The sequence below is a fragment of the Lotus japonicus genome, chromosome 2 (genome assembly GCF_012489685.1).
Source record: "Lotus japonicus ecotype B-129 chromosome 2, LjGifu_v1.2".
Lineage (NCBI taxonomy): Eukaryota > Viridiplantae > Streptophyta > Magnoliopsida > Fabales > Fabaceae > Lotus > Lotus japonicus.
In genome coordinates, this window is record NC_080042.1 from 8707134 (window position 1) to 8777775 (window position 70642).

Genomic DNA, 70642 nt, shown 5'->3' on the forward strand with positions numbered 1-70642 from the left:
CTTGCCATGGCTTCGCCACCAGAAAGCCACCACAAGAGAGTTAAGGGAGGAGTAAAAAGTCTTGGGGAAGCTGACTATGGCCATTGCATAGGCAGGGATGGCCTGGATGATTGCCTTTATTAGCACTTCCTTCCCTGCCTGGTTCAATAGGGCACCTTTCCAACCTCCAATTTTTTCTTTGACTCTGTCTCTAATCTAGCTAAGTGAATTGCTCTTATTCTTGCCCCAAATGGCAGGGAGACCTAAGTAGCTGCCCGGGTTATCCCAGATTGGAATGTTCAGAAGTCTGGAAATGCATCTCTTGGTGTGGGAGGGGGTGAAATTGGAACAGATGATGCCTGACTTAGCTAGATTAATGCGTTGCCCCGAAGCTATTGAGTAGAGGTTCAAGATCTGCATGATGTTTGTGAGCTCCTGGGTAGAGGCCTTAGCAAAGAGCAAGGAGTCATCAGCGAAAAACAAATGTGTCAAGTTTGGTGCCCCATCCACCAATTTGAGCCCCTCAATTTTACCAAATGTGCAAGCTTTGTGAAGCATGAAGGAGAGAACGTTAGAGGCCAGGACAAATAGGTAGGGGGAGAGGGGATCCCCCTGCCTCAAGCCCCTTTTTGGAATAATCTTCCGGCTCAGGTAGCCATTGATTTTTAATTTATAAGAGGCTCATCTGACTAGGCACATGACACGGTCAACCCAGGTGCGATTAAATCCATAGGCACAAAGGGTGCTCTCCAGAAATTTCCTTTCCAAGCGGTCATACGTTTTGCTCATGTCTAGCTTTATAGCTAGGTAGTCTTTCAACTCTCTACCCCGATTTAGAAGGCCATGGAACACCTCCTGGGCCACCATGATATTATCGTGAATAGCACGGCCACCTACGAATGCACTCTGGTTAGAGGAGATGAGTTGGTCAAGGTGCCCCTTAAGTCGTGTTACAATGATCCTGGAAATGACTTTAAACAAGAAGTTACAGCAGCTTATTGGTCGAAACTGGGAGACCTCCTCTGGATTGGAGATTTTGGGGACGAGAGCAACGACTGTTTCGTTCACCTCAGCCGAGAGGTTACCAGTTGCAAAGAAGTCCTTAATAGCCAAGCAAACCGAGTCTTTTATGGTGGACCAATGGGTTTTGAAGAAGATTCCACTAAGACCATCAGGCCTTGGGGCTTTCGTACCCCCTAGAATATTGACTGCTTCTGTAATTTCCAGTTCAGTAATTTCCATATTCAATAAATCATTCAATTCTGATGTTACCTTGCAGAGAAAATCTTGAAGGCAATCTTCTATCTGCTGCGGGTCTTGGGACGTGAAGATTTCTTTGTAGTGGTTTGTGAAGGTACATGTGATACTAGCTTGCTCATCTAACCACTCCCCGTGTGGTCCCTTTATCCTCTCAATTCTGTTACAGTTGCGTCTGTGGACTGTTGAGGCATGATAGAATCTGGAGTTACGATCACCGTATTGGGCCCATTTTAATCGAGAGCGGGCGCCCCAATATTTTTCCTCCTGGGACCATAAGTTGCAGATCCTTTGCTTTAGATACCTTACATCTTCCCAGTCAATGAAACGGTGAGGTCTGGCTTGAATCTGTTGCAGTTTAAATTTTAGTTTAGCTATCTCTTGGTCTGCAATCTTGAAGGTTTTCTTCTGCCAGGTCCATAACTCCTTTTTGGTGCCTCTGATTCTATTGTGCAGGTCAGCCCAAGGATCAGCCTCAGGGGTCGGTTGCTCCCATCCTTTGGTAACGATTTCAGGGCATTGGGCATGATCATTCCAATAATGCTCAAACTTGAATTGTATACCACTACATGATTTAAGGGCAGGTTCAAAGAGGACCGGAGTGTGATATGAGCTAACAAGGGGGAGAGCAATAACCCTGGCATTAGGAAATAATTGTCTCCAGCTCCAATTCGCAGCAACACGATCGATACGCTCCCGAGTTACAAACCCATCTCTTGGGTTACTCTCCCAAGTAAATTCACATCCCTTGATGTCAAGGTCCATCAAGTTAGCCTGGTGAAGAAAATTCCTGAAACTCTGGATAATGGAGGGGGGTTGAGGGCGTAGCCCATCCTTTTCATGCTGATAAAGAATCTCATTGAAGTCTCCAGTGAGACACCATGGTAAGTCGCTGAAATGAAGACCAGCAATACGAGGCCAAAGTGATTGTCTCCGTTGAGGGGAGGGGTCACCATAAACGAAGGTGCAGTCGTAGAAGCGGGTGGAGGATCTGGAAGAAATGTTTGTGTGGATGTAATTAGGAGAATGCTTCAGGATTTGGATTTCAGTTTCCTTTTTCTACAGGAGAGTCAGGCCACCCGAAAGCCCTCTTGGATCAACTGTGTAGAGGTAGTCATATCCTAACCTGAATTTTATGTTTTCCATTTTCTCCCTTCTGGCACGGGTCTCCATCAGGAAGATGATGGCCGACTTATGCTTGGAAGCAAGGCTCCTAAGCTCCCTGGCTGTCACGGTGGCCGCCACACCGTGACAGTTCCAGCTTAGTGTTTTCATGAGGACTGGTGGGGCGTGGTAAGGCCCGCATCCTCAGCCATATCCTCCATTGTCGTGTAAGGTAAGTCTTCACTGGTTGCACCCTTGCCCACCGTTATAGTCTGGGATTTGGGTTTGGCGCCCCACCCCTTAGGCTACGCGCCCCAGCCTTTTTTTTTATTCCAAAATTACCCATCGGTAAATGATATGCCGATGTAAAAATACCAATCGGTAAATCATTTCCCGTTAATGTTCCTCAGTATGAACACCTTTATCCCATTACCCAGAACACGAAGAACAATATCGGTTAATCATTAACCGATTCGTATATTGATATCGGTATATCATTTACCGATTGGTAATCTGGCAGTTTGATCACCTTTTCACCATTACTCCTCCCTCCACCAACCCCTCCACCATTACTCCTCCCTCCAACAACCCCCCACCAGCCCCCCATAACTCGCCCAAACTACCTTATTCTACCATTACTCCACTCCTCCCTCACATTTCACCTTCCCACCACCACCACCATCTCCACATTTCCACCACCACCACCACCAACACCACCACCACCAAGGGAAAGCTTTTAACTTCTGGTAAGTGTTGTTAGCTTTGGTACTTTATTTATAGTTAGTTTAAGTAGTTAGTTGTTAGTTTAAGTAGTTAGTTTAGTTACTTAAGTTGGTAATTTAGGCTGCTGTATCGTGAACTAAATCGGTAAATGAATTTCCGTTAATGTACCGGATTATGATATGCCGTTATAGGACCGGAATTTTATTTACCGTTATAGGGTCGGTTATTGATTTACCGTTTTTGTTCCAGGGATGACAGAGTCATTTTTTTTTTGGTGAATCAAAATTGATACATGCTGCTGGATTGGAAAATGATAATCCAGAGGAGAAACCATCACTAGTTGAACCTCCGATTATATCTATAGATGTCTCTCATTTGTATCATACTGATCAGGTACTCATTGCACAAATTTTTGCATGTTTTGTTTATGCTTTGTTTATGCCTTGTTTTATGCCTTGTTTATCCTGAAACAACGTTTCCCTTTGAAAGATGATCTTATGAAATGGGTTCGCGACATTTCTATGGCAAATAATTTTGTTTTGATGACAACAAAGTCTGATAGTGGTGCGAAGGGAAGAAAAGAATATGTCATTCTGGGGTGTGAGAAGCATGGTGCGTATATTCCCTACAGAGAACCAGATCTTGTTGAAGGAACGTCAACACAAAAGACAGGTTGTCCTTTTAGGCTAAAAGGACGACGTATGAAAGATGATAAAGGTTGGTGGTTGAAGGTGATGGACGGTAGACACATCCATCTCGCAGCTGAGTCACTACTTGGCCACAATTACGCTGGTCGACTGAATAGTGAGGCGAAGGAGGACGTGATAAATCAGGCTAAGACTTGGGTTCCACCTAGAAAGATGTTGGCGTCCTTGAAGGAAAAAGATCCTTCAAACTTGACTACCATCCAACAAATTTATGGTGTTTGCAAGCGGTTCAGACAATCCGTTCGTGGGTCACTGACAGAGATACAATACTTGCTGAAGAAGTTGGACGGTGAGAAGTATGTTCACTTCGAACGAAATGAACCCGGATCGGAAGTGATTAGAGATATATTTTGGGCTCATCCGAATGCCGTCAAACTTTTCAACACATTCCCATATGTAGTGATCATGGATTGCACATACAAGACCAGCAAATACAAACTACCCTTGCTCGAGATTGTTGGCCTGACCTCCACGGATAAAACATACTCAGTAGCATTCTGTTACATTGGCAGTGAGACCATAGATGACTACATTTGGGCATTGGAGTGTATGAAGTCTCTGATTTCCGACCAATCCAGGTTGCCTAGAGTGATTGTGACGGACAGAGATCTTGCCTTATTGAGTGCTGCTTCACAAATCCTTCCCACCACCACCCATTTACTATGCTTGTGGCACATCAACAAGTGTGTTTTGGCAAAGTGCAAAGAGTATGTTGGCACGGATGATTTTGCTCAAGAGGTTATGGACAAGTGGGCCGAATTGGTAGATGCTCCAACAGTTCCAGAATTTGAAGCTCATTGGATTGAATTGTTTAACATGTGCAAGCATAAACACAAGTTGAAATTTGCCACTTATTGTTCTACTACATGGTTGGTCCACAAGCAGAAATTTGCCAAGGCATGGACAAATCATGTGATGCATTTTGGAACAACAACAAGTAACAGGTACAAAAATTATGTTATGACTTGTTATATGTATTTCATTTCATAGATTATTACAATATTAATTCTTACATGTGCGTTGTTGGTTTGCAGGGCTGAAGGTGCACATGCCAGCTTGAAGTTGATGTTGCGGAACAGTAAGGGTGACCTGACCACATCATGGGATGCGTTGCATAGTTTGACCACCAATCGTCACACTGAGATAGTAGCATCGTTTGAGCGCAGTATGAATAAAATTGATCACCTTTTCAAGACCCCTTTCTACACAAATATTAGGGGATTTGTGTCAATCAAATGCCTGAAACTCATTGATGCTAAACTGGTAAGAATGCGAGCCTGCGACGGCAGATGCGATTGCTTATTGAGAGAGACTCATGGACTACCTTGCGGTTGTCAACTTGCAGGTTACAGGTCAACCACTCTCTTGTCAACTACTTCCAATTATTTATATTTGTGATTCAATGTAACATGTCTGTGAACTTGCAGATTATGAGAGGATTCCGTACGAGGCCATTCATCCATTCTGGAAGAGCCTAAGTTGGGAGCATGTACCTGTTGCAGATACTGGCAGCTCAGATATTTGCGGACTAAACCATGGAGAGATGCACCCAGAAGTTGAGGCACTGACACGTTATTTCCATCCTTTGGATACTGGAGGGCAGAGTATGGTAAGGAGGAAGCTTCAGGCGATATATTGTCCTGAAAGGAGTACACTATGTACTCCTGAGCTTCGCATAAAGTCCAACCGCACTCCTAAATTGAAGGAGAGCAAACAACCCAAGGGTCGAGCAATAGGATCCTTGACTCGTGATTCTTCAGCGTTTGAACTTACTGACAAGAAGATTAAAGAGAAAAAGAAGTCTTCACAACCAGCAAAGAGGAAGAAGCGTGTGAAGAAGTCTGATACAAGTCATTTCATGTGTAACTTTCCAGCCTTTCTCCATCCATATATTGACACAATTACAGATGTTGAGGATGATGGTAACTGTGGCTATAGATCCATTGCTGCATTACTGGGGCATTCCGTCGGTCAGGACGGTTGGCCTTGGGTTAGGGCTTCATTGATACAAGAACTTGAGACCAATGTGTTAATGTATAATAGGATGTGGGACACAGATGTTGTTTATGGCTTACATGATCGTCTCACTCTTCCTCTTGGGACCCGGCCACCCCTGACAAATGGTTTCAACTGCCAGAGATGGGATACCTTGTTGCCACAAAGTACCAATTGGTTCTCGTATCCTTATCCTCTATGGGTTGTAACACATACTTTCCACTGATAGGAGCCGGCCCACGAGATGAGCATACTGTTATAGCTATTGGACATGTGATAAATCACTGGGTACAAGTATATTTTGACCAAATACACTAATATTTTAGTTGCCTACTAGCTTGTCGATTAATTTTTGTATGTGGAAGTTATCTAATTTTATGGTTATTCTCTAAAATGCAGCTCCAATTAACTCCTGGACATCCTATGCCAACTATTGCTCCCCAGTGGGATTGGCACGCTGATCTTGCCTCCAAATACTGGCGCAACCTATATGGTCCACGTTTAGGCATGTATGATGCACAATTCCAAGCTTGGCTTGGTGCTTTTAGTGGTCATGCGGACTATGTGGACATCACCACAGATTGAATGTTCTTGTATTGTGTAATATTAATTTGTAAACTCTCTGTAATTTGGTAGAATGTGACCCTTATCACAGGTTGTTGTTAATGATGAAAATCTAGACATCATCGTAGATTGGCAGGTTCATGCGTGTACTTTTGGTAATGTTAATTTGATGTACTTTTGGTAATGTTAATTTGATGTACTCTTGTCATTTTCATTTTCATTACCCTCCACCACCAACCCTGACATTACTCTCAACCACCAGCCCTAACCACTCTTCTACCATCCACCAGTACACCTTAAATGTTTTCACCGCACTCCTGAGCTATAAATCTCTGTTGTGTCTTGCCTCTTCTTCTTACTCTTCATTCCTCATCTTCCTGTCTATTGTGTCTTGCCTCTTCTTCTTACTCCTCATTCTACACAATGGAACCAGACCCAAATCCATTCCTCCGCCATTGCAAAGGTCAAAGCAACAACTCTGGCAGCTCTCGTCCTCTCATTCCTGGCCCGGCTGGCGCCATCCAGGATGCCATGTATGCCCGTAGATCCACCCCTAACACACCACTCATTCCGACCCAGGAAATCGTGAGGCGTGTGCTAGATCATGGATCAACCGAAACCGATCCTGATTTCAACTCACATGCTTGGCTATCAGCCCTGCAAGAGTGGGGAATTACCACTCCGTTGGGCTCTCTGACAGCGAACGTTGAGAGGGTGGAGAATGTTGTTGCTGTTATCAAATCTTGCACTCCCAATGGGTTTGGAGATGCGAAAGTTACCCTCAAGGTATGTCTTGTCCTTGCTTTTGTAAGGCCTTGTTTTTGGTCCCCCTTGACTAACCGTTCTTATTTACTTCTCAAACGATTTCAAAAATTTAGGACCCCACGGGTGCTGTTGATGCTAGCATCCATCGCAAGGCCTTTACTCACAGTGAATTTGCGAATGACATAACTGTTGGATCTGTTCTCGTTCTCCAAAAGGTCTGAAACCTAAACATGAAACTTGCTTCATTTTTTGGACAGATAAGCATGGTTTAATTAAAGTATACATTTCACTTGCAGGTTGCTGTGTTTGCACCTAGAGGAACTGTTTGTTATCTTAATATAACATTGCCCAACCTAGTGAAGGTATTCCCAAAAGATTGCGGACCCCATGACTTCATCGATATCACAGAGGAATAATTTTGTTTTCAGTGTTGCTTATGTTTAATTTGGTTGTGTAACCGTTTAACTTATTGTCATGGATTACTACATGCTTTGAATTATTTATGTTGTCGTTGTTTCTGTTTTTTTCATTATAAGAGTCATAATATTAAGACTAAAAATATAACACATGTAAATAAAACGAGGCAAGAGTCATAACATAACATAAAAAGTCCTAACATATACATAATAATGGATCCCACATAACAAGTGTAATAAAATCACTCTCCCCGACCCCGCCCCCTGCGACCTCTGGGTCCACGAGCTCTACCTCCACGAACACCCTCTCCAGGAGCACCCTCTCCACGAGCTCTGCCTCCACGAGCTTTGCCTCCCGCAGCTGCGGCTCCTCGAATAGCAGAAAAGGCAACTCCCTGGGTACCAACGAAGGAACTCCGTCGAAAGAGATCGAGCGCCCTCTCCGTGAGGATTCGGGGCTGTGTCCCTGGAGCAAGAACACCTGGCACCTCCAGTGACTGCTCCAACAACTCCACACCCCTACGTATAGCAGACTGCATAAAAATAATATACAAAAAAAAAATTCATTAACAAAAATCACAATTGAATGAATAAAAATAATATACAAGTTTAGAATCCAAACTTACCACGGCACTAAGTGTAAGACCTGGATTTTCAGAACAAGTTAATTTCCGACTCACGCGTAGAATCAGTGTAAGCGTGACAGGAGTTTGATATTTGAGAAAGATTAATGAAGAAGAAAGTTCAGGAATTGCTTGAGGAATGTTGCGTAGTCATTTTAGGAATTAGAGCGAGTCGTCTGCACACCCGCCTTATGGCAAGCGTGTCCAGAATAGGCTAATTTCGCTTTAGAGCAACGTTTTAAGTGAGATTTCGAATCCTTGGAAAATTTAAAGATTTTCTTTATTTTTCCTTCGACCAGCGTTTCATTTCGGAACTCTGGACTGTACGCACGATAGTATTCACTTTTCGGAAGTCCGACGACGCTAATTTCCTTGCTTCGAAACCCTAGATTCGAGCGATGGATGAAGACTTTTTCTATTCGGGACTTCTAACGAAGTTTCCGTCCGCGTTGCCAGATTTGTTTCAACATTTCCAATCTTTCATCAGAAGGAAGTTTTGTCGTCTGAGCATCACAGCAAAAAGTAGTTTAACGGGACAGATTAACTTACACCGCCTTTGGGATTTTAGATATCGTTTTTCCCAAATCATAGATAATTGTTTTGAGTTCTGGAATTCTGACGCCAGAATCTCTCTTAGAATTCCTCGGTGGACGTGCTGCAAAAATCGGAATCGCGAAATTTTCATTTTCCCGCGATTTCACCTGCCTATAAATAGCTCGAAAAAGCAAAATCTCTTCATTCTCACCCATTCAAGGCCGCGAGCAAGGAGAGAGGAGGAGAGGAGAAATTTTCGCGAAAACTTGACCAATCTTCGTGCAGTTCGTCCCTACTTCTAGGTATTGAGGTAACTAGCATGAATCCTACCTCTGTTTACTGTTTCTGTTGCGTTTCTGAAGTCGTTTCTGTGCTCACAGTTTTGAGCTTTTTCTAAAATTGTCCGATTTCCTTGATTTCTTGGTTGGGTTATGTTCCTTATGTTCCCATGAGTCTAAAACCTCTGTCAGTAATCGCCGATTGCGATTCAGTTGTCCAAGATCTGAAAAATTGATTCAAAACCCCATTAGTCGCACATTTCGAAACTTTATTGTCGAAAAGCTGTAATCTGACTTCGTGCCTTTAGGATTTGTTGTCACGGATGTCATGAGGATCAATGCTGTCAAATTTGTTTTCCGAACTGATAACTTTGAAGTTTTGAGCCTTTATTTTGGACCAAAATGCCCCTGGATAGTCGTATTTCGACCCGATTGTCCGAAAATTGTTCCGACAATTTCTTTGCCTTAGTTTTACCCTAAAACTACCTTGTGAATTGATTTAGATCGAAGAAAAAGTTCGAAAACCCTATTTTCCATAGTGGCCGAAACCTAATTGCTTGGGTACCGTGTCCAAAAATAATTTTTGGGTCTCTATGACCTGAGCCATTGCGTAGCTCTTTCAATTGTTGAAATTTTGGCGCCGGTTTCGTGTCATTCTGAGTTCTGTAGCTCGAGTTATGCTCGTTTTAGCGAACGAAGTCTCTGTTGTCAATTTGTGCCTAAATAGGAACTCTGAAGCTTTAGAGGCTTTCTTTACGATTTCGATTAGTATTAGTAGATCGTGTTGCTCCTAGTGAAGCTTGTGTTGATGATTGTGTTTTCTTTGTTCTAGGTTCGCAATTTCCATGCCCAACTTCTACTCACGAAGGTAAGGGTAACTCGGTTTTAGAGCGTCTTTGAGTCTTGCATGCTTTTATCGCACTGCCTGTGTTTGAGATGAAGATGTTTATATTGATTGGCAGATGATTATGATTATTATGCTGAATTTGGAAAATGTTTTCTGAGAGGCTTCGGTCGTTTACTGGTTTCTGTCGTTACTGCTTCCTAGTGGATGGAACATGTGGTTACTTTGGATTGGTCCTTGGGTGGGCTTTGTTATTGTCTGACTTGGCATATAGGGCTTGAGTCAAGTGGCGATGAGGAGGTGTGTCCTATCATTGTCCCATCTTGCGAGGTGCTAAGTGGCGATCAGGAGGTGTGTCCTATGATTGTCCCGTCTTGTGTGACGTTAAGTGGCGATTAGGAGGTGTGTCCTATGATTGTCCCGTCATGTATGACGTTATAAGTGGCGATGAGGAGGTGTGTCCTATCATTGTCCCGTCTTGAGAGACGATATTGATCGATCCATTTTGTTAGCAGCATATAGTTGCATTATAGGGAACTAACACCTGACCCTATGTTGTTGGATTTTCGTATTGGTTTATTGATATCTGATTTGATGTTACATTGTTGAGGTTATTATTATCTGAGTCCGATTTATGTTTAAGTTGTTGATATATGAGTTGAGTTATGTTGCTAGTTATTTACCATGCCAGGTAATTAAATTCGAACAGCATGATTTTTCTCTTTTATACATGGTAATTGCATGGAGTTAACCCTTTCTATTTGCTACTTGTTGTTTGGGCGCTTAACGCTATTAGGCGATGGAGATCCTTCCGCCGAGGCATAGCTACTCGAGTTGGAGATCGAGTTGTAAGCGGTGGAGTAGAGGTATGAGAAGCAGCTTTGCTTCTCTTCTTGTGGATTATGTTGGAGTCTCTTTTACTTTATGAGAACTCTGTTATTAAAGTCTTGCTTCCGCCACTGTTAAAGTGCGCATGTTTATTCTGAACCTTACTTATGGTATTGTAAACTATTATTACTGTATATCGGGAAACAAGTTATCTAAATAAAGTTATGGTATGTTTCCAACCTTTTAGCCGAAGTGTTTAGTTGTTTTACAGAAAAAAAATTCCCTTGGTTTTTAGGGATTGCAGATTGGTCCTTAGACTTTGTTAGGTTACTAATGTGACTCCTCAGTTGAGAAATTGGGGTGTTACAATTGTGGTATCAGAGCTTTGGTCTAGAAAACCAGAGCTTTTGGGTAGAGTGTCTGCTTAAGATGTTTGAACTCTGAGACCGATTGATGGGGTGTCAATCGGAGGAAGAGTGTGCTTGATTACTGTTTATATAGATTATTTTTGAAGGTTATTCGTAAGTGAATAACCTTATGCTAGTTATTGTTAATTATACATTTGATATAAGTATATACATAGTTAGTTATTATAGAACTTTGTGTTGTTCTGGCCTGAGTATCTGTTGTGGTCTTTGACTGTTCATGAAAACAGGAACAGGAGGTTTCCACAACCGATCGAGACTCAAGGTTCAGACCGCATGAATCCGATGGAGCAAGCTATTGCTAATCTGACTGCCCTTATGGCACAACAAGTTACTAACACAGCTGCAAGGGAGGAAGCTGAAGCTCAACGTGCTGCTACTGCTGCTTTGGTGGCTGCACAAAACCAAGCTGAAGAGAATGCTCGCCGTGTTCAGCGGGAGGAACGTGAATTTGCTGCTGCTCAGACCAGGGGTCTGAATGATTTCAAGCGTCAGGATCCGCCGAAGTTCTCTGGGGGCTTCGATCCGGAAGAAGCTGACTTATGGCTCCAAGAGTTGGAGAAGATCTTTACCTTCTTGCGTACAACTGCAGAGATGAAAGTTGATTATGCAACCTACCTACTAACGGGTGAAGCTGAGTATTGGTGGCGTGGGGCTAGGGCTATGATGGAGGCTGACCATCAAGCCATCACTTGGGAGTGTTTCCGTGGAGCTTTCTTGGACAAGTACTTTCCTAGGAGTAGAGCCGCTAAGGAAGCACAATTTCTGAGACTCCGTCAAGGAGGCATGACCGTTGCTGAGTATGCTGCAAAGTTGGAGTCGTTGGCTAAACACTTCCGTTACTTTAGAGGACAGATTGATGAAGGCTACATGTGTGAGCGATTCATTGAGGGGCTGTGTTATGAGCTGCAGAGGGCGGTGCAACCGCTAGGACTGAATCGCTACCAAGTGCTGGTGGAGAAGACCAAGGGGATTGAGGCCATTGATAATGCAAGGGGCAAATTCCAAGGTCTGAACAAGCCTTACCAAGGAAGTGGAGGTCCGGCTAGGACTAACCAAGGAAGAGGTGACAAGGGTAGGCATTTCCAGAAGAAGCCGTATGTTCGTCCTCAGGGTAGGGGGACAACTTCTGGGTCCTTTTATCCTGCTGGTGGAAATGCAATTGCACTAAGAACCCCATCTGGGAATCGGGAGGATGTGACTTGCTTCAGGTGCAACAAAAAGGGGCACTATGCCAACCACTGTTCTGAGAGTCTTGCGGCGTGTTGGAACTGCAACAAGCCAGGCCACACTGCTGCAGAGTGCAGGATTCCTAAAGTTGAGGCTGCTGCAAATGTTGCTGGGGCTAGGAGGCCTACTGCTGGTGGAAGGGTCTACTCGATCAGTGGAACTGAAGCTGAGGAAGACGATGGTCTGATCCGCAGTACCTGCGAGATTGCGGGTAATTCCCTTATCGCGCTATTTGATTCTGGTGCTACGCATTCATTTATAGATATAGCTTGTGCGGCAAGGTTAAAGCTAGAAGTGTCAAAGCTACCGTTTGACTTGACAGTGTCTACCCCTGCATCTAAGAGTCTAGTAACTAACACTGCATGTCTGGAATGTCCTTGGATGTACCTAGATAAGAAGTTTGTAGCAAACTTAATCTGTTTACCTCTCAAGGGATTGGATGTGATCATAGGCATGGATTGGTTGTCCCACCATCATGTTCTTCTTGATTGCGCCAATAAGGTAGTTATCTTTCTCGATGCTGGACTCGCTGAGTTCCTGAACTCGTACTTTTCAAAGCTTTCTTTGAGGAAAGGAGCTTTGAGTTCTCTCATGTCTACAACCGTGGTGGAAGCTAAGGAGAATGGAGTACAAGGAATTGCTGTTGTGCAAGATTTCGAGGATGTGTTCCCCGAAGACGTACCTGGAATACCTCCGGTCAGAGATATGGAGTTCACAATTGATATAGTCCCAGGCACTGGACCTATATCAATCGCACCGTATCGTATGGCACCGGCAGAACTGACTGAGCTGAAGAGTCAACTCGAAGATTTAACCAAGAAGGGGTTTATCCGACCTAGCGTTTCTCCGTGGGGAGCGCCAGTGCTGCTTGTGAAGAAGAAAGACGGAAGATCGCGACTTTGTGTGGATTATCGACAGTTGAACAAAGTCACGATAAAGAACCGTTATCCGTTGCCAAGGATTGACGATTTGATGGATCAGTTGAAGGGTGCTGCTATTTTCTCGAAGATTGACCTGAGATCGGGATATCACCAGATTAGAGTCAAGGATGAGGATATTCAAAAGACGGCGTTTAGGACACGCTATGGGCACTATGAGTACTTGGTGATGCCGTTTGGAGTTACGAATGCACCAGCTGTATTCATGGACTACATGAATAGGATCTTTCATCCATTCTTGGATCGCTTCGTTGTGGTGTTCATCGACGACATCTTGATCTACTCGAGGAATCGTGAAGAACACGAGGAACATCTACGTCAAGTATTACAAGTTCTTCGGGATAAGGTACTGTATGCTAACGCGACAAAGTGTGAATTTTGGCTCGAAGAAGTAAAGTTTTTAGGACATGTCATCTCAAAGGAGGGTATTCCTGTGGATCCCAGTAAAGTGGAAGCGGTACTTGCATGGGAGCGTCCTAAGACTGTGACAGATATAAGGAGTTTCATCGGTTTAGCTGGATATTACCGACGATTCATCGAAGGTTTTGCTAAGATTGCAGGACCATTGACGAAATTCACCCGGAAGAACCAACCTTTTGCTTGGACAGAGGATTGTGAACAGAGTTTCCAAGATATGAAGAAGCGTTTGACGACCGCGCCAGTTCTGACATTACCACAAGAGAAGGAACCCTACGAGGTTTACTGCGATGCTTCGTACCAAGGTTTGGGTTGTGTGTTGATGCAACACCGAAAGGCTGTGGCTTATTCTTCAAGGCAATTGAAGATACATGAACGGAACTATCCTACGCACGATTTGGAGTTAGCGGCTGTGGTATTTGCGCTCAAGATTTGGAGGCACTATCTTTATGGGAGCACTTTCACTGTTTTTAGTGATCATAAGAGCCTGAAGTACCTGTTCGATCAGAAGGATCTGAATATGAGACAAAGGCGTTGGGTGGAATTCATCAAGGACTATGATTTCACTTTGTTGTACCACCCAGGAAAAGCAAATGTTGTAGCAGACGCACTGAGTCGCCAGACAATTCATGTTTCATCGTTGATGATTAAGGAATTGGAACTTATCGAGACTTTTCGCGACCTCAGTTTGGGTATGCAAGTGACACCTGGAAAATTGAGCTTTGGGATGGTGACGATCACTAGTGATTTTCTGAACGAGATCAAGGTGAAACAACTGTTAGATGAGGAGCTGATCGAGAAACGGAACTTGATCATTTTGGGAAAAGCGCCGGATTTTGAGGTAAGAACCGACAACATTCTGCGTTGCAAAGGACGTGTCTGCGTACCATTGGACATGGAGTTGAGAAGGATGATTCTTGACGAAGGTCACAAGAGCAGATTGAGTATTCATCCGGGATCGACAAAGATGTATCAAGATCTAAAGTTGAATTTTTGGTGGCCAGGAATGAAGAAGAATGTAGCAGAGTTTGTGGCGGCATGTCTGACATGTCAGAAGGCGAAGATAGAACATCAAAAGCCTGCGGGTATGTTACAGTCACTTGATGTGCCGGAGTGGAAGTGGGACAGTATCTCTATGGATTTCGTGGTAGCTTTGCCAGCTACGAGGAAGAGATTTGATTCCATTTGGGTCATTGTGGACCGTCTGACGAAGTCAGCACATTTCATACCGGTGAAGACCACGTTCAATGTGGAGGCACTTGCAAAAGTGTATGTCGCTGAGATTGTACGACTTCATGGAGTACCATCGAGTATTGTTTCTGACAGAGATCCGAAGTTTACTTCGCATTTCTGGAAGGCGTTGCACGAGGCGCTTGGGACGAAGTTGAGGTTGAGCTCTGCCTATCACCCTCAGACGGATGGACAGACAGAGAGGACAATACAGTCATTGGAAGACTTGCTGCGAGCCTGTGTTCTGGATAGTCAAGAAAGCTGGGATGAGCTGTTGCCGTTGATCGAGTTTACTTATAACAACAGTTTTCATGCTAGTATTGGAATGGCACCTTATGAGGCTTTGTATGGGAGGAGATGTAGAACTCCTTTATGTTGGTTTCAAGATGGCGAACATCTTCTCGTTGGACCTGAATTAGTACAACAAACTACTGAGAAAGTGAAGCAAATACAAGAGAAGATGAGGACGTCACAGAGTCGACAGAAGAGTTATGCTGACACACGACGGAGAGAGTTAGAGTTTGAGGCGGGAGACCATGTGTTTCTTCGCGTGACACCAACTACCGGAGTGGGAAGAGCGATAAAGTCGAGGAAGCTGACACCGAAGTTCATTGGACCGTATCAGATTATCGAGTGAGTCGGTAAAGTAGCTTATCGGATTGCGTTGCCACCTTTTCTTTCCAAGATTCATGATGTGAAGTGGCACCAATGAGGATTGAGGAACGTAGGATCAAGCAGTTGAGGAACAAGCAGGTTCCTCTGGTAAAAGTGATTTGGAACCAAGTCACGGGCGATGCTACTTGGGAACTAGAAGAGAGGATGAAGGAACAGTATCCGGAACTCTTCACTGAGCCTTAAGTTTCGAGGACGAAACTTTCTTTTTGGGGGGTAGTATTGTAAGACCTGGATTTTCAGAACAAGTTAATTTCCGACTCACGCGTAGAATCAGTGTAAGCGTGACAGGAGTTTGATATTTGAGAAAGATTAATGAAGAAGAAAGTTCAGGAATTGCTTGAGGAATGTTGCGTAGTCATTTTAGGAATTAGAGCGAGTCGTCTGCACACCCGCCTTATGGCAAGCGTGTCCATAATAGGCTAATTTCGCTTTAGAGCAACGTTTTAAGTGAGATTTCGAATCCTTGGAAAATTTAAAGATTTTCTTTATTTTTCCTTCGACCAGCGTTTCATTTCGGAACTCTGGACTGTACGCACGATAGTATTCACTTTTCGGAAGTCCGACGACGCTAATTTCCTTGCTTCGAAACCCTAGATTCGAGCGATGGATGAAGACTTTTTCTATTCGGGACTTCTAACAAAGTTTCCGTCCGCGTTGCCAGATTTGTTTCGACATTTCCAATCTTTCTTCAGAAGGAAGTTTTGTCGTCTGAGCATCACAGCAAAAAGTAGTTTAACGGGACAGATTAACTTACACCGCCTTTGGGATTTTAGATATCGTTTTTCCCAAATCATAGATAATTGTTTTGAGTTCTGGAATTCTGACGCCAGAATCTCTCTTAGAATTCCTCGGTGGACGTGCTGCAAAAATCGGAATCGCGAAATTTTCATTTTCCCGCGATTTCACCTGCCTATAAATAGCTCGAAAAAGCAAAATCTCTTCATTCTCACCCATTCAAGGCCGCGAGCAAGGAGAGAGGAGGAGAGGAGAAATTTTCGCGAAAACTTGACCAATCTTCGTGCAGTTCGTCCCTACTTCTAGGTATTGAGGTAACTAGCATGAATCCTACCTCTGTTTACTGTTTCTGTTGCGTTTCTGAAGTCGTTTCTGTGCTCACAGTTTTGAGCTTTTTCTAAAATTGTCCGATTTCCTTGATTTCTTGGTTGGGTTATGTTCCTTATGTTCCCATGAGTCTAAAACCTCTGTCAGTAATCGCCGATTGCGATTCAGTTGTCCAAGATCTGAAAAATTGATTCAAAACCCCATTAGTCGCACATTTCGAAACTTTATTGTCGAAAAGCTGTAATCTGACTTCGTGCCTTTAGGATTTGTTGTCACGGATGTCATGAGGATCAATGCTGTCAAATTTGTTTTCCGAACTGATAACTTTGAAGTTTTGAGCCTTTATTTTGGACCAAAATGCCCCTGGATAGTCGTATTTCGACCCGATTGTCCGAAAATTGTTCCGACAATTTCTTTGCCTTAGTTTTACCCTAAAACTACCTTGTGAATTGATTTAGATCGAAGAAAAAGTTCGAAAACCCTATTTTCCATAGTGGCCGAAACCTAATTGCTTGGGTACCGTGTCCAAAAATAATTTTTGGGTCTCTATGACCTGAGCCATTACGTAGCTCTTTCAATTGTCGAAATTTTGGCGCCGGTTTCGTGTCATTCTGAGTTCTGTAGCTCGAGTTATGCTCGTTTTAGCGAACGAAGTCTCTGTTGTCAATTTGTGCCTAAATAGGAACTCTGAAGCTTTAGAGGCTTTCTTTACGATTTCGATTAGTATTAGTAGATCGTGTTGCTCCTAGTGAAGCTTGTGTTGATGATTGTGTTTTCTTTGTTCTAGGTTCGCAATTTCCATGCCCAACTTCTACTCACGAAGGTAAGGGTAACTCGGTTTTAGAGCGTCTTTGAGTCTTGCATGCTTTTATCGCACTGCCTGTGTTTGAGATGAAGATGTTTATATTGATTGGCAGATGATTATGATTATTATGCTGAATTTGGAAAATGTTTTCTGAGAGGCTTCGGCCGTTTACTGGTTTCTGTCGTTACTGCTTCCTAGTGGATGGAACATGTGGTTACTTTGGATTGGTCCTTGGGTGGGCTTTGTTATTGTCTGACTTGGCATATAGGGCTTGAGTCAAGTGGCGATGAGGAGGTGTGTCCTATCATTGTCCCATCTTGCGAGGTGCTAAGTGGCGATCAGGAGGTGTGTCCTATGATTGTCCCGTCTTGTGTGACGTTAAGTGGCGATTAGGAGGTGTGTCCTATGATTGTCCCGTCATGTATGACGTTATAAGTGGCGATGAGGAGGTGTGTCCTATCATTGTCCCGTCTTGAGAGACGATATTGATCGATCCATTTTGTTAGCAGCATATAGTTGCATTATAAGGAACTAACACCTGACCCTATGTTGTTGGATTTTCGTATTGGTTTATTGATATCTGATTTGATGTTACATTGTTGAGGTTATTATTATCTGAGTCCGATTTATGTTTAAGTTGTTGATATATGAGTTGAGTTATGTTGCTAGTTATTTACCATGCCAGGTAATTAAATTCGAACAGCATGATTTTTCTCTTTTATACATGGTAATTGCATGGAGTTAACCCTTTCTATTTGCTACTTGTTGTTTGGGCGCTTAACGCTATTAGGCGATGGAGATCCTTCCGCCGAGGCATAGCTACTCGAGTTGGAGATCGAGTTGTAAGCGGTGGAGTAGAGGTATGAGAAGCAGCTTTGCTTCTCTTCTTGTGGATTATGTTGGAGTCTCTTTTACTTTATGAGAACTCTGTTATTAAAGTCTTGCTTCCGCCACTGTTAAAGTGCGCATGTTTATTCTGAACCTTACTTATGGTATTGTAAACTATTATTACTGTATATCGGGAAACAAGTTATCTAAATAAAGTTATGGTATGTTTCCAACCTTTTAGCCGAAGTGTTTAGTTGTTTTACAGAAAAAAATTCCCTTGGTTTTTAGGGATTGCAGATTGGTCCTTAGACTTTGTTAGGTTACTAATGTGACTCCTCAGTTGAGAAATTGGGGTGTTACACTAAGCTCCTCCCTCCTATCCTCAGGGATGATGAACACATGGGACACTCTGCTATACCACCTCATGTAACCCTCCACCGCCTCTCCCGGATATGTAGCAGGTATCCCCTGAGGGCGGAGGTGCGGCTCAAACTCAGCATAGGCAGCATCTGCGGTCTCAGCAAGGGACCCCGTCGTCTGGATCTCAGAGGGGTGTCGAGGGATGTCCTGTATGTAGCCAAACTGGCGCATAACCCGCTCTGGTAGATGTCGGCTCACAGACCGGCCGTAAGGTGTCCTGATGTAGCCGGAATAGAGGGCCCTGGGATCCCGCGGTCGAACAGCTCGATGGTCCTCAAAAGGGGTCCATGTGATATCATCCACTGTAAGCTCATCGAGCATGACTCGTCTCTCATCGAGTCCGGAATGCGCGATCCGGGACGTGGACCACCGCTGCGCCCTAGGCTGGTCCTGTGTGTAGCCGGGGACCTCCGTCCTGATAATGACGCTGCTGGATATGTACTCATACGCCCATGACAGCAAGAGGGAGGTGAACCCACCGATCTGGGCTGTCTTCCTGCGGGAAGCACGACTCAGCTGTTCGTACAACGATGCCAGCGCAATCGCACCCCACGCGTACTCCGACACGCGACCGAGGTCCTCAAGCATCCCGATCCAGTAGACAGTAGTGTGGTAACCACCACTCTTGCTGGCAAAGAAGGTGGCACCAAGCTGGTTCACCAGCCAGATCCTAGCAGCATCCTCATAGCGTCCCTCTACAATGAAATGAATTAAGTTAACAGTTATTAATAATACGCTAAAATTAAATACAACTTAATAAAGTAATGATTAAGACATACCATCCATAGCAGACGTGTACATGGTCTTCAGAGTAATGAACCGAATGTTCTGGCCACCTGCCGCCTCAAACTCAAGCAGATAATCAGCAACAGATCCTCCCAGAAGCTGGGCGCAGAGCGCTGCACACTCATCTCGCTCCCCTCTGCCCGGAGTGTAGAACCTCGACCCTGTGGGAAGATGGAGAAGAGCAGACACATCGTCCAGGGTGATAGTCATCTCCCCGAACGACATGTGGAAGCTACTCGTCTCCTCATGCCATCTCTCAACAAGGACCAGTATGACAGCTGGGTCTGTCTCGGGTAACCCGCACCAAGGCAGGTGATACAAACCCGTCTGCTGCAGCAGCTGTCGCACATGTGTGTGGGCCTCTGAATCGCCATCACATGGGAGGTTCCATACCTTCCCCCCAACAGTGGCCACCCTCAATGTTCGACGGTCCACGTACCGCGGGTCTGTGCGAAGAAGTGCCTGCCACGTCCAAGGAGCCTTGTGGTCAGGATAATGCGCAAGAAGCGACAGATCCTCAGGCCCCCCGGGAAACGGTGTCACCCTCTGGATGAGGTCGTCATCCGCACCGCCCTGTGCCCCCTCCTCTGGCACCACATCAGCAGCATCAATCTCCTCCTGGAGAATAAGAGGCTCCTCCTCCTCACCACTGGCCTCAGAAGCAGTCTCAGAAGCAGACTCCTCGCCACTGGGCTCCGAAGAATACTGCTCGCCAGATGTCTCCTCAGGAGGTAACTCAACCATCGGAGACACCGGAGTAGGATGAGGCTGAGGCTCAGCCGGAGTACCTGACGGAGCTGTAGCAGATGGACCACCTGACGGAGCTGTAGCAGACGGACACGGAGACGGAGCCCCAGCCGGAGTAGCAGACGGAGACGGAGACGGGGCCGAAGCCTCAACCGCCTGACTAGCTGCTCGATGGTCGCCGCGCCGCGTAGAAGCATGCAAGCGCTCGTGGCGATCCTCTGCATCATCGACTGTAGAAGATCGAGACCTCTTCCTCCCGCCCTTCATTCTCCTATGAAAAGCAAACAAATTTAACATCAAATTACAACTTGAGAAACTTTAACAGTTACAACTTGTACAAACATCTCTCATATAGCAACAAACATCTCTCATATACAAACAAACATCTCTCATATAGCATCAACACCCTTTCTAATTTGTCAATCTAGATAACTAAAATGCAACATTAAGGAAGTTCCCTAGTTCTAATAAGTCGATACCATCAACACCCTTTCCCAGTGTCATGACACTAAAATATTTGAAAATTTGTACAAAATATTCAGCCCAATAGATGGAGGACTGGTTTAAAACTAAAAAAAAAACTGGCTTAAAAAAAACTGGCTTCATAAACAATCGGGAAATGTTTTTCCATTACAGAATCGGAAAAACATTTTCCATTACAGAATCGGAAAATGTTTTTCCGATTTTGCAGTAAACCCAGAACCAGAACTGGAAACGACCCACTCGTGCCCATGACCGTTTCATGCCATTTCAGTCAATAAAACCTACCTCTAATCATCAATCAACTACCCTAGTGTTCAACATTCACCTAATAATCCATCAACTACCTCTAATCATCAATCAATGTGAGAGAATCAATGAAAATCAAACTTACCTTTTGAATGTAATGGAATGGGAGTTCCGGTGCTTTGAGGAAGCTTTGATGATGATGGGACCGAAGCTTGGAGTGGTGGAACGCAAGTTTGGGAGAGATTTGAAGAGGGAGTGATTTGGGGAGGGAAATGGGTTTTGAAAATTATGTGTTTCAAAACCTATCTGATGCTGTTATATCAATACGAATCGGGAAATGACAAACCGATACGTATCGGAAAATCATTTACCGATATTAATCCGGAGGGTTTCCGGTAATTTCCCCGCTTTAAGTGGGGCGGGAAGCCTAAGGGCTGGGGTGTTAAACCCAATTCCCTTATAGTCTTCTGTTTTTAGAGTTGTGGTGGACAATCTTCTAAAGTCTCTGCATTCACCCCATCATTTTGACTGCCTCGTGATCTTTTCAGGTTGAGAGACAGTTCCAAGACTTCGCTGAGCAGATTGACATGGTCCCTAACTACTGGGTTGATGGGGGGAGGAGGCTCATCCCCCTCCTCAGTGGGGAATTCAACATAATACATCCCATTCGCAGCTGCTCCCATGGAGGATTTAGTTGGTCTCTGTTTCAGGGAGCTAGAACCACCTGAAGCAAGCTTGGCTAACTCAGCAGCCTTGATTCTCAACCCATAGTCCCCTAGCTCCTCGTTGATGATCTGACATTTGGCCGCAACTCGTTCCTTCTCACCCATGGATAGGCTAGCCCAGTGGATGTGCAGAGATTCATATTTGTGGTGTAGGTCAGATTCCACTGGTGGAACGTAGCTACCATCATTTAGAGGGTTGTTGTGATCTACAGGTTCTGGTTGTGGGACAATAGGTGTCGCAGACAGTGGAGTGGTACTACCCAGATTTGGTGAGGTATCTGACAGGGTGCTCTCGGGTTCCAGTATTGGTGGCATACTTTGGAGGGTAGAGAAGGGTCAAGTTGATATGGTCAAGTTTTTTTTTACAAAGTATGCCACCATACTCGCGTCGACATTTGAGATGGTGGCTATGAAATCTGTCCAATTCTTTGACACGAATAGAAGATGATAGAAAACCAGTAGCAAGACATGGCAAACCAAATCAGAAGAACAAAAGATATCAACCACTGTTATTTTGTTTAACAAATTGAAAACCAGGATTGATTAGAAGTTTGAACATCAGTTAGTTTTACATCAAAATCACCAATCAAATGTCGTTAATTTGTCTTTTGGGCAAAATGCTGACTTAGCTGAATTGCCCTTGTAAATCCACATTCACTGAAGAACAAGGAAATAGGGAGGGGTTCTAAGGAATTTACAATTAAATTTACAAACATCATCTGCATCACTTCCACTAATATGAGCTTCACGGCTCACCCAATATCAAGGATAACTTACACCTTACTGAAGAGAAAATGCAATCCAACAGAATTTGGTTTAACCTCCCCACTGTTATTAAGCTTTGTCAAACCTACACATTAGAAAATGAAATCCAATTTCTATATAATACACCATTAATGAGGAAATTTTGGATGAAAGTTCAGAACAAAACACAATCATAATGTACAGGAAATGGAGGCAGCTGGCTTCGCAGTGGTCGTCTGTGGATTCGTGGTAGCTGCCGGTGGCTTTGCGGTGGTTGTCTGTGGCTTCGTGGTGGCTGCCGGTGGCTTCGAGGTTGGCTGAATGGCTGTGTTAATCTTATGGTATGAGGATTAGAGAAACATCTAATCCACACAGGGAAATGATTGAGTACATTACACATAAAAAACACTATTTACTCTTCTTTTAACTTAGGCCTTTGATTTATTTTAAAAGAAATAGAGGGTTGAGATATACTCACATTATTTCCTCAAGTTTTTTCTCACTTGAGAGGATCTCCACCCGACATATCCAGCATGGAAAGCAAGAACAGTATATTAATAGTTAACAAAATACTGTAAATTTCCGGATATAGGAAGCTTGACCAATCAAAATAATTTGTAAACTGTTTGTCTTTTTTTTTTTTGAAAAGGTTTGTCTTCCTATCTTTCATGCCATTGACCATTATCCTAAAATATTTTTTCCAAATCAAAGATATTGTTGTTTAAAAGAGATATGTTGCATTTTGTTTCAAATAAACCTTTTTAAATTAGTCCATACCATTTACCACAAGTTCTGTCTTAGACTTTTAAAAAGGTACATTTTAAACTTCTCGACCTATTGATATAAATCAAAATAGTATCAAGCTTAACAGTTCAAAATATTGAAAATAGTATCGGGTCTAACATTCTGAAATCTATGCCAAACTGGTATCTGAAAGAAGCAAAACCATGGATCTGGTTGCTCTGTCAATATATATAATCATCTACCCAAAAAATCTAATCAACAGAATTTACAACTTCCACTTTTCCCTGACTTTTACTCTTCTTTTTCCTTTTCTTAACTTCTCTATCCTCGGATAGGTTTCCATCAGGAAAGTCACGAGCACCATCGTCCACAGTCCTGCACCAGAAGTATAAATTCAGATGATTGCACAAATTAGGTTAAAGTATGTCTCGGTTGTCCACCTTGCATAATGTCTCGAATAATAAAATGTGAATGGAACAGTTCATAAAGTTCAAAGATCTGCAAGAATGATAAAATTAAGGTACAAATTAAAGGTGCTCTCTATTGACAACTTGAATTGTGAAAATGCCTTGAAAGGATTAGTTTCTTGGCACCAAACAGCTAAACCAGAAAATTTTGGATTGATACTGACCAAGGAACTAACGCTTGCTTCTTAAATGTATTCCAAAGCAAAGAATCATAACTCATGCAATAGTTTGTGTCTGTGATAACTGATAAGGCAATTCTTCTATTATTTTGCTAATTCACAAGAGAGGTTAATGTGAATCCTTGTCCCCAAGACTTTTAGATTAGAATCACAGTCTCTCTTCAATTGCATATTGATCTATGTGCCTACCCTTTCAAACCCTCATGAAAAAATAAAACTAAATAATAACAAGTATCACAGCATTAGAAACTTGCAGTGAGATCATAGGATTTCTATATACCTAAACATTATTCTATCATAAAATATGTTAGAGTATCTTACATAATTACATTATCTCTTGGACTGATTTCTATATACTTCTAATATATCTTTATTGGTTTCCTTAGTTGATAAGGATAAGCAAGCCCATTTGGATATGGGCTTATTGGAGCTTATCTACTAAAAAATGCCTTAAATAAGCTCCAATAAGTGCTTTTTGGTTTGCATCCAAACAGGTAGCTAGTACTAATATAAATAAGTATTAATCCACTGTCTTTTATAATAGCATCCAAATCATTCACGTCAATATTGATATAATTTTACTATGTCGAGTTTTCCTTTCCCTCTTTATCCCTAAAAGACTAACCCTATAACTTCAACAATTTGATTTAATATTCTAACTAATAGTAATACTACTATTAACAAGATACTTCTTCTCACCCTTGTTAGTTGTTACTTTCTCCTTCTATTTAGTTTTCTTTAGCTTTGTTTACTTTTATTTTCCTCATGACGTATAACAAGATTTACTGCGTTATTCTAAAAAAAAATTGATTTATGGATATTATTGGTCAGTTGCTGCTTACTTGAAAAAGATTTACAAGATTTAGTATTTGTGGCGTATGACAGGATTTACTACTTGTGGCGAGAAGGTTTAAACTAGTTCATTATTCACTAGTTTACGAAGAAGATTTAACTAACCAATTCATAGTTTACTATTTTACACTCACTTTGGACGGTCTTTCCTCTTCTTCTTTGGCTTTTCACCCTGTCCCTGACAGACCTCAGCAGAAGGTAGTATTTTATCCATGGTTTCAGTTTCCCTGCTTTATCAAAAATAAATATATCAACAATCAAACCCAAAACTTTTGCAAATAACAAAATAAAAGAGAGTACACATATTCATAGTTTACTATTTTACACTCACTTTGAACAGTCTTTCCTTTTCTTTGGCTTTTCACCCTGTCCTTGACATACCTCAGCAGAAGGTAGTATTTTATCCATGGTTTCAGTTTCCCTGCTTTATCAAAGATAAACATGTCAACAATCAAACCAAAAACTTTTGCAAATAACAAAATGAAAGAGAGTACCCATAAGGGCATTGTTAGCACTTCTTTCCAGAACATTGTCTTTAAGAGTAGGTGCTAAACCAAGAAAAAAAAATCCTATACCAAGGTGTGTGTAGGTAGTCAAGAAACTATTTCAAATTTTATTGATGCATGACAAATTAAGAAGTTTTTAGACCTGTTACAAGTAAATTGAGAACTATATTATTTGTATCAAACACTAATTTAATTTTGGTCATCACTAAATAGCAATACCAAAGTAAAATTGATAATTACTTTTATAGGAATAAAGGACTTAATTTATTGTGAGTTAAAAAGAGATGAAATTCTCATGGGTTAGTCTTAAAAATCAACCAGTGTTTTCACACTCGATGTTAAGGGAATATCAAACTGACTCTTAAATATAAACAAAATATCATGTGATACTGATACATTAATTGAAATTAATTAACCCATCCCAAATATGAGACACAAAAAAGCCGCTATATGAACCTATTTATTTACTAATGATATGTTCATGCTCATTGTAAGAAATATCCATTTGAGAAAGAAAGAAAAAAGCAAAGCCCATCAAAGTAATGACCACCACCAGAAGCCAGACCAGCCACCACCATCAGTGACTTCTGTCACCCTCACTCAAGAATCTGCAGAGCGGAGTTATTGCCAACAGCCAAATGCTGAGCAGAGCCACAGATCCACAAAAGCCAGCCAGATATGTGAGTCAACCTGTGCTTGCCACTAATAGCATTTACTAAAATCAACTTCTCAAATTATATTTATTTGTTTAGGGTTCTCAACAATATTATTTGGTTTTGAGAATATATGAAACATGTCTTATAACATAAGTCTCCTGGAATTAATTCAGGAAAAAATGAGGTATTAGAGGAAGAGGCATTAGCACGGGATATAACAAGCAACCTTTCCATCCTCAATTTCTGCTATAATCAAGAACACAAAATTCTGGAGATTGATATTTCATGGCCTTTTTATAAACATAACTCGGCATAGTAGACCGTGTAATTGAGCAAGAACAGTTTCTTATAATAATCAACCGTGTAAATGTATTGCAGTTTTAGAATAAAAAACTGAGAAAAGCAAGCATGTATTTGAACAATGATTGAAAATTGAGATGAAACAACACCTATGCATCTGAATGGTCTTAGTTGGGAAGAGACACCTAGAATCCCATTCTCCTTCATCATCACTATCATCCATTTCCTGGTCCAAGGCCCTTCCAGAGGCTTTATTCTTGTAAAGAGATGAGATTGGCAGGCTGTCTTCATTATCAATATCCTTGGATTGGCCATCCTTGGACTTGTCCTTCTTCCTCAGCCGTTTAACGCTGTCGTTCCTACCCACTGTCTGGTACTTCTTCCTCAGCAGTCTAAGGTTGCCTTTCTTACCTTTTGATCTGCTATTAAAAGAAGCTCCTTCTGCAGCCATCACAATCAAAACAAGCAAACAATACAGATATTACTGAGGAATTCAAATGGGGGGAAAACACAAGAAAAAGTTATTACTTGTCGAGGGATAAACATCAATATTTGAACATGCCTTTGTTGGAAATAGGAGAAGGTGAAAAAACCTCTGGATCATTGTCATCGTCAATAAAACTATCATCATAGGTGTCATCTTCATCACTGTTCTCAGATCTCTCTGACTGTGTGTTTGCAATATCTATCCCGTATGATTCCCTTTCAGTTGTGGTGAAGGAAAAACAGACCAAGAAAATGGTAACTTGAACAAGGAAAAAAAATTATGGAAGTCTAATTATATTCTATCTTTTGAAAGGCATACTATCCAGCTATCCAATCTAACACACACAAAAGCGAGAAACGCACAAAATCACACAAATATATGTAGTAATCCGAGTAGAGATTTCGTCTCAATAATAACTTTATCACATACATGTCTTTAATCAAATTTCTGCTCAATAAAACAGAAATCAAGTTTCCATGGCCCTGATTGATATGCAAGAGTTAGAAGTATATGGTGACAAATAAAAGGCATAAGTAAAGATATGAAATAGCAAAAATAAGGATACGAATCATCAGCAATATTGGTATTTGGGACAGGGGCAAGATAGTGACCGCAGAGATGAATGCTGCGAGGGCCAACAACGGAGAAAGTAACATTTTCAACTAGTTCCTGGAACTCCAAATTGAGTTGGAGTGACTCAGTGTGTCCGGGATAGAGAGAGCACACGTATACAGGGCTTTTGTTTCCGACATTGCATTGCAACGTGCTTCTTGCTTGTGCAGTGCCGAAACCCAAAGTGCCCTAAATAAGAAAATGCAGCAAATTAAATGAAGGATTCAGCAACAATAACAACAACAACTAAGCAAGCAAGAAAAGCAATGGTTGATTGATTACCATTGAAATGTGGAGGCGTCCTTTGGAGTGATCATATTGGTGAGTAAAAGGCATTCCCGGTTTGACTTCAATTCCTACAAAAGCAAATGCAAATACAAGCAATCACTAATTTTATGGTGACTTTTCATGAATGCAGAAACGATTCACGACTTACCCCAAAATGCCATCGTTACGCAAACTGAGAAGCTACTCTCCTCCTTCTTCGTTCGCACCTAAAAGTCTAAAACCCTAAATCCGGAGCGACCAGTGGAAGTGTGTCGCCTCTTTTTATGGTGACTTTTCATGTTTCGCGCCTTTTATTTTATTATTCTTGGGTTTTTTTACGGGATTCTTGTGTTATTCACTTATTGTTTATCCATCATTAATTTTTCAATTTTTAAGAAATTCACATCACACTTCCGTTAACGTCTTAATGAGGGTCTTTTCTTTCTCACACTTGCGCTATAAAACGATGGCTTGATAGACATGGTGATGGAGTCGACGACCATAGCGGTTGCTTTGCCGGTTTGCCACTCAAACCCGCACCTCGTGTATATTTCACTGCTCAATTTCGAAATTAGTTTGGGTTTCCAAAATTACCGCAGAATCTATGTATATTAACTAAAATTTTGTGCGCATCTTTAGTGTTTCAATTGAAGCGATTAGATTTTGAGCCAACAGTATCAGATTCATTCACTTATGAGGAATGAATTTCTGGGTTTGGGGAAAAGAAGAAAAGAAGAAAGGAAAGAGATCGAAGAGAGATTGAAGAAAAGCAAAACAAGGAGGGAGGGAGAGAGAGGCGGAGGAGCGATTGATGAGCATCGTTCGAGAGCGGCATTAGAAGAAAACGCAGAGGAAGGGAGAGGTCCGAGACAGGGTCTGAACGACGATGAAGATGTGTTGCTCTGTGTCGACGCGGTGGCGTGGTGGAGGAGAGAGCACCTCTGATTGGTTATTTTTCATCCAAATCCTACATGTCACTCCATCCTCCTTCCCCCTCTTTCATTCTTCTTTCTTTCACCCTCTTTTATTTCACCCTCTCTTCAATCTGTTTCTCTCTTTCTCTCTCACCTTTTTTCGAGTGAATCACCATTTTGGTCCCTGAGAAAGAAGGCACCGGTCATAATAGTCCCTAGAAATCATTAATGGCTAAAAAAAATCCCCGTAAGTCTTGACGTCGGTCATAATAGTCCCTATTTAAGGTGGGTCATTAGTCCCTGGGACGGAAAAGTAACCTGGTCACTTAATTGACACATGGCTCGTCCACGTGGCAGCCACGTAATATATATTAAAAAAATAAAATAAAAACTAATAATTAAATTATTTAAAAAATCAATTAACAAAATTAACAACAGAGAGAAGGTATCTAAGATCATCATCCTTAACAACAACAAATCTGGATCTCCCACCCACTAATCTTTATCATTCTTCATCTTTTGCTCTTCCTGATCATATTCATTCTTCTTCTTCCCACCCTCTCCTTCGGGTGAAGGCTTCTAGGTGAGTAGATCTGCGATTAGCTTCGATCTAGAACCGCCTACCTCCAATATCTTCGAATATTTCTTGATCCCTTCATCTTCTTTTTGATCTAATGGGTTGTGGGGTTAATGTTGGGCCTGGGTTTCTTCTCAAATTGGGTGTGGCTGGGTTGGGGTTATGTAAGGCGTTGTGGTGATTGGGAGATATGGGTTACGGTGGGGGGCTGTGTGTGGCTAGGTTTCGGTGTTGGTGGGGTGGATTTGAGTGTTCTGAGTTCATGAAGTGTGTGTGCAGTGAGAGCAGGAAGCATCAGCATTAGAGAGAGAGAGAGAGAGAGAGAGAGATGAAGTTAGGGTTGTTTTAGTTTTTATGGATTTGGGAATCAAGACTTCATTTGACAGATTTGAGATCCGGCGAGTATATGATTTTTCATCCAGGTCTGAATGGATGGACCTGTTGCGATTCACAACCCTCAATGGAAACACAGATCGGAGAAGCTTCTGTGGAGGTAAGAGATCGAAAGTTTGATGCTTTTTTTCTCTCCTTCTTACAATAATGAAGGGTTTTAAGAAGAAAGATCAACCACTGTCACAAGGTCTCCAATCCGGGTTCCGTTCTCTCATATCTGATTTTTTCATCGCCGGAGAAGATGCGTTGGTGGTTGATGACGACGAGCGTTGGAGAGGTTGATGACGGCGCGGAAAGAAGGGTGATGGGGCTCCGTGGTCATGTAACAGTTACATTCTCAAGAAGAAAGATCTGGATTTTTGTTGTATTAGGTGGAGGTGGCCTTTTCATTGTTTATCCCCTTTGTTTTCTTTCCTTTTTCCTCATACTCTGTTTCTCTACCCGGTTTCTTATTCCTCATGCTCTGTGTTTTGAGTGAATCAGTGGTGGCTAGGTAATTTTTTTGAGTTCTGAGTGAGTAATTTATTTTTCTGGGTTTTTGTGGTTGTTGGAGATGAAGATGATGAAAGAATGATGAAGATGAATGTGAATAAAATTAATATTCTGGGTTTGTTGTTGTGGGAAGATGAAGATGATGAAAAAAAGTTGAAGATATAAATATTAAAAAGGATGTGGTTTTTTTTTTACTATAATTAATATTTAAAAAACAAGATCGTGGTTAATTTTTTTTTAATTCATAATTTTAATTAAATTTAATTAGAATTTTCTATTTTTATTTTTTTTAACTTCAATTAAATTTACCAAAAAAACTTGTCAGGGACTAAATTAATAATATCGGGGACCAAATTGAAACCCACGTGGCATATAACGTGACACATATGCATTTTCCGTCCCAGGGACTAACGACCCACCTTAAATAGGGACTACTATGACCGACGTCAAGACTTACGGGGATTTTTTTAGCCATTAATGATTTCTAGGGACTATTATGACCGGTGCCTTCTTTCTCAGGGACCAAAATGGTGATTCACTCCCTTTTTTCTCACCACTTACCAGTTCACACGTTTTCTCTCTCTTAGTCTCATACTTCCATCATTTGGTTCCTATTCTTCTTCCCTAATTTTCATTTGATACGCGGCAAGCCCGCAACCAAATCAAAGTCTGTTTACACTTGGAACGAGTAACCTACAACTTTTCATTTTGTTGAAAAATCTTAAGTCATCCGGAGCTAAGTTTAACACTTACGTCGTGTTTATTGAAAGCCTTATGATATCTTATCATACATTACACAAAAGGTAAAGATTAATAGGTTAATGTTCACTTAAGTATGATGTCAATTTTAATTCCAATAGATACGCTTGGATATTTGTTGCCATTTGACACTAGTGTAAATGAGCGCTAGCACTATTTGAAATTAAAAAAAATGAACAAAAGCAACAATTTTTTTTCCACACATTTAACAAAAGAAAGATTGAATTAAAATTCATGAACTCAACTGATTATTCAATTACACGAATGAAAGTTAGGAGAACATAAATTCCAAATATAATGTTGAAAGTAAAAAAAAAAAAAAAAGATTAACATCCCTCTACCTTATCAAGCCACCACTTCATGTCTCACAACAAACAAAACTAGTGGGACTGGGGGAATAGGATTTGAACAACTTTTTGTCCCAAAAAAAAAAGAATTCAAAAGCATTAGACATGATAATAATAATAACAAATTAACAATAAGGTCACGATTAAATCATTTGAGATATCATAAAGGTCAGCCCCAAGCCACATACAAGAAGGGTCTACTTGTAGCTAAAGCATCGACCATATCTCTATTAACACTTGCGACTACTCCCAACCAACCATTTCAGCCTCAAAAAATTCATATGATAACAAAATGACATTGAAATCTAATCAAATTAAATGATTTTATTATCATTGTTTTCCAATTCTACCAACAATTGGTAAGTTATTATTGTGACTAAAAAGAACATACAATTAATTTTCCAGAAAAGTATGAATCGAATTTGGCAAGAGCATTAGAATAGGATTGTTGAAGAGTTGTCTTGTTCAAGCAGTTCCCTCCCTCATTCATTACCAATTTACAATTCCACACACACAACAGGAGGGAGAGTTCTAACCAACAAAGTAAAAGGCACATAGATAGTCTCACAACATGTAAAATTAAAATTAACACAAACAATAACTTGTTCCTGGAAAAGAGGACTAATAAGAACAACCACAAAAGTCTTAACTCACAAAATAAGTGATGTACGATGACAAACTCCCATGATAGATAGATTCGAGCTTATTTCACTCCTTAAAAAGGGTGATCCATCAGTGTTGTCTTCTTCTTAAGAATGTTCTTGACAACACGCTAGTGACATCCACAAGACAACCTGCATTGAGGAACAAAGTCTCTTCCTCAAGTAGTCACTTGACTAGAGAACCGTTATATTCAGGGACGGACCTAGGTACAGGCCAAATGGGGCGCCCGCCCCTGTCTAAAAAAAAATCTTTATAATAGTACTATACATATCATAGACCCGCCCCTGTATAAAAAACTAAAAACCTATGGCTAGTTACTAATTGGATGTACACTAGGGGTGTACAAGGGACGGGTTGGGACGGGTTTTGGTTAACCCTAACCCGGTCCTAAATATTGATCGGGTCAATTCTTAGACCCTAATCCGTCCCTAGACCCGAAGAAACCCGACAATATGCGGGTCCAATTTAGGACGGGTTTATGTAGGACGGGACCGGGTTGACCCGAGGGACAATAAATCTAAGACTATTTAATACTAATTATAAAATTTAAAGACAATAACATACTAAAAGGTTATAAGTGAGAACTATTTTTTAGAAGAAAGAGCTTGAAATGACCAATTCTTGCATAATCTATGTCATAATCTATTGCACTTGATAGATTTACATTTTATTTGATATATATGCACGTGTCACTCATTTTGTTTGATCTCTCTTCACTTGTCTCACATGTGCATTACATAATTTTCTCTTGTTAAAGTATGCAAGTGTTCATCTTTTAACCAACGTTTATTTAATTAGTAAGATAGATGTTAAACATTTTCATATCATCCACATGGTAAGATAAACTTGAGCACCATCTATCACTTTTTGACTATTATAACAAATTAAAATTTTATAAAATATATATGTGGGACGGGTCGGGTGGCCCGAATGTCAACCCGAACCCGACCCGACCCGAAGCCAGATAACTCAATGATCAACCCTAACCCGACATCTTTTAATGATCGGGCCGGGACGGGTTGGCGGGTAGGGCCGGGTCTTGTACACCCCTAATGTACACCACCTCTTCCACTTTTATATCACTATACTATGTCTCAAAGGAGAGTAAATTTCAGAAAAGTTGCCCCTAGTGACTGACATGATCAGAAAAGCCACAGATTACTCATATTTTGTTTTTATTGATATTCATGGAGGCTTACTCTTGTTATATTAACTTAAAAAAACTAAGATACATTAATATAGTACTTCTTCCGTCCTCATTTATAGATCATTTTTTTAGAGTTTCTTTGTCCCAAAATATAAGTCGCTTTAGAATATCAATAAATCATTTAATACATTTTTTCAAAATTATCCTCGTATTTAATATGAAAGAGATAGTGACTTTGAAGCAAATTAATTTGGAGAGAGAAATTCATGGACAATCTAGGAAAATTGATAAAAAAAATGTACCAATTTATTGTTAGCAAACTATTTTTCTTAATCCTAGAGAATTAGAGAAAAATGACTTATAAATGGGGACTGATAGAGTATTTGACAGAGACACACTTCTAGCGATGTAAAAAAAAACTTATGCAGCCTTAAACAACTTATATTTCGAAAGGGTAGGAGTAGAAACTATAATTTATTCACACATCTATCTTATTTTTACTTTACTTTTTATTTATCTCTCTTTTCTTTTTCAATTATATTATCTATTAAATCTCTGACTTTCTCTCTTTTCTTTTTATATTTTTTTCTACTATGTTTTCATTTGAATAGAAGTGTATATGTGTTGAATTTTTGCCCCCCTTGCTAAAATTTTCTGGTTCCGTCCCTGGTTATATTGGTTTACACCGGCTGACTCATAGGACTACCCTAAACCCAAATTTATTTGAACCAAAAAAGTGTGTATGTATGCAAGTTTATGCATCTTTGATGTATTTCTTTCTTGATTAAAGCGTCAACTTATACCGACTATTTCATGTAATAAACATCAATCAATTGAATGAAAGTAACTCACTAAAGTATACATCTAAATACTAAAAGTTACATGATATAGAAGTTTACAGAAGCATATTAGTGTTACATACATATATTAAGGTGAATGAAATGGAAGCTAGCATTAATTTCATGGGAATTGGAAATCTCCTCCAACACCTTGTCCTTCGGCACCTTTGGGTGGGCTAATTGCAATCCAAAGTAGAGAAAGCGTGATTGCAATAAGACCAGACCAAACGAACACAATGGTGGGTGTCTTCCCTCTCTTCCCCATCAAACCTTTCGCGAACGGATACAAATGAGCAAGCACCCAGAAACTGAAGAATGCTCCTCCGATGAACTTGCTCCACTGAGGATTCGCACTGTAAATGGTTCTCGAAAATGCGACCGCGATGCCAATGACGTTCATCATGGCAATAACAATCGGTGGAATCATCAAGGAGCTCCACTTGACTATATACAGATCAGCAAACATGTCTTCATCTTCTTCACCTCCTGATTTGGATGTCAAAGTAAAAGAAATCTCAATACCAGCCATGACTTTAAGGAGCCCTTGCACCACAGCAGCCAAGTGAGCACTGGTGCCAGAAATGAGCCAAAACTGTTCATTCCTCCACCATTGCTCCAACTCGACGCCTGACCATTTAACCTCAAGAAGGGCAAGCAGGATTAAGCATACAGTGATGGTGAGCAAGTAGATTAAGAAGGCTATGCTGAGAGTTTGGACAATGAAGAAACCGGAGAACAAGGAGAGCGCAGGGAGGAAGCAATAGACGACGAGGAAGATGGAGGTGAAGGGGTAGATGCCAACGTTGAGGTAAGCAAGACGTTGGAGAATTTTAAGGCGCTTACTAGCAAGGAATGCGTTGTTCTTTGAGAAGAAGATTTCAACAGAACCTGTGGCCCATCGTAAGACCTGGTGCAATCGATCTGTGAGGTTAATTGGAGCTGATCCACGAAATGCATCTCTCTTGGTTATGCAATACACAGAACGCCAGCCACGGTTATGCATGCGATACCCTGTCACCACATCTTCTGTCACTGAACCATAAATCCATCCCACTCTATCTCCCCATTCAGTCTTGTCTTCATACCTGCATTACAATAATATTCAAGGTATCACCAAGTACAATGAAGAAATAAAAAGAGTGACTTAAAAGGGAAAGGAGAAAATGCAATGATGTTTCTTTCACACATTTTTTACCATTTCACGTTCGTGATATATGAGGAAAAGAGAGAAAAAAGAGTAATATGATAAGTGATGTGACAGGAATTGCAGAGAGAAATATAAGAAGAAGAAATAGTAAAAATGAGATAGAAGAGAAAGAGGAGTGTGAGTGAATCAATTCTCAAGAAAGTGAAATCATATTCATAATCAAACGCACCAGCAGGAAATGACAGAGACTGCTTCAGCCACAGTGCTGGCATCGAGCGGTTCGCGAGGTTCCCTAAGAACACCAGGTGGGCGTCCATACTTGACTGCAGGATGATCAGCAAGAGGACGACCTTGGTACTCAGACACAGGTATGCTCTCAGACAACATGGTTGAATTACCAAACCGCTTAGGAAGTAGGTTCATGTCTAGATCTGGATCAAACTCGCTAGCATTCAACGCAGGTCTATCAGAGGCTGCTTCACTACTCTCTTTAGGATTTTTTTTCGTCTCCTTCTCATCTATTAACGGAGGGTCGAAGCCGTACAATGCAAACCTCCTGAACATGCATCCTGTTCCCACGTAGACTGGACCTTGGACACCGTCAAGAGCTCGCATGTTCCCATCGAAGAACACGGTGTTGTGATTCGCGTACCTACCATAACGGAACCAGAACAAATAGGAACTGAGTGAAAATTTAATACACCCTAAGCAAATTTAGAATAATGATTAAATGAAAGAAAAATAAACATTATAATACCTGTCTGAGGGATCAATGCCTTCAAATCTTTGTGGGAACTGAATGTAACATATGTCCTCGCCACCTCTGTCCATCATGAAGCACATTCCTTCTCGTATTGCCCTGCAGTTGTAGATGTAGTGATCACAGTCTAGGTTGAGAATGAATGGCCCGTTTGATAGAATAGCAGATGCTCGAACAAGTGCATTCATTGCACCTGCTTTCTTGTTATGATCATAACCTGGTCGCTTTTCTCGGGACACATATGCAAACATTGGCAGGCGTGTATCAACCTCTGTGAAGTCTATAATCTTGTCTTCCGCCCTCCCCAATAACGGATCAGGACTTGGCGGCTTTAGCATCACCTATACATGCATGCATACATTTTTTTTATCAGCCAAATATATTGATTGGTACAAGGGGTACCAAACTGAAAAAGTTACAAGGAATCAATCCAGACTAGTGGATCCATAGTCCACTCGAAGATGGATGGAAAAACTAGCACGTTTCACTATAGCTTTAAGCCAAACTTAAATCTTATATAGGATCACATCAATGACCCTAGAAATGTCTACCACCCCACCCTTAGGCATTGTTCCTCCAGTATCAAATGAAACTAACTGTTGCTACCCTCACAAGTCTTAAAGCTGAATTAAGTTTCCTATTTCCTATTTTCTGTACGGAGTGTTGAAGTGAGTCATACCATCATTCGGGAGTACTACAGATAAACCTAGACATTCCATCATATCATATATTTACTTTGGTTTTTATAAAAAACAATACACATATCATGCATATACCTGAAGAATTCCCGCATGGTCACCTTTGGCATGTTCACTAGAAGGAGAAGCCCATGTTCCAGGCCAATGGGTGCCATCAGCCATCCAAGTTGCCTTCAATACTTTGATAGGCTCAGAAGGGTCAGCCCCTTTCTCCTTGAGATGCTTCATCATCTTCATTTCCTCTCTTGCATTAAATGCATCAGATCTTCTCCTTATGGAATCCGGAAGGCCATTGATGCGCACTTTGAACTCATCATACTCCCTCTTCACCCTTCTCCTGTCCTTGACAAAATCTGTTCTGCTTTTGTTCTTGGTGGGATCAACTTTCAAGCTGAAGTAACTCTCCGGATTCCTCGGCTCAATGTTGTGTTTTCGACAAAAGGGAACCCATAAGTTAGCAAAGCTCGCAGCCTCAGCCATGGCTTCGAAAGTCAAGAGAGCACCTCCATCATCAGAAACGTAACACGCCAGTTTCTCCACCGGGTAATCAACTGCTAGTATAGAAAGAATGGTATTGGCAGTGACTAGAGGTGGCTCCTTCTCCGGATCCGCGGTGGACACGAAGAGGTCGACGCCGGGTAGATCTGATCGCCCTGTGGGATTGTCTGGAGACGGACTATCGAATTTCTCGTGAAGGACGGATAGATCAGTGGTACGGTTGATAGGACAAAGCTTGGGAACTTGATCAAGTAGCCATGAGAAGGCAAACCATATCTCACAAGTAACTGACATGAGCCACAACCATATTGCATCTTCATTTGGATGTGCCACTCTCCAGTGTAAAAAGAAGCACAACACAACGAAGCGAATTACAATAAGCATCCTACAAATAATTGCACAAAAAATACAATAATTAGGCATTCATTGGAGTAATTATCAGCATAAGGAAATTAAGACAATGTATTTGTGTAACCTGTAAGGACTCATGATGCGGGATTCAATTGGCATTTTTCGGCTTAAAGGCTTCCAAGGCTTCTCCAATAAACTAAATGCTTCTCCTTTAAGGTCATCATCACAATCATCATCCTCGGGCCAAATAGCAGTACCATGCCCGTAATCAAGTGGGCTCTCAAACAACCACTTCTGGTGATCAAATTCTCCATTTTGATTTCGTTTCATAACAGACATGTTGTTTGGATTCTGCTTAGAGCCATTTGGTGCAGGTAATGGCAATGCCCCACTAGCATAATCTGGGGTATCTTCAGTATCATCCTCATACTCCCCTACTTTGTATGGCTCCTTGCAACCTGGGCATAGACCTGTTTCTTTTTGCGCATCTAAAAAGCAATCTCTACAAATCTTGTACCTGAATTGGAATAATTACTTTATAACTAATTTAGTTCGAATTAATTTTGAAAATTAAGAAATGATTCTGCGCACATGCACAAATGTACATACATACATACATAAATACATACCTACACTCACATGGAGTCACGTCATGTCCCCTCTCATCCGTCATGACCTTGCCATCACAGATTGAACAAGCAGAGCCTTTGGCGCCTGCCATTTGAGGATGTCTGACTTCTGAGTCGATCACCTTGTCCATTAGATGGGCTCTGGTTACACTGTTGAATCCGCCGGTAAATAAGGAATTTGAAACATATTGTTCTTCAGCTTTCATAGCAACAGATGAGTCCGGCGTCGGTTGATTATCTGGGGTAGAGGGAATATGAACAGTGTAGTTCATGTAGTCCCCTGACAACTCTGATGACATTTCAATGTCATCTCTAGACAAACTCACATATCTCCCACTTGATGTTCGTCTCGCAAACTTTATAGTAGGTCCGCCAGAGGAGTTATTTCGTGCTCCTCCTTGAGAACTACCTGCTCCTCCTGATCCTCCTCCAGAATTACGTAGAGACTTCTTGGAAGGTTGGTTGTTCAATGAAGACGCCATTGGTTCTTATGAAGAATGAGTTTAACTCTGCCAAAGCCAGATTGTAAAACCCATAGCTACAATGAAGAATGAAAATGCAAGTTCAAATTATTCATGGTAGGAGAACAAATGGACGTGGTTAGAGGGAAGAATTTTGATTGACAATGGGAGATTTGTCAGAATACAGAAAGTTGGCGGAAAAGAAGATGGATTTACGGTGAGAGACCAAGTCCATCCTATTATGCTATTTTTGAGGTTCTCATTTCCAGTTTTCTAGGAGAGTGTTTGTGACACAAATGTAACGTTAAATATATGCATGCATTTATGAATAATATATTCGTACATTTAGCTTAATTTTCATCTCATGATTCCAACAGCCTCATTCTAATAAATAAACTATTTTTAACATTAACCAATATTTATGTTCAGTTTTTACATAAGAATTTATATGATAGACTTCACATTGTAGAGCAAAGTAGTGTGTATAGTCATTGCCATGCAAGTTTATGCATCTCTGATGTATTTCTTGCGTGAAAGACTGATTATGCAATTCACTTTTTGGAAGTTTAAAATGAATTGAGCAAAATGTTTTATAGGGTTTTCTGATTAATAATTAATTCCCCTTTTGATTGTAGTCCTATTATACCAACTACCAACACATGAAATATGTAAAGTGAGATCTTTTACTTACGGGTTGTCTAAATGACCCATCAGAAAGTTTGGGTTAATAACTCATCGTCCAATAACATTGAAGATAAGTGAGTTGAAATTTTTATATTTTATTTATTCATTTATTTAAAAAAAATTCTATTGGTCTATTGAGTTGTGAGTTAGTAACCCACATGGATCATTTAGACAACCCCTTTAATTACACCATCTATTTCTTAATAGAAACATCAACCAAATAAAAGCAACTCTCTGAGCATGCTCACCCCTCATTTAAATGTAAACATCTAAATTCTAAGAGTTACACGATAAAAAAGTTTACAAAGAGATATTAGTGTCACATACATATATTAAGGTGAATGAAATGGATGCTTTCATTGATTTCATGGGAATTGGAAATCTCCTCCAACACCTTGTCCTTCAGCGCCTTTGGGTGGGCTGATAGCAATCCCAAGCAGAGAAAGCGTGATTGCAATGAGACCTGACCAGACAAACACAATGGTGGGTGCTTTCCCTCTCTTCCCCATCAACCCTTTCACGAACGGATACAAATGAGCAAGCACCCAGAAACTGAAGAACGCTCCTCCAATGAACTTGCTCCACTGCGGATTCGCGCTGTAAATGGTCCTTGAAAACGCAACCGCGATGCCAATGACGTTCATCATGGCAATAACAATCGGCGGAATCATCAATGAGCTCCACTTGACAATATACAGATCTGCAAACATATCTTCCTCTTCTTCCCCTCCTGATTTGGACGTCAGAGTAAAAGAAATCTCAATCCCAGCCATGACTTTAAGGAGCCCTTGCACCACAGCAGCCAAGTGAGCACTGGTGCCAGAAATGAGCCAAAACTGTTCATTCCTCCACCATTGCTCCAACTCGACGCCAGACCATTTAACCTCAAGAATGGCGAGCAGGATTAAGCATACAGTGATGGTGAGCAAGTAGATTAAGAAGGCTATGCTGAGAGTTTGGACAATGAAGAAACCGGAGAACAAGGAGAGCACAGGGAGGAAGCAATAGACAACGAGGAAGATGGAGGTGAAGGGGTAGATGGCAACGTTGAGGTAAGCAAGACGTTGGAGAATTTTGAGGCGCTTACTAGCAAGGAATGCGTTGTTCTTTGAGAAGAAGATTTCAACAGAACCTGTGGCCCATCGTAAGATCTGGTGCAATCGATCTGTGAGGTTAATTGGAGCTGATCCACGAAATGCATCTCTCTTGGTTATGCAATACACAGAACGCCAGCCACGGTTATGCATGTGGTACCCTGTCACCACGTCTTCTGTCACTGACCCGTAAATCCATCCCACTCTATCTCCCCATTCAGTCTTGTCTTCGTACCTGCATTGCAATAATATTCAATATATCATCATGTCCATAATCATGTATACTACCACAATAATAACAATATTTTATGGCATAAGTTGATATCAAACCAGCAAGAAATGACAGAGATTGCTTCAGCTACAGTACTGGCATCAAGTGGTTCGCGAGGTACCCTAAGGACACCAGGTGGACGTCCATACTTGACTGCAGGATGATCAGCTAGAGGTCGACCTTGGTATTCACACACAGGTATGCTCTCAGATAACACGGTTGAATTACCAAACCGCTTAGGAAGTAGGTTCATGTCTAGATCTGGATCAAACTCACTAGCATTCAACGCCGGCGTATCAGACCCTCCTTCACTACTCTCTTTAGGATTGTATTTCTTCTCCTTCTCATCCACTAATGGTGGGTCGAAGCCGTACAGTGCAAACCTCCTGAACATGCATCCTGTTCCCACATAGACTGGACCTTGGACACCATCAAGGGCTCGCATGTTTCCATCAAAGAATACAGTATTGTTATTCGCATACCTGCAGGGACGGGGCCAGAAAAATAGCAAAGGTGAAAAATTAACACAACAAGCAAAATCAAGAATAATTAAATGCAGAAAGACATTATAATACCTGTCTGAGGGATCAATTCCTTCAAATCTTTGTGGGAACTGAATGTAACATATGTCCTCGCCGCCCCTGTCCATCATGAAACACATCCCTTCTCGTATTGCCCTGCAGTTGTAGATGTAGTGATCACAATCAAGGTTGAGAATGAATGGCCCGTTTGATAGAATGGCAGATGCACGAACCAGTGCATTCATGGCACCCGCTTTCTTGTTGTGATCGTAACCTGGCCGCTTCTCTCGGGATACATATGCAAACATTGGCAGGCGTGTATCAATCTCTGTGAAATCTATAATCTTGTCTTCCGCACTTCCCATTAACGGATCAGGACTTGGAGGCTTTAGCATCACCTGTATATACATGCATGCAAATGTATAGAGTTAAATAAATTATAACAATGTCATTCATGATATAACTATAGAGAACTGCTCTATTAGCTTATAAAAAGGAGGGTTTTATATTCAAATTGTTGTTTAAATATAAGGACTATAACGCAAACTATAAAAGTTAATTATGGAAGATGGCGTAACACATCAAGACAAAAACTAACTGCTTAACTGAAAATGGTACAAAATCCCTGTACTTTAAGATGTACTGGAGGAAAATCCATAATAATGTGCATAGTATACTTCTAAGTTAAAGTTTAGCATTAGACATATGATGTGATGTAATATATAACAAGTGGATATTACTTCAGTACCTGTCTAAAGTACAGGGGTTCCGTACTTTTGAATTGAAAAGATAATTTTATTTTACTTGTGCAAACTTTTGTAATTTGTAGTATAGTTGATATTTTATTAGGTGTGAGCAAGCTGCTTCTCTGATCCATCTTCTAATTAGGTAGTATGTAATGTACCTGAAGTATTCCGGCATGGTCACCTTTGGCATGTTCACTAGAAGAAGAAGCCCATGTTCCGGGCCAATGGGTGCCATCAGCCATCCAAGTGGCCTTTAATACTTTGATAGGCTCAGAAGGGTCAGCCCCTTTCTCCTTGAGATGCTTCATCATCTTCATTTCCTCTCTTGCATTAAATGCATCAGATCTTCTCCTGATGGAATCCGGAAGGCCATTGATGCGCACCTTGAACTCATCATACTCCCTCTTCACCCTTCTCCTGTCCTTGACAAAATCTGTTCTGCTTTTGTTCTTGGTGGGATCAACTTTCAAGCTGAAGTAACTCTCCGGATTCCTCGGCTCAATGTTGTGTTTTCGACAAAAGGGAACCCATAAGTTAGCAAAGCTCGCAGCCTCAGCCATGGCTTCGAAAGTCAAGAGAGCACCTCCATCATCAGAAACATAACACGCCAGTTTCTCCACCGGGTAATCAACTGCTAGTATGGAAAGAATGGTATTGGCAGTGACTAGAGGTGGCTCTTTCTCCGGATCCGCGGTGGACACGAAGAGGTCAACGCCGGGTAGATCTGATCGCCCTGTGGGATTGTCTGGAGACGGACTATCGAATTTCTCATGAAGGACAGTAAGATCGGTGGTACGGTTGATAGGGCAAAGCTTGGGAACTTGATCAAGTAGCCATGAGAAGGCAAACCATATTTCACAAGTAACTGACATGAGCCACAACCATATTGCATCTACATTCGGATGCGCCACTCTCCAATGCAAAAAGAAGCACAACACAACGAAGTGTATTACAATAAGCATCCTACAAATAAATGCACAAAAATACTAAAAGTTACTATAAGAAATGCTAGAAGAGTTAGTTATCACCTACATGCTACCCCCATAACTTCTGTCAAACAACACAGTTAACTTTGTAACATCACATTTCTTGCAACTTTCCTTCCTTACAGATATCATTGCTCATAAAGGCACAAATACTATTATAATCAACATAAAGATATATTTGGATTTGGTTAAGTTATCCATTCATTCATTGTAATCAACATGATAAATTAATTATAAGCTAAGGAAATATAACCTGTAAGGACTCATGATACGGGATTCAATTGGAGTTGTTCGGCTTAAAGGCTTCCAAGGCTTCTCCATTAAATCAAAATTTCCTCCTTGTAGGCCATCATCATCGTCAAAGTCATCTTGGGGATTATAACCATTACCAAACCCATAGGTACCTTGAGAATTTTCAAACAACCACTTGTGCTGGTCAAATTCTCCATTTTGATTTATCTTAATAAGTGACATGTTATTACCATTCTGCTTTGGTGCTGGTAATGGCAATGCCCTATTGGCATAATCCGGTGTATCAGTATCATCCTCATATTCCCCTACTTTGTATGGCTCCTTGCATCCCGGGCATAGACCAGTATCTTTTTGTGCATCTAAAAAGCAATCTCTACAAATCTGGTACCTAGATTGGAATTATTTTATAACTTAATTGTTTCTCAGCATGGAATTAATTTTCAAAGTCAAAAAATGATATATTTTCACAAATGAATATACATACATACATACATACATACATACATACATACATACATACATACATACCTACACTCACATGGAGTCACGTCATGTCCCCTCTCATCCTTCATGACCTTGCCATCACAAATCGAACAAGCAGAGCCTTTGGCCCCTGCCATTTGAGGATGTGTGACTTCTGAATCGATCACCTTGTCCATTAGATGGGCTCTGGTTACACTGTTGAATCCGCCAGTGAATAAAGAATTGGAAACGTATTGTTCTTCAGCTTTCATCGCGACGGATGAATCCGTCGTCGGTTGATTATCTGGGGTGGGGGAATGTGAACAGTGTAGTTCATGTAGTCCCCTGATAACTCTGACGACATTTCAATGTCATCTCTTGACAAACTCACATATCTCCCACTTGATGTTCGTCTTGCAAACTTTATAGTTGGTCCCCCCGAGGAGTTATTACGGGCACCTTCAGAAAAAAAGATGAAGATCATTACAATCTACTGTTTTGTTTACTAGATGAAGATCAATAAATATATTTTCAAATCACCAAAGTCTTATCCTAGTAATTGTACAAACTAGTGACTTGAAAACTTGTAATTCTCTCTATTTCTCTAATACAATAGGTTTAGTATCCTCAAAGATTCACTACAAGTTGTTTTCCGATAATGAAAACTATCAAGCAAAATTCAAGAAAAATTTGTGATAGTCATAGTTCTTTGATCAATTCATTAAGAAATAAATTTGTATTGAAGCTGCTGACACATGCCACAGTATAAGAAAGATATGTGACTTCATCAGAAAGTGCAATTTGACATAGTTTCAACGGAATAGAGAATGATATATAGGGATGGATTAAGCCAACAAGCATAAATATAAACAAGACATGGTTAAGATATAACAAATGAAGTTAATATAAACTGTAAATTAAAATGAAAGTGAAATCTTTCACAAATCAAAATTAATAGTTAGAAACACAATCAAATACTATCATTTGACTAATAATTGTAATATTTACTAGTGGATACTATTAACGTGATATCCACATTTTGTCATAAATAATTGTCTAGATTGTTATTAAAATCATAAAATTAGATGAATCTAGAAAATCATCTAGAATTTTATATGTTAGAGTAATAATATAAAACCATTTCATGTGGCCCTTACCCAACAGTTTAAACCCTCAACACAGCAATTTCAGGCCTTGCAGTGCTTACTGTGCTTTTTCAGCAGAAGAGCACAAAAGTTTATTTAACTGCATGCTATAACACATCCCTCCAGCTTGAATTAACTTGTAGATTATGACAACTACACAACTAAGATAAGAATTTCATTTTTTAAGTAATAAGATAGTTTGAGATACAGAAAACTAATATGGGAGGTATTCAAAAGACTAAAATAGATCATTTCAACTTTTGTTTTGCAAGTACTAAGTGCTCAAAATGAACTGAGATATGAAAAGCTATAAAAATTATCAAACAATAAATTGATAGTAAGCCACCTTTAAGCAAAAACATGCTCTTCTATTCCTATGGTTTTATTTTTTTCTGAATTTCACCAATAAACAAAATGAATAAAATTCAAGAATCACCCATCATTGAGAGGCACACAGAACTAAAAAATCCAATGAATTGAAACTTAACATAGGCATAAAACAAACATCATAAACTCATGAAAATTAGTGCACAATTTCCACTGTTACCTCTACCATCTGCAAAGGCAAATAGGCATAAACAGATAACCAATATCAAGCACCAATTTTCCTCATATGACACAATGCGATAAAAGTACACAAATCAAATGGAGGGTAAAATCAATTTACTATAAATAAACTGTGATTGTTATTTCATTTTTAATTTTTCCCTACTCCCGGGTACTAGTACAGTATTTTGTTAAGATTTCAAAAACACCAGCACTATTAGATCTGCAGTTATAGTATCCTACACCTTCAAAATGAAAATGAAACTGTTACATAACATGTGCATAATGGTGTTAGGAACCCAATTGTAAGGTATGGGACTTGAGTATAAAATTCTAGTGTGGGTTTATAAGGCCTTGGGCACTCCAACTACAATACAAGCATAGAATTTTCTTTCAGAACTATACTCAACATTCAAATTGTAGGAGATGGCCACATAAATGAATATATAACATGCAGATTACTAAGTAGGTTAGGTTAAGTCCAATCTCCATACCTTGAGAGAAATTCCCAGTGTGTCTGATATCACCCAAGAAACCCTTGAAAGCCTGGAATTAATATCAATTTGACCGCCAGCAAGAGTTAAATAGGCTAGGCTGCATGTATAATAGGAATACAAATAAGAATTTAATTCTTATTATTTTAGGAAAATATGTCTGGATATTTTACTTTTGTTATTATTTCCTTAATTATTGGAAAGGATTTGATTATCTTGCTTAATATGATTGTTTCTTATCTTATAAGATAAAAAATCTTAGGGATTTTGTTTCTTAATTGGATAGGATTCAATCAGGAAATTTTCTGATTGATTGAAAAGCAATATCCATATCAATGCAATGCATCATCCTAAAAATTAAAAATTATATGAAAAAGAAATAGAATTGAAAAACCTTGAAATCTCGATGGTATGGTAATGGTAGTAAGTAGTAACAACAAAAGAAGAGTTGTTCAATCTCCAAAATGTGACCGTAGGAGTAGCAGTAGCAGTAGCAGTAGCAGTAGTACGACAACTCCAACTCCAACTCCAACTCCAACTCCGGCACCGTCGGTCGCGTTCGCTTCTTCTGGATGAAGAGACGATAAGGACTTTCTTTCTACAAATTTCAACGAATTCATCATCGCAATTCAGAACAGAACCGACGACTTGCATTCTGAGCAGAGGTCTGGTGAGTGAGTCAGGGGTTTTGGGGCAAGGCGGGGAAACAAACTTAATTATTTTAATTAATTGAAATTACCTCCACTATTTATCTTAATTTAAATTTATCCCCTAATACCATTTACGAAAAAGCTTTCTTTACACTCCATACTAAAGGTGAATGGACTCTTTTGCAAGTGTAACAAAAAATATTTGTAAATGAAGTCGAGGGAAGAGAGATATGAAAAAAAAAGGTAAAAGATGTGAAGATGTGATGATGGTATGATTTAAAGAAAAAATATATATATAAATAAAAAATAGGAGTAAGTAGAAGGAAAAATAATAGACTTGTGAATCTCGCGCGGAGAGGGATCACAATCCAAGATGAATGCCTAACTTGTCTTCAGCAAGAGGTAGAGTCCATGAACCATCTTTTTCTCCATTGCCCTTGGGCAAGAGCTACTTGGTTCTCGCACCAGATTGGCTTGCGCTCAAACACGGTCCAAGATACTTTCTCGGTGTGGTTCAAGAATTGCTGCATCGAAAACAAACCAGCGGACTTGGCTCTCCTCTTCCAAGGTTTATGGTCCATCTGGAAAGCTCACAATGAGAATTTATCTAACAACACTATGATCAACCATGCGGTAGCAATGCAAAGAGGCATAGTTAATCGCAAGGAATGGGAAGAGGCTCAGGATAAGAAGCAAATCTAGCATACTACAACGCACACAAACATTTGGAACCCTCCACCTGTGGGCAACTTCAAAGTTAACTTGGATGCGAGCTGGTCGGGAGCAGACTCTACTAGGTTTGGCATGGTGGTGTGTTCACACAACGCTTGCCTAATGGTAGCAGCATTGCATCTTGAGCCTTAAAGGCTAGAACCCACTGTGGCGGAAGCCATGGCTCTTAGATGGTGTCTCTCTGTCCTAGCTGAGCTTGATATCGAAACAATCATGGTGAAATATGACTCTCTAGTGGTGATTAATGCTGTTAAGAACAAAACAAGGAAGCCTGGCATAGACCCAATCATCCAAGACCGCATAATGCTTGCTAGTGCTTTTAGTTCTAACTCATTTTCACATGCTAATAAGAGAGCAAATAACTGGGCTCATGTTTTAGCCTTTTTTGCTATTGATTACCTTCCGACTTATGGTGTGCTCACCCCCATAGAGTTGTAGCTAAAGTTATCTTTGTAGATACATATTCTTCCATTAAATGAAATTGATCCGTACTTGAATTCAAAAAACAAAAACAAAAATCTTACCCATCATGAGCAAAAAAGTTTTGAGGCATGGATAATGTACGGTTTTCAACCCCCTCTATTTTCAACTCTCATTCAAACTATAGGGAAAAGCAATTTTCACTCATAATCACTCTCTTCCCTTTTCTTTCCTACCATTTTCAACCCAAACAAATACGGTGTAAAAGTGACAATTGCGCACTCAAAATCAGATCTCTAAGTTTAACTTATCCGACAAACCTTTGAGTACAAGTATTTAGGATTACTTAATTGTCAGAGATCCATATTCAACAGTTACCGAGAAAAAAAGAACAACTAACTCTAATCATTTTATAGGAACCGTTAAACTACTTTACATTCATTAAAAAATATATTTTTTAGTTTAACACATTATTATTCACGAGAGCCAATTTTGTTCGAGTCGAGAATATTCACATCATAATTGAGCCAACTCTCTCTACACAATTTGTATGTGCTCGAGACTTGATAACATTGTTTAATTTGCATCAGACTTGGATGTTTGGTTTTCTTCCAAAACCTCCATTTGGAGCATGTGAACTTAGATTTCACATTCCAATGTCACAAATATGAAAGAGACTCTCAAGGTCCGTTTGCGACAAGGTGAATACAAACACAGATAGAGGTCCTCCTGTACACGCTTTTTAGATAAATCATTAATCAATCAACCTTAGTTGCCCATCTAAGCTATGCAAGACTTCAACAAAGTACATGTTTAATTTGTTGTCTCCCGCAATGAATTCATAGACTATGTTGTTCACCTCAATAAAACTCATACCTGCAACCTTTTCCACACCTTTATCCCGCATCACCTTCCTCACCATCCGCGCTTCACTCCACCTTCCAAGCGCAGCATACGTATTTGACAAGAGTGAATAATTCCCGCAATTCTGGGGTTCGAGCACTATCAGGTGACGCAAAGCTTCCGCTGCAAGCTCAGCATCACCGCATCTAGTTGCGGCAGCAAGAAGGGATCCCCATATAGCTGCATTCGCCTCAAACGGCATCACCCTAACTAGCTCCTTTGCTTCTTCAAGGTAGCCACCACGTCCAAGCAAATCAACCATGCAGCCATAGTGCTCAATCTCAGGCACAATTCCATATTTCGACCTCATCGACGTGAAAACATCTTGTCCCAGTTCAACCAACCCGACATGGCTACAAGCAGAGAGGACTGCGATGAAGGTGACTTCATTCGGCTTAACTCGAGCCTTCTCCATGCGAGAAAATAAACGAAGGGCCTCATTTCCTAGACCGTGTAAAGCAAGCCCCGCAATCATCGTTGTCCAGGTTATAATCGTTTTGTGCTGCATATTTTCAAACACTTGGAGTGCTTTACTTATGTTGCCTGATTTGGCATACATGTGTATGAGAGAGTTATAAAGAGGGACAACCCTATTCTTAAGTATCTCATGCTTTTCATTTTCGATGTAGTTGTGAATCCACTCCCCCAAGTGAAGAGCACCCAAATCAGCACAGGCAGAGAGCACAGTCAATATTGCAATTTCATCTGGCTGCACATTTTGGAGCTGCATTCTGTGGAAAAGCATGATGGCCTCATTAGGATTATCAGTCTGTGCATAACCTGTGATGAAATTATAAGGTTTAGTCTAAGAAAAATAAACACAATTAATATTTGATATAACATCACTTGGTGTAATCTTACAAAACACTTACTTATATTTATATCAAATGAGTTATTTCTTTTTTCTATTTTAAAAAACTAAAAACTGTGTTACACAATAACTAAATAAGACCTTAATACCCAATGACGGCCGGTCGCAGTGGTAAAAAGTGACGAGAGTTTGATTCCTAGGAACCGCACCCTTGAAAGACATTTGACATTCACCACATCCGGGTTGGAATTGTGAGAGCACAGACACACATAAAAAACACCTTAAGTCCTTAACTACTCTAAATTATGATCAAAATATGATAAGTTGCATTTTCATTAGTCTAACAACCTGAAATTAGTGCAGTCCATGAAACAACATTCTTATCTGTTTGAGGCATAGATTCAAACAAGTTGCTTGCACTGCACATATCACCAACCTTGGCATAAGCTGCAAGCATGGTATTCCAGAGCGAAACCGAACCATGTCCAACGAATTCATCAAACACCTTCCGAGCAGAAGCAACATTGTTACTGCAGGAAGAGTACATGTGAACGAGTGATGTGGCCACAGAGGGATGGGAGTCCAACCCGGTAACAAAAGCTTGGCAATGAATCTGCTCACCGACGACGACGGCAGATAAAGAAACAACCGCCTTCAAAGCGAAAGGTAAAGAGTAAGAGTCGGGTCGCAAGTTTTGAAGGCGAATGGAGTTGAAAAGAGCGACGGCGCGTGTGGGGTTGGAGGAGGAGAGAGCCCAGATGATGTTGTTGTAGATGAAGATGCTGGGTGGTCGGTGATTGGAGGAGGTGAAAATGGAGTAAGCGTGAGAGGAAAAACCAAGAGATGCAGAGGTGTGGATGAATTGCGAGAGGAGGATGTGGTCTTGGTCGAGAGCTCGGGTGAGCATGAAGGCTTGTGTCTGAAGGAGGTGGCTCAGATTGGAGCAACGGCGGAGCAGCTGCTGCGCCTGTTCATCAGCGTGTGGAAGCGAGGAGGAGGAGAAGAAGGAGGGTCTCCACCTCCATTTCCATTGCCTCACATGCAGCTGCGTTCGAGACAATGACAATGTCAAATTCATAGATAGTAACAAGATGGCCACAATTCTTCAAATTACATTTAAACTTTCGTGTCTTCACAAGGCTTATTAAATACTTATGTTTTAGTTTTTTTTTTTCAAATTCAGCCATGGACTTCAAATCCTTTGGCACATTCACTTTTACACATTATTCCTCTAATTTTTCGTGTAAGTTTTCAAAGTGGGATGAGTCCCTCTTTGGGAAGAAGACCTACGTTTCTGGGTAAACTCGATTTGAGCATTTTTTTTAAATTTGGGTTATGAAGATTTTGGAGAGGGGTTTTGCTCATAGAATTTTGATTTTTTTTCTAGGTTGTGAGGGATTGGGTTGGGGATGAATTTCTGGATTTCAAAGATGATTTTTTAGGTTGTTAGGTTTGAGTTGTGTAAGTAGAAGGAGAAGGGAAAAGGATGAGGAAGAAGGTTGAAGATTAGGGATTTAAAATGGTTAAATTTTTTAGAGGAATCTAAAGTAATACAAAAATTTACACATAGGAAAAGCAAAAACCATGTGAGTAAGCCCACGATACATAGGCACTAAAAAGACTTTTGTCCTTAATTTAATTAAAAAAAATCTCAGGAATTAACTGCAAAGGATTTGAAAATTAGAGAACCAATTTGGTTCCTCTTAGTTTTTTTTGAAAGGTTGGTTCCTCTTAGTAAATGACCTCAAACACATTTAAGGCTATACACAAACTACAGCATTCTTGTTGGTTTACACTTAAAATCCAAACAAAACAAGAAGTAGATGTAAAAACTAGGAAAAAACTCGGATAAAGTTCCTGACATCATTTTCATCAAGTTCTATATTCAAACTGACAAATGGATTTTATTCATAAAAATAAATGACATTCACCAAGAGTTTATTTAAAAAATTTTAAAATCATACATATAACATTATGTGATTGATGAACTTAATGAAATGGAAATAAGAAACTTGATATAATTTTTTTATCCTAAAAACTAATACATGACACAAATTATCATTAAAATATTTTACAAGATAAATAAATTTTGGAATTTTTGAAACTTTTTTTTTTCTAATATGGTGGAAAAAAATTAAAATGTGTTTAAGAAATATTTTAATTAACTATTTTTTTTAAAACAAAGTCATTTTAGTAACTTATTTAATTTTTATTACTTTAAAACAATTGTATACTTATGAAATAAAGTTGGAATAAGTTTTCAATTCGTTTATATTTCACAAAATTAGTTATTTTTATTACTGGTAAATAATTAAATTATTTTTTAATTACTTATAAATGACCCTTGAGGCCACAGTCTTGTTCACATGGATGGAGGGTGTTGCTAATATTTTTTGGCATGGATGCATTAACCTTGCAGTTTGTATCCCAAAAAGAAATTTGAGATAACCAAACACCATTGACCAAAAAAAAAAAAAAAGATAACCAAACACCCAGCCCAAGTGCCCAACCACACCATTTGAGCTGAAAATCAGGAGAAGAAATTGACTCCTATGTCAAATACAAACCCAAATGAACATACACATTCGTGGAGGCAACATGTGGTCCTACACGGAAAATTTCACTCTACATCTATTCCCAAATTTGTCTCCGCAAAACTTTTGTCTAATTCAAATTCTGCACATCAACATTAATGCTGCTAAAAATTGAACCATATGAGATAAAAATTAATCTGGGATCTTAAATATTTTAAGTGCCTACGCTGTACCTTAAAAAAAAAGTATGTCAAGTTAAATCCAAAAACCTGCTCTGTCCTTTGGACTTTTTCCCCTATTGATGAGGATTATGGTGTTGTGGAACTTGCAGTACCAAGTCACCTTTTAACCTATTCGCCTGCAAAAACCTGGAGCATGATTTGTATCAAGAAGCATCAAATGAAGCCTCACTAGAATCTTCTGAATCTGAATTGTCCATCATCTTCTCAAGTGCATCAAAATTGCCCGCATCAGAGATTGTGTGTATTCTCAGTTTGTCAGCATCTTCACTGAGGAAAAAAGAAAACCAAGAAACATTCTATCTGAGCATGTGTAACTGTGTTTTTAATCCTATTTTAGTAGTCAGACAACAGAGAAATTCAAATGGACTTCTGGCATTCATAGCATCTTTGCATCTTCAGTGAGAGCAATGTTTATGCTAGAACACCTGATATAGATGTCAAATTCATGAAGAAACTTTAGAGAGAAGAAATAATAGAAGTAAAATAACATTAGTTCTTCTCACTTTCCATTTCAACTTTCATGGATTTGATTTTACTGGTATGAACCAAAAAAACTAAGCATATAGAGCATACTCTGTAACTCCGAAGGTTTCCTTGACAACTAAGGAGCTATCTCTTGAACAAAACTCCGGCAGCTGAAATAAGATAACAAGAGAAGTTTAATCAAGTCGTTCATTAAAACACAACCAAAAACAATTACAACAGTGGACCTTTTACCAAAACAAAGTGTTTAGAGAAGCAAGCTATTACACATAAGTAGTCAATAGCGGGAAATAGCGGCGCTATAGCGGTGCAGCGGAGCGGAGCGGCTCCCTGCCGCTATTGAGATGAAATAGCGGCCAACTTCACAATAGCGGTCGTAGCGGCGCTAATAGCGGCAGATCGCGGCCAATAGCGGCGCTATATGAATGAAGGAGAAAATGACTCAAGCCCCTTGGTTTTAAATCGTTGGGGAACCTTTTTATGGGCATGTTAGGACTTCTCAGGGCCATTATAGGTCAAAATTGAAAGAATTAAGCTTCATTCTTCATTCAGATTTGCAAATTCGACTTCTTTACCTTGCTTTTGAGAAGTTATTAGTTGTGTGTTATTGTTCAAGACTTATGACTTTTATTTCTATTATGAATGTTATGAATTTTAGGCAATATTTGACATTGTTTGCTACTTATATGTATATAGTATTAAACTATTAATGATATAAAATTACATAAAAAAATTCAGAATAGCGGCCATCCCGCTATGCGCTATCACGCTATCCCACTTTTGGGGCCGGCCGCTACGCGCCGCTATCCGGGATTGACAACATACTACAATTTTGAAAGGATATATCTAACAGTTAAGGTTTCTTCCTGAAACCAGAAAATAAAACCACTCCTTTCCAAAATTAACTAGATGTAACATTTTGAGCACCTCACTAAAACAAACAATACAACAACCAAAGTTTTTTTGCACCGGGTGGGATCAGCTACATGAATCAAACAATGCCAATCATGTCTAATAACAAACTAGTTAAATCCAAATCCCTCTAAATGGTTTCGCCTATATTTTCTTTGGACTCTCTCTTTGTCCAATTATTGTATTATTCCCCATCTCATTTACCCCACCCCCACGGGTACTTCAAATCTTTGGAACACACGTCCAAACAACCTAAGGCGAGACTCTACTGATAGACTTAGACCTCTTGATAACTAAGGTCTATCATAGGAGAAATGAAAAGGCTGTAGGGAATTATATCCTAAATAGTTAGTTTAATTGACTCTTTCAGTGGGCCACTGTATTGGACCTTACTCTGTTAGCAGTAAGTTACATGTTAATAGAGTGTTAGTGCAGAGAGGAGGATTCATGCAATTGTATTCTGTTTTTGGGAGAGGACTGGTCTCTCGAAAGCCAGGTGTAACCATTCTGATTCAGTTTCTACTTTCTCCGAAATTCTTCATTGAACTGGGTGTCTCTCTTCTCCACATTGGAGTCAGTGAAACCAAGAATTGTTCAATAAAATTTCAATTTCTTTCTCCCTATTCTGATCCAGTTCTACTTCTATCAACTCTACCATCTTTTCAATATTTAGTGTTATCCCAACTTTCTCTCGAGAGCATTCATTCTTAATCCTATTTTATCTTGTGTGACCACTCATCCATCCTAACATTCTCATCTTTACAACACCAATATTTCATGTAGACTCTTCACATTTTTGTTAGCTCTTTAGTGCCTACCATTCAACCTCATATAACATTGCAGGGCTAGAAAATTGTGGTAAAATTTTCCCACAAGCTTAAGTGGAACTTTTCTATCACAAATTACACTCCAAGGAATTCTCCATTCTATCCACCTTCTTTGAAACCTATAGTTTACTTCTCCCTGTATTTCCTCATCATTTTATATGATGGATTCAAGACACTTAATCTATGGGATTTAGGTTTGTTCTCTGATTTTCACCTTTTGCTCCCTCAAATATTTTCAGTATTATGATAGAGCTGGCTAAACTCAAGTGGAAACTGTGTTTATTGCCAAAGGATTCCCTCACTAATCACTACCCAATATGATAAGTTCGGGAAGATGGATACAATGATGGTGCTGGGAAATTCGAGAGTCCCACCAGCTCTCCCTCTTTTTACAATTCAATACACTCGATAACCCCAATCACAACCCCAGTAGTAACTAGCCTTCCTATTATTCTCCCCTTTTCTCATCTGATAGACTTGGAATATCCTAGGTCTGGGCCTTAAACTTTCATAATAGCTGTTGACAAATCCAGGAACCACAATCAAGGTCATATTGAATGGTACCACCAAAGGTACTTAGAGATCATCTGTTTTAATTTTTTTTAATTGAAAAAATCACTTTACTTACAAAATCACTTGAACAATTTTTTAGTATGTTTGTTTAAGCTTTTGAAAAGTGAAAACAATCATATTTTTCATTATTTTGGGAAAAACGTACTGCTTTTTTACATCTTAAACTACTTTATTAAAAGCTTATATAAATGGGTCCATATTGGCTCTAAGCACTACACTTAGTGGCTGTTGTTGTATTTAACATACAGAAAAAGATGGAAAGAATTTGCATCAATATGACTGATTAAGGCCACTTACCTCGGATAGATAGAAGACCTTCCCAAAAAGAGTCTGAACAGCTAGTTTTCTCTTGAAACCCTTTTCAGTGTAACCTGATTTATCCATTACAACAGGACCTAAAACTCATTTAAAATAAATTAAAGTCAGAATAGACATAACAATGTCTTTACTTAAAAGGTAAAAAGCTGCATTGAATTAAATATGGGGCAGAAAAGAAAAATTAATTTCATGGATCAAGTGATAAAAACTAAAGAAATAAGCAGAAGTGGGACAGATTAGCTGTGTCATGATCAGCATCGTCCTTTCAGACAATCAAGTTGCTATTTATATACTGCACTTCTAAATCACGTAAATGTCAGTCAATTATTCAGAATACTGCCCTGAACTCTAACGGCTATTATTAAGAAGCCTCCAATGAGAAAGGTGTATGTGAGCAAGCATAAGAATGAGTACAGCTACAGCATATTAGAGCCCAATTCTGTTATCAACGACTGTCTAACTAACAGCTAACAGAATAAAAACTAAATGGATAGAGGTATTAGGGCCAGTGAAATGAAAAGAGGAATTTTTTCATGTAGAAGAAAAGGAGAAAGCCAACACACATTCTGGAAGCTGTCTACTAGAGTAGTAGTCTAGTAGATCCATTCTATAATTATTGTGCAGCCTATACTTAATTCTATCAGATTGTTTCAGATTCACGGAGAAGAGAGCTACAACCGCAGCCAAAGTCTTTCCCCATTAGGTGAGGTCGGATACATTAATCAAACAACACCATAGTATCCTATCATGAATTAAATTCAATGATTATTGAACTCTAAATCTCTCGTAATGGAGGAAACTTAGATAATTAAGAATAGTATTTTTTATTGCACTCCCAGATTTTAAACAATTTCAATTAAGCTTAATAGGATTAAGCTAGTGGTAAGTGGTTTGGGTAGTTCGTACAGTCATAGTATCGAACCTGGATGCCTCCACTGTATCAAAAAACAACACCATTTGAATTTGACATCATAGACCCAGATACTAACCCTTTGTGAATATACAATGGCCCAGAAATAATTCTGTTATTACAGTTCTTCAGATTATCTAGATTCTAGACAGCATTGGCTGAACCAAATCTTGTCAAATATTAAGAATACAGTAAATGAAGTACCTTTGTCTCCCACAATTCGTAGGGAAATTTCATTCAGGATCCTAGCAACATCAGAGTCGTTTAACATAGACGCTCTCCTTAGCTGAATTAAATCAGCTACCGTGTCAGGGTTGAATGGTTTCTCATTCAGAGTATACCGGATATACTTGCGCAAAATTTCTTCCAACTCAAAACCCGTCTGGAAAGGAATTTAAAGATGTTGCTTAAAATCAGATGGCATTGGCACATACTCACAAGCAGACAACAAAAATGAATTTGGCATGCGATTTTCCCCAGCCAGCAAACAGATAGCTGAGAAATATTTCTTTGAATGACAGATTGTATGATCCTTTGCTTGAAAAAATAAATGCCAATTGTTGAACTTGAACTATATAGTCAATTGCATTAAGAAACGATTTAACAAAAATGAGTGCAGCACTATGCACATTACCTTATTCACAATTTCGTTGAGAGCATCAAGTGTGACTTGATCTCTTCCTTTTTGAAATAAATCATCAATTGACCTGCAGAGCGTTGCATTTTTACTGACCTGAGGAAGATTATACAAAGCGTTACTGCATCAGCATTGCCATAATTGAGTTTGGATAAAAAAATAGATTTTCTGAGAACACAAATTTAACAGACAGACCAGTCGGCGGCGTTTTGCTTTGGGAGAAGTGAATTTCCTGACGGTCTTGACGAAGGCAATGACAAAGGTGAGGCCGGCGTATGCGAGAGGAACAGCGAGAATCCATGGGAAGGAGGTGGGACCCACACGAGGACCAGGAATGGCTTGGGTGACAGAGCCAGTGAACTCGACCAGGTCAAGAGCCTTTTCCTGAATCCATGGTAGGTCCTCCTCGACTTCCACGACCTCGTCAACTTCCTTCTTCTTGTCTTTGCCTGTGGAAGAAGCTGAGTTTGCTGCTGCTACTATGCAGATTGAGATTGGTTTTCTTGAAGGAGGAGGAGTGATGGCAGCGGAGAATGGTGAAGATTTGCGATTGGTTGGGTGAAGAGACCGTAGAGGAGGGACAAACTGGGAAGCGAGAGAACAACAAGTGAAACCCATTTCACTATGGTGGCTCAAACCTCAAACTCAAATCCCCTCTTCTCGCTTTGGCTGGGGTTTATTTCACTATGCTTTGGCTCCTTCAAAATACCTCCACAATCAGGGGTATTTTCGACTACTTATATGTTATAGTTATCGACTTATAGTTAGGTTTAAAAAAAAAATAGCGTTTGTAAGAGCTTATTTGAGCTTATCTGATAGCATAAACTTTTATGTCAGTATTTGGGAGAGCTTATGTAAATAGCTTATGGGTAGGTCATAAGCTGTTTTGAGCTTATTTTCATAAGTTACTCATGATAGCTTATGAAAAAAGAGATTACGCTTATATATAGCTTATTTTCAATTTATTTTAATAAGAATTTTAAAAAAATTTATGACCATAAGCGCTTAATTAAGCTGTATTTCCAAACGGGGTCATAGTTTATTAATTTCTAAAAGAAAGGAACTTTAGCTTTTTAAATTGAATTGGAGAAAGCTTATGATAGCATTTTTTAGGGATTTTTGTGTAGAACTATGAATTTGTTTGGCTTTCTTGTGGGCATCATTGATCAAATCATGGCCTGTATTAGCTCGTCGCAGATTTCAATTCTTTGGAACGATTTGCTACTTACGACGTTTAGCTTGTGTAGAGGCAGTGACAGATCTAGAAATTTAATGTTGTGAGGGCAATACATACATATAAATTCGTTAAAAAAAAATTAACATAAACTATTAGAAATTATGAAATTTTTTTACCAAATCGGACATAAGTGAAAGCAATTTTTACCAAATGGGCCATCAAAAACCATACTTTTACTACTCAAGTGAGGGCATTTAACAATGTGAGATACAAGTGAGGGCATTTTTTACCAAAGAAATCATAAAAGAACCACATACTTTTACGACTCAAATTTTTTTCTAATCATTTTTTCCAAAGTCAAGTGAGGGCACTCGGCAAGTGCCCTCATACACTACAACCTGTATCCGTCCCTTTGTAGAGGTCTCAGGCAAGAAGGGGGTTTAGTGTTAGAGATATGCTTCTTTCGAACATTCTTTGCTTGAGAAAGTGACATGGAGCATGCTTCATGTAACATCCCGCATTCTCACCGGCAGGTAATGGCACCTCCAAACAACCTAAGAAAACTCAAGAATATTCTCTTGTTTAGAAAGGGATTTTGCGCGCGAGAGACCAGGTCAAAAATGGTTTCCAATTTCGTATTGGTAATGACTTATCCTATGTTTGGTATTTTTATTAGACTAGCACATGCCCACGAGACGCACCGTTTATTATATATATCGTTTCCTGACAAATTTGTTTCTGCTTTTTTCCAAAAAAATTGAGGGAGCCATGGCTCCTCTATGTCACCACTAAGTTCTGCCCCTGGATGCAATAGCTTAATTCTCTCACTCTATGCCTTCTTCTGTTGGGCACGTTGATGATGGTTGGGCCTGAAACAACAACAATACATGTATTTATAAAGTCAAGGATGCATATCTAGTTGAACTATCAGAATCGTGTTACAGACTTTTCCCATGAGTGGCGTTGGTTGAAAATTCATAAAGACAAAAAAAACCCAGTTTTTTTTAATAGCGTAGCCTCCATGATGCATTGCATATTAATTCTAATAGATTTACCTTGTTACCTCCCTCGCTTGTACGAGGTGCTCGGGTCCGATGGAAGATGTTTTGCCTTGCTTGCGGATTGCCAAATTCCTTAGAATTATGGATACGAGTTGGAGCTTTTTCCCTTGCTGAATACCTTGCACCAAAACTTTGAGTATTGGGTTTGCGTGTAGGTGGTTTCTTCTCATAGCAACAAATTTGCAGCAAGTCTTTGGGGTTCTTGGAATGAAAGAATAATGTCGTCTTGGATGAGGATCAGTTGAGTGTGACGGAAGGTTGGAGGCGCACTTGCCATGACCATGATGGCAGTTAGATATTTAAACCCCAATCTTCTATACATCGGTGGTGCGGTTTTGAGTTGCAGGTGAAGTCCCCTCACAAGGATCACATCAAACTTAATGTGAATGGGAGCTACCGTGATGATAATAGTCCCTGCATGGGTTTCGCATGTGTGTTGCCTGATGAAACTAGCTCTTGGATGGGGTAATTATAGAGATCTTGTTGATGCTTTGGAGGAGGAAAATTTTGAGCCTTTCTGAGCCACTTAGGGGGACATCAAGCGACTTATTGGGCGAGATTGGTTGGTCTCCACTCAGTGGATTTCGAGAGAGTGTGATAAAGCTACTAACCGGTTGGCTAAATCTAGTGTATGCCTTAATAATTCTTGTAGGTTGGGTCTTTGTTGTTTCGGACCATGAGCTTGAAACTCTCTTTATCGGGAGATTCTTTGATAGCTACTTAGTTTTATTTTCCTTATATTTATTTTCTGATGTATCAATTATATGCCCCTAACACTAATACTAACTGTACAACATTAAAAGAATATACGATGTAGGTCAACCAATAAAAAATTATACCCATATGGTCACGGGAAATAAAACCTCAAACGAAGTTGCAGCCGCCGCCAAAACACAACCTATATAGTCACATGCAATAAAGCAAAAACCTGACACCCCTTCAAAAGAACACGACACATAAAAATTCACTTTAATCGACCTTGGTAATGGTCTAACTCAAGATGCTTACAAAGGAGCATAAGAGTGAAGGGAAGTACGTAAATCAAAAGGGCACTGCAATGGCATCACCTTGCCGAGAACATCATGTACTAAAAGCCTAAAATCACGATGTAGAATCCAATCATGCATCTCGCAAATATATATAGGATATAATAGAGAGGAAGGAATGAATGGCATCAGAACTGTTGGGGGAGACAGGGGAGCCCATGGGCCGAGGAGCAAGACACCAAGAGATCTCGACGCCCCATCTTAACCCAAAACCTTAAGGCATTAGGTTTATGGGTCCATCTTCTTATAAAGTCTTCTCCTCACCCAAACTTAACCAATGTGGGACTCCAACTCCGCACTTGAATTCTTAACAATCTCCCCCTCAAGTGCGAGTAACCACCACATTATCATGGCCCCCCTCAGCGGAAGCTTATCACTCTTGCACCGCCGTTCGCTTCACCGCGTCAACGGAACCCGCCGCCTAGCCACACCGCTAGGAAGACTTTCGACACAAGGAGCCGTAACCATGGCCACACCAACCATCGGCTCTGATACCACTTGTTGGGGGAGACAGGGGAGCCCATGGGCCGAGGAGCAAGACACCAAGAGATCTCGACGCCACATCTTAACCCAAAACCTTAAGGCATTAGGTTTATGGGTCCATCTTCTTATAAAGTCTTCTCCTCACCCAAACTTAACCAATGTGGGACTCCAACTCCGCACTTGAATTCTTAACAAGAACCTGCAACCGGTAAAAGTTCCTGCAAAATAACTACTGCAGATTGAGCGACATATCCATCCTAGCGCAAGCTCAAGGGTGATGCAAATCAAATCAACTAGCCTTCAATATAAAAGAAGAAAGCATGCTCTAAAGTCTCTGGTACAACATTGCAAACAGGACAAATAAAACGAACAATCAACCACGCCTACAAAGGCAATCATGAATCAGGACAATCCCCATAACAAGACACCAAAGGAGCTCCTTACAATGAGTACCTCTCCAAAGTTTCTTCCAAAAACCAGGGCCGGTCCTGACATTTTGGAGGCCCTAGGCAAATAATAAAAATGGACCCTTAATAATTTTTTTAAGGAACATTATCTATTTAAATTATTTAGTAAAGTAGGGTAGTTTTTTGAGAAAAGGCAACGGACGTGTGCCCCAGTCAAAAAACCGTGGCCAAAAATCTAAAAAGGCAACGGTTTCTAAGCTGTTGCATAAAAACTTTAGGCCACACTTTAGGAAGCAACTCAAGACAAAGCTGGAGAGTGGAGAATCAGGCTATAAGGTGCATCTTCTTCGGTTATGATCAGCGGAAGTAAAGGCAACAGTTTCAAAGCTGTTGCATAAAAGCTTTAGGCCACACTTTAGAAACCGTAGCCTTTGAGAATTTTTTTTTAGGCCCCTTCATTTTGGAGGCTCTGGGCTGTGGGCCTGCTTGCACAGGCCCAAGGCCGGCCCTGCCAAAAACTAGTAGGGAGGGTCAACAACCACCTTAAAAAGAGGATGACGTTGTGGCCAAAGATTCCTACTGGAAGATATAAGCATATCTCGATCTAGTGGTGTGTCGCCCATCAAGCTCCAAGGGCCAATCAAAAGTATCCTCTTGTTGATGGAGAAAAAAGAGAAAGAGGTTTGCAATTTTTAAAAAAACAGTATTTTAAAACAGTTTTCATTTTCAGTTTTTAAAACTAAAAAACCAAAACAGCTAAAAGATGTTTCCAGTTTCTGTTTTTATTTTTCAGATGTCAGATTTCTAAATGTTGGAAAACATGTCATTCAAACTGTTTTATTCTTCTGAAAACTGTTTTTTAAAATTCTTTCTAGAAACTGTTTTAAAAACTGAAAACTAAAAGTGCAATCAAACAGACCCTTAGTTTATGGTCGTGGATGGTGTTAAGAGAAATAAGCTACAACTTAAGGCCTCAAAAAGAAATTACTTAGGCCCCAAAAAAAATTAGTTACTAACTATTAATTAATTTTAAACAACCAAAGTATAAAAAAATCAGATTTTTTTATTTCCTAAATATTAGCCAACTAAAAAAAGAAGTTAGACTAATATACAAGATAGATTGAATGAGTTAGCTATTTTATCTATTGAAAGTGAAATGTTAGAATTATTTGATTATAAAACTCTGAGAAATGATTTTGCAGCTAAAAATGCTAAGTGATTAATTTATAAATTAATATTTTATGTTAAGTTTCTTAAAAATTCTCTAAAAAAAGGGTGGACCTTTAACATTTTCACGTAAGGCCGTATGTAAACAACCCTGCCTTAGTTTTCAGTTTTTAAAATAGTTTTCAAAAACAATTTTTAAAAACAGTTTTCAGATGAAGAAAATAGTTTAAATAACATGTTTTCCAATATTTAAAAAACTGATATATGAAAAATGAAAACTAAAAACTGAAAACATCTTTAAATGTTTTGGTTTTTAGTTTAAAAATTGAAAATGAGAACTGTTTTCAAAAGCTGTTTTTGAAAACAGGTCGTATCAAACAGGTTTTCAGTTTTTAAAAATTGAAAACTGTTTGAAAAACTGCAAACAAACAGGCCCTAAAACTGCAATCAAACAAGCCCTAAAACAACTTAAAGATGTTTTCAATTTCTATTTTTAGTTTTCAGATATCAGTTTTTTAAATGTTGGAAAATTGGTTATTTAAACTATACTTTCTTCTTCTGAAAACTGTTTTTAAAAATTGTTTTTGCAAACTATTTTAAAAACTGAAAACTGAAACTGAGCGTCCTTTTTTGAAAGTCCTTTACTGACACTGGTCGCGAACATAATTTGTCACTAATTTGTCTTCATAATCAGTTTTAAAAATCAAATAAAACGTAAGTAATATATAATGTTAGATGTTGAATTATAAACTTATCCATGTATTCCCAGCTCTCGCCATAACCCACTTCTTATCAGTCTATTTGAAGCACCACTTAAAGGACTTCTCACTTACTTCAGGAGACACTGGCATACACACCACCAAACCTATAAGAATAGATTATATCGTTCATTTGCAATAACATCTTATTTATTTTAAGCATTTATTAAATCTTCTTATACTCGTGAAGTGTCTCTTTTCTCTGATATTGACTAGAGCGCTAGAGTATCTTCCCCAAGTACTGTTGGGGTTGATTGCAATGTAAGTCCAACATTGCTAATGAAGGAGAAAAAATATCAAGTTATGCATCTTGGAGAAGTCCCACATCGCTTAGATTAGTGAGGGGTGGGAGGGTCCAAGACTATATATAGGGATCTCAAGCTCCTTGTTTCAACACAGCAAAACACCAAAGATGTAGCACCTGAAAACACTTTAAGTTTATATTTGTGTTTTCTTTTTCTCTTATGCTCTTGTTTTAGAGTATTGTGAGATGTAGTTCAAATATTTACTTTGGAGAGTGTGGGTGTACTGGAGTTATGGGGTGGTTGAGAGTGAAGTTTATGTGTTGTAACAATTTTCACATAGTGTTTATTCTCTGGTTGTCGGTTTTGACAACGGCCGTGATTTTGTTTTCTCCAGTTTTGGAGTTTCCACGTTATATTTTTGTGTTGTTGATTGCGCTCCTGATTTATTTTACTTCTTCAGCTGTGTTATTTCCTAACAGTGGTATCAGAGCTTCTGGTTCGATGGATATCACTTGGTGTGATATTGCGAAGGTGCTGAAGAAGTGGTCTGCAGCTGCGATGATGCTGTGATGGAGGAGTTGATGCAATCATGATTACACAAGGTGTTCTGGGCATGAGATTGTCCAGGTGGCACACGAGGATTGGTTGATATAGATGCAAGGTGTGTGGTGATAGCGTGGGGGCATTGGTTGGCATTGATGCAAGATACGTGGTTATGTCGATGGCTGATGAACTTCCGGAGAAAGCCAACATGGAAGTTGCACCATAAATTTTCAGCAAGGTTTCGGCATGTGGAAATTTTTGGAATGGTTTAGTTCCAAGTGAAGAAATTTTTTGGGATGGTTTAGTTCCAAGTGTAGTGTACTCTTTTATGGTGGAGTATGATAATTTAATTTGTCGGTATATAAACAATGAGAATTATGTTTGTCGGTGAAGGCAATGATTGTCGGTATAGACAATGAAGACTGAAGACCATTACAATCAAGGTGGAGATTGTTGGGGTTGATTGCAATGTAAGTCCCACATTGCTAATGAAGGAGAAAAAATATCAAGTTATGCATCTTGGAGAAGTCCCACATCGCTTAGATTAGTGAGGGGTGGGAGGGTCCAAGACTATATATAGGGATCTCAAGCTCCTTGTTTCAACACAGCAAAACACCAAAGATGTAGCACCTGAAAACACTTTAAGTTTATATTTGTGTTTTCTTTTTCTCTTATGCTCTTGTTTTAGAGTATTGTGAGATGTAGTTCAAATATTTACTTTGGAGAGTGTGGGTGTACTGGAGTTATGGGGTGGTTGAGAGTGAAGTTTATGTGTTGTAACAATTTTCACATAGTGTTTATTCTCTGGTTGTCGGTTTTGACAGCGGCCGTGATTTTTTTTTCTCCAGTTTTGGAGTTTCCACGTTATATTTTTGTGTTGTTGATTGCGCTCCTGATTTATTTTACTTCTTCAGCTGTGTTATTTCCTAACAGTGGTATCAGAGCTTCTGGTTCGATGGATATCACTTGGTGTGATATTGCGAAGGTGCTGAAGAAGTGGTCTGCAGCTGCGATGATGCTGTGATGGAGGAGTTGATGCAATCATGATTACACAAGGTGTTCTGGGCATGAGATTGTCCAGGTGGCACACGAGGATTGGTTGATATAGATGCAAGGTGTGTGGTGATAGCGTGGGGGCATTGGTTGGCATTGATGCAAGATACGTGGTTATGTCGATGGCTGATGAACTTCCGGAGAAAGCCAACATGGAAGTTGCACCATAAATTTTCAGCAAGGTTTCGGCATGTGGAAATTTTTGGAATGGTTTAGTTCCAAGTGAAGAAATTTTTTGGGATGGTTTAGTTCCAAGTGTAGTGTACTCTTTTATGGTGGAGTATGATAATTTAATTTGTCGGTATATAGACAATGAGAATTATGTTTGTCGGTGAAGGCAATGATTGTCGGTATAGACAATGAAGACTAAAGACCATTACAATCAAGGTGGAGATTGTTGGGGTTGATTGCAATGTAAGTCCCACATTGCTAATGAAGGAGAAAAAATATCAAGTTATGCATCTTGGAGAAGTCCCACATCGCTTAGATTAGTGAGGGGTGGGAGGGTCCAAGACTATATATAGGGATCTCAAGCTCCTTGTTTCAACACACCAAAACACCAAAGATGTAGCACCTGAAAACACTTTAAGTTTATATTTGTGTTTTCTTTTTCTCTTATGCTCTTGTTTAAGAGTATTGTGAGATGTAGTTCAAATATTTACTTTGGAGAGTGTGGGTGTACTGGAGTTATGGGGTGGTTGAGAGTGAAGTTTATGTGTTGTAACAATTTTCACATAGTGTTTATTCTCTAGTTGTCGGTTTTGACAACGGCCGTGATTTTTTCTCCGGTTTTGGAGTTTTCACGTTATATTTTTGTGTTGTTGATTGCGCTCCTGATTTATTTTACTTCTTCAGCTGTGTTATTTCATAACAAGTACTTCCCCTGGCTCAAGGTCAATACCACCACCATCTTAGGCCAAGCTACAACTGAGCACCACCACCGAGTACGACGAGTGAAACACTCTAGATTCCGGGAAGAACATAGCTCATTGCAAAAGCAAAGTGAAAAATTCTCTCAAGCACTCTCTTCATATGCTGGTATTAGGTGTAATGCTGACAACTTCACATATGCTACAGTTCTTGAATATTTTTGCTAATTTGGCTACTGTTGAACTAGAAAAGTAAATTGATGCCCTAATCTTAAAGCTACAGTTGCATTCAGATGCGTTCATAGCCATCACTCTTGGAGATATGTATTTAAAGGTGGAAATATACTGGGTTCCAGCTAATTTTAAGAAGGCACCTAAGAGGGATTATGTGCCTTGGAGTGCTATGATTTGTACATATACATACTTGGAGAAAAACCACGATTTTGCAATCAGTATATTTTGCTTTTTTCTATGTATATTGAGAAGTTTCTATCAAGGATTGAATCTGTCATATGCATATACTCTTTTAAGTCTCTATACTTCAATCAGACCATTATCTCTGCTTTTACATATTGTTGGCGAAGAATGTAAATACATTCTGATTTTGTTCCTATGATCATTCTAAGCTTATCAATTTTGTTCCTGTGTATCAACAATATCTTTAATATGATAGTACTCCTTCATTTATTTTAAGCAATTCAAATACTCGTACTGTTGTTCCTCTAGTTTTACATTTGCATATCATCCAAAGCTAAATGGATGCAAGGAATGGCATATGGAGCTTTCTATTGAAATTATGAGTACCTGACTAATTCTGTTAACATGGGCAGAATTATGATTGGACATGCAGTTCTAGTAATAAGAAAAGAAACAATAGCTTTAAAATTAGGCTTAAATACTCTCTTGGTCCGTGAAATTGTAAAGAGAATCAAACATGGTCCTTGTAAAATTTTCGCATCAAATTAAGTCTATAACAATTTTATTTTAAAATCTAATTGGGTCCAAAGTGTGCCTAAGTCTGATGTGTCGTGAATTTAACATCATCAGCTTTTCCACGTGGATTTTTTTTTTCCTTTTAATTAATAAATATTCCAATTTTTTTTATTCCATCTCATTCCCTAAAACACCAAAACCTAAATCTAATCTTCTCTCACCCAACTGAGAAATCAAACGAAGTAGAACCGACGAAGGAGAAGAGGTAGAAGGCACAAGAAAACTGGCCAGCGACGGAGCAGCAACAACAACCGCAACCGGCCACCGCTATCCTCTCTTCCTCCCTCATCCACGAAGGCTTCACCCGTCGAGCATGAAAGTTGAAGTTTAGGAGTATTAGTCTTATATTTCACGTGTGATTGTAAAATCCTAGAATAAAGGAGTCAGTTAGCAGCACATTAGCATTACGCAGGCTGTTAGTTTCTGTTAACAATTAGTGAGATATTAACAAGTAGTGGGGTCAGTTATGTGTCCTAGTTTTTAACATCTGAAGTTATATTCCGTTTTAGTTTGTAAGCTATTTAATAGCATTTGAGGTTTCATAATAAATTATCAGTTTTTTCCATTTCATATTGGTACCAGAGCTACTATGGGCCTGTTTTTCTGTCACTAAGCTGCAACTTAGAAGAGAATTGAATCAATTGATCAAGGAAGCATGAGCAACGACAAGGTGTCTGCTAAGATCCCCTACTTTGATGGTCACTGGACTGGTGGGCCTCGCTCAGGAGCCCAACCTTAGGCGCGGGACGAAGCCAACACCTTTGGGCCTTTCGTCCCGAGGCCCAACTGGACCACTTGTGCATATAAGAGGCGCGAAGGCCCAACCCCACACCTATAAATAGGGGACGGGTACCAATTGTAAGGGACTCTTAGCTCATTTGGCAATAACAACATTGAAATTCAGTTATATTTTCTCTCTCTAAGCAATTAAGAGCTCATCTCTCTAAAATCTCCGATCACATTCCACACACTCTTGACACTATGCCTTGATTCTATGTTCTTGGCGAGAACATTTGGCGCTGTCTGTGGCGATCGGTAGATTTCAATTCCCGGACTACGTGGAACGTGATTCAATTGCGTGAAGCTCGACTTCTTTGCGGTTTTCTTGGAAGATTGTGATACAGATCCTGCGCGATCCACGATTTGACTGGGAGAAGTTCGATTTTCTGCAAGGATTTGCGTGAGTTTGTGTGGTTGAATTCTCAGCCAGTCAACAAAGACCGATGGAGCCTTCTCGACAACAACAAGGCAAGGAGCTGGAACAAAGCTACATCTCTTCCCCGCGCATTGCGAGGTTGAATCGGCACCTCCGCGCAGAGGCACGCCGTGCTTTAAGCAAAGACTTGCGATTGAGTGTCTTCAAGAACAGTTGCGTTACTATCATCTTCGGCAGTGGAATCAAGAAGAAAATGCAGCTGAGGCCGCTACTGAGGTTAAGCCTTTCTCGGCAGCAGTGCGCAAGGTGACAGTGCCCGACGGTATGACACACCTCGCGTTGGAGGCGTACGACGGGGAAACCAATCCGAAGGATCATTTGCTTCGTTTCAATGCAAGGATGGCAGTAAACGCGGTTTCTGACGCGGTAAAGTGTAGAATATTCCCATCCACGCTCCGAGGAGAAGCTATGGATTGGTTTGTGGCTTTGCCTCAGGGATCCCTAGCCAAGTTCCGCGACTTCTCATCAAAATTCCTTGATCACTTTTCTGCGAGAGCGATCGAGGACCTGTTTGACATGCGGCAGCGGGAGCGTGAAACCTTGGAACAATATACGAAACGATACAGTGCCGCGTCCGTAAGGTTTGAAGAGCTGGAGCCACGCATGTGCGTGTGCGCTTTCAAAGGTGGTTTATCCTGGGGAAAGTTTAAGCGCGAGCTAAGCAGGGAACTGGCAAGTTCAATGATAGAAGTCCGTGCCGGAGCGCAAGAGTACATCCTCGAAGAAGGAATTGAAGCGCACAAAAGGAGGCAAGAGAGGGCGGCGAGCGTAGAGCTGGCGAGAGAACAGGTACAAGAGGAGAAAGCAAATCGTGAGCGAAGGTTTAAAAAAGCTGATCGACCTGTTAAGAAAGGCAAGGGAGAACAACTCAGTCGGCAATCTCGCCGAACAGTTGAGGCGAGCCGGCGAATGAGGCTGAAGGGACGCACAGGTAAGGAGCTAACAAAGTCGCTCTTGGAAGCGGGAGTCGAGGACGTAAGCAAGGAAGGTAAGTGCAGCACGAAGCTAGGACACGAAGTGAGGAATAGGCTCAAATGGTGTGAATACCACAACTTGGAGGGCCACGACACCACCGACTGTTTCACACTCAAGGGTCAAATCAAGCGACTAATCAAGGCGAGACAACCATGGGTGGCGAAGAGAAAGGAAGCTGAGGAAGTTGAAAGCGGCGAAGACGAAGGAACTGTGGAAACAGCTAACATGATCATTGTTGGGGGCCACGGGGGCGACAGCGGTACATCGATAAGGGGGCAAAAACTAACAGGGGAAACACCGCCGATGGAAGTCTGCTCGGCTTGGTTCGAGGACAACCACTCAGACATAATAATGTCGTCCGCAGATTTTGAAGGAGTCGAGACCCATACAGACGATCCCTTAGTGGTAATGGTAAGAATCAGGGGTTTCAACATGAGGAGGGTGTTGTTAGACCAAGGTAGCTCAGCCGATATAATCTACGGGAAAGCATTCGAGCAGCTGGGATTGGAGGACGAAGACCTAAGGCCATACACTGGGAATTTGGTGGGATTCTCAGGAAAGCAAGTTCAAGTGCGCGGTTATGTGGAACTAGACACGGTTTTTGGAGTAGGCGAGGATTCCAAACTTCTGAAGATAAGGTACGTGGTCTTGCAGGTTGCGGCAGCTTATAACGTCATTATAGGGCGGAACACTTTGAATAGCCTTCGTGCAGTTATATCCTCAGCTCACCTCGTGATGAAATACCCGCTACCCTGCGGACGGGTGGGAAGGATAACCATAGATTAGGGAGAAGTGAAGAAATGCCGCGACCGTAGCCTTAACTTGTATGGCCGAGAGAAGGATAATGGTACACACAGGAGTCACGAGAATCGAGGGACTAAGGGCGAGCAGGGACATCTAGCGGCGCAGTACCAAGACGTCGCGGGCGAGTTAGAAGGGCAGGTCGGCGAAAAGTTGGACAGGGGAAAGATGGTAAAGGGGCGAGATAAGGGAAAGAGTAGAGGAATATTGGCGATCGAGCCGAGGCTCACCATGGAGCAAGAACGACGCTTGAGTACGCTGGTAAAAGACAACATCGATTTGTTTGGCGGAGAACAAGGAGGAACCTCTCCCAGGGGGCCACATACATTGGACCAGCTCTTTGGGCAAGCTAATAGAAAGAACAAACAGTGTGAAAGTCACCGAGATACAATAGGATACGAACAGTCAGTGGACGGTAGGAAGAGGCCAAGGTACGCCGAGAGTGAAGATGAGCAACAATGGTTCCCTTCCTCCTACGGCGAGGAATTTGGGCCGGGCGACGAGAATGAGGTGCTAGGTGTAATACTCTAATCAAGGAAGCAACCAGAAAGTTAGGACTAAAAATAAAGATGCACTCTTTTTCTCCGACACGGGATTTTTTTAACGAGGCATCCCTCGGTGTAAAAATTTAAACAAATCAAATACAAAAGGATATTCTTAGCAATACTCCTAGCTATCGAACTGAGACGGCAGCCCGGTGGGAAAAATTCCCTGAAGGTGGCAATCCCAACACGACCTTGATGTCTGGGGATCGCTCCGGAAGGTCCGGCGTGTAACACCCCGATTTCGGTGGCGTCACTTTAGTAACCAAAATAAACCTAATGCGGAAAAACGTGAATATTTTTTTTTCGATATAATAACTAAGACAAGACTGAATTAAATAAAACCCAAATGCGAAAAGCAATAAAACTATTATACAATATATATTTACAGCCCCCGCTGTAAGTACCCAACCTCGTCACGAGTAACCTCCAGTGACGGAAAGTAGTAGAAAAGAACGCCCGTAGGCAAAAGGTATAATCCAAAAGAAAGGTTAGGTGTCTGCAACACTGTCCCTCAAAATAAGAATAAGTCAGCCCAGATGGCCTAAAACAAGACCTCTTAAGTCCAACCAACTCTCTGTGATTCCCGTAAAGGAACCACACAAAAAGCTATAGGTGGGAAACTACCATGTCCCCAAAGAAAACAAATGATGTTCAGAGCTAAGACTCTACTCCTACACTAATCCCATCTCGAGGAGCTCACACCAGCACTAAAACCTACATGCTAGCATGATTGTCGTCCGAATTCGAAATCCAGAACGACCTAGTCTATGTACACCATCCGTCCTCCTCTCGCTATCGCGATGCGCTCCTGTTCCAGCATCCCAACTCTAGTTTCCCCCGAAGGGTGAACCGTCGTGAACCAGTCCGCCAAAGACATCTGACAAAGGGCGTTTGTCCGCCAAAGCACACACAGAAGACGCGAGGGTCAACTCCAAAGAATTACATAAATAATAGCACCAATAGATATAGATAAGAGAATAGCCACTTAGGCTTATAGCTAGGGATAACATCCTAGGGTTGCATATTC

At 40.3% G+C, this 70642-nt stretch overlaps 6 protein-coding genes and 1 pseudogene across 10 annotated transcripts; all 7 read right to left on the bottom strand.

Annotated features, from left to right (window-relative positions):
- Positions 1–19415: 19415 nt before the first annotated feature.
- LOC130736013 (uncharacterized) lies at positions 19416–21622 on the bottom strand. Its single transcript, XM_057587874.1, has 2 exons — positions 21055–21622; positions 19416–20451 (listed from the first exon to the last, which is right to left on the bottom strand). Exon 2 carries the CDS (start codon positions 20445–20447, stop codon positions 19416–19418), a length of 1032 nt encoding a protein of 343 aa, XP_057443857.1. The 5' UTR covers positions 20448–20451; positions 21055–21622.
- A 1570-nt stretch (positions 21623–23192) lies between these two features.
- Positions 23193–27740, bottom strand: LOC130737521 (peptidyl-prolyl cis-trans isomerase FKBP43-like). 4 transcript variants are annotated; one of them, XM_057589313.1, is made up of 8 exons: positions 27618–27740; positions 27464–27537; positions 27135–27370; positions 26645–26784; positions 26232–26523; positions 24952–25041; positions 24755–24847; positions 23193–23497 (listed from the first exon to the last, which is right to left on the bottom strand). In XM_057589313.1, exons 1-8 carry the CDS (start codon positions 27628–27630, stop codon positions 23374–23376), a joined length of 1062 nt encoding a protein of 353 aa, XP_057445296.1. In that variant the 5' UTR covers positions 27631–27740; the 3' UTR covers positions 23193–23373. The 4 variants fall into 4 exon arrangements, with proteins under 4 accessions (XP_057445296.1, XP_057445295.1, XP_057445298.1 ...); XM_057589312.1 differs by having other exon boundaries at positions 24755–24850; XM_057589315.1 differs by having other exon boundaries at positions 23359–23497; positions 24726–24847.
- A 5833-nt stretch (positions 27741–33573) lies between these two features.
- LOC130737522 (cellulose synthase-like protein D4) lies at positions 33574–38323 on the bottom strand. 2 transcript variants are annotated; one of them, XM_057589316.1, is made up of 6 exons: positions 37663–38323; positions 37158–37550; positions 36263–37067; positions 35484–35827; positions 34956–35408; positions 33574–34664 (listed from the first exon to the last, which is right to left on the bottom strand). In XM_057589316.1, exons 1-6 carry the CDS (start codon positions 38142–38144, stop codon positions 33701–33703), a joined length of 3441 nt encoding a protein of 1146 aa, XP_057445299.1. In that variant the 5' UTR covers positions 38145–38323; the 3' UTR covers positions 33574–33700. The 2 variants fall into 2 exon arrangements, with proteins under 2 accessions (XP_057445299.1, XP_057445300.1); XM_057589317.1 differs by having other exon boundaries at positions 34956–35378; positions 37663–38322.
- A 663-nt stretch (positions 38324–38986) lies between these two features.
- Positions 38987–43563, bottom strand: LOC130737524 (cellulose synthase-like protein D4; annotated as a pseudogene).
- LOC130737525 (uncharacterized) lies at positions 43463–46019 on the bottom strand. Its single transcript, XM_057589318.1, has 3 exons — positions 45719–46019; positions 45325–45424; positions 43463–43598 (listed from the first exon to the last, which is right to left on the bottom strand). Exons 1-3 carry the CDS (start codon positions 45976–45978, stop codon positions 43563–43565), a joined length of 396 nt encoding a protein of 131 aa, XP_057445301.1. The 5' UTR covers positions 45979–46019; the 3' UTR covers positions 43463–43562.
- A 1593-nt stretch (positions 46020–47612) lies between these two features.
- LOC130737526 (pentatricopeptide repeat-containing protein At5g56310) lies at positions 47613–50661 on the bottom strand. The gene is made up of 2 exons (XM_057589319.1): positions 49189–50661; positions 47613–48809 (listed from the first exon to the last, which is right to left on the bottom strand). The coding sequence occupies exons 1-2, from the start codon at positions 49916–49918 to the stop codon at positions 47881–47883; spliced, it is 1659 nt and encodes a 552-aa protein (XP_057445302.1). The 5' UTR covers positions 49919–50661; the 3' UTR covers positions 47613–47880.
- A 715-nt stretch (positions 50662–51376) lies between these two features.
- Positions 51377–56983, bottom strand: LOC130737527 (uncharacterized). Its single transcript, XM_057589320.1, has 6 exons — positions 56472–56983; positions 56274–56372; positions 55844–56021; positions 54709–54806; positions 52190–52251; positions 51377–51883 (listed from the first exon to the last, which is right to left on the bottom strand). Exons 1-6 carry the CDS (start codon positions 56892–56894, stop codon positions 51760–51762), a joined length of 984 nt encoding a protein of 327 aa, XP_057445303.1. The 5' UTR covers positions 56895–56983; the 3' UTR covers positions 51377–51759.
- Positions 56984–70642: the final 13659 nt, after the last annotated feature.

What these genes read in the sequence shown, in the direction of transcription:
- LOC130736013 (XM_057587874.1), bottom strand. Translation starts at nt 20,447, where the DNA reads ATGAAGGGCGGGAGGAAGAGGTCTCGATCTTCTACAGTCGATGATGCA.
- LOC130737521 (XM_057589312.1), bottom strand. An exon ending in AAGACCATTCAGATGCATAG is followed by an intron (nt 25,042 to 26,231) that starts GTGTTGTTTCAT and finishes TTGATAAAGCAG; the next exon opens with GGAAACTGAAACCATGGATA. An exon ending in AAAAGGAAAGACTGTTCAAA is followed by an intron (nt 24,851 to 24,951) that starts GTGAGTGTAAAA and finishes TTTTTGATAAAG; the next exon opens with CAGGGAAACTGAAACCATGG.
- LOC130737522 (XM_057589316.1), bottom strand. Translation starts at nt 38,144, where the DNA reads ATGGCGTCTTCATTGAACAACCAACCTTCCAAGAAGTCTCTACGTAAT. An exon ending in GTGACTCCATGTGAGTGTAG is followed by an intron (nt 37,551 to 37,662) that starts GTATGTATTTAT and finishes ATTCCAATTCAG; the next exon opens with GTACAAGATTTGTAGAGATT. An exon ending in ACCATGCGGGAATTCTTCAG is followed by an intron (nt 35,828 to 36,262) that starts GTATATGCATGA and finishes ATGCATGTATAG; the next exon opens with GTGATGCTAAAGCCGCCAAG.
- LOC130737525 (XM_057589318.1), bottom strand. Translation starts at nt 45,978, where the DNA reads ATGCAAGTCGTCGGTTCTGTTCTGAATTGCGATGATGAATTCGTTGAA. An exon ending in CATACCATCGAGATTTCAAG is followed by an intron (nt 45,425 to 45,718) that starts GTTTTTCAATTC and finishes TTATACATGCAG; the next exon opens with CCTAGCCTATTTAACTCTTG. An exon ending in CACTGGGAATTTCTCTCAAG is followed by an intron (nt 43,599 to 45,324) that starts GTATGGAGATTG and finishes TTTTTTCTGAAG; the next exon opens with GTGCCCGTAATAACTCCTCG.
- LOC130737526 (XM_057589319.1), bottom strand. Translation starts at nt 49,918, where the DNA reads ATGAATTTGACATTGTCATTGTCTCGAACGCAGCTGCATGTGAGGCAA. An exon ending in ATGGACTGCACTAATTTCAG is followed by an intron (nt 48,810 to 49,188) that starts GTTGTTAGACTA and finishes ATTTCATCACAG; the next exon opens with GTTATGCACAGACTGATAAT.
- LOC130737527 (XM_057589320.1), bottom strand. Translation starts at nt 56,894, where the DNA reads ATGGGTTTCACTTGTTGTTCTCTCGCTTCCCAGTTTGTCCCTCCTCTA. An exon ending in TCAACGAAATTGTGAATAAG is followed by an intron (nt 56,022 to 56,273) that starts GTAATGTGCATA and finishes ATTCCTTTCCAG; the next exon opens with ACGGGTTTTGAGTTGGAAGA. An exon ending in AGGTCTTCTATCTATCCGAG is followed by an intron (nt 52,252 to 54,708) that starts GTAAGTGGCCTT and finishes ATCTTATTTCAG; the next exon opens with CTGCCGGAGTTTTGTTCAAG.